Genomic DNA, 71013 nt, shown 5'->3' with positions numbered 1-71013 from the left:
AAGACGTAAAGATCATGTGGCTGTTCCCTAGCCTTGCCTTTGCCCTTACCACCACCCTCATCCCTCACCTTCACCATCGCCCTCCATCGTCCAACAAGTTTGCTTGCCTCTTGCCTCTTATTCATGTTGTTTGCCTCTACCTCTGCCTTTAATTTGCATTGGTCGTTGTGAGTCTTTTGCCTTTGATTATGCTACCTTAGAGTTTGAGGTTTGATTCTTGTCTTGAGATATTATTCTAATGCTAGTTTTGAGGTTTCACTTGTTTTTTATTTTAAGATACTTACTCTAAGTCTAAGTGAGTATGTTAAGGAATTGTTGTTATATACCCCCTTAATCACCCTACAACTCTTTATTTTAGTGTCACTTAATAATTTCATAAAATATTGCTCCATGGATTAAGTTGCTTCCAAGCCATGGATCAGGTTGCTTCCTTGTAAGCACGATTATCATGTTTTGATTTGGTTATTCTTGTTTGAAGTTAATTATAATGCTTTGGTTGCATTGTTTTCATGATATGATGAGAGATATTATCATTCTATATAGATCAAAACCATTCAGATCAATGAACAGTTAAATTTTGTTTAAATGACAATCATTTCCTACTACAAACTGATAGGGTGCATTCATGACATCTCTTTCCTAATTTGATTATGAGTATTTTCTTATTTTAATTGAGTTTATTAAGTTAAAATAAACTGTTATCTCCCATAGAGGAAAAGGGGGGAGCAAAGTGAGTATGCTCAAATTTGGTATCTACTTAGACTAAATCGAACTATGAATTGCCTAACCTTTTCATTTCCATGAAAGAAACCAAATTTTAGTTTAGGAAAAGTCTTGCGTATCCTCTGCGAAGCCCTATATTATGATTATATCATGAAAAAAGAATAAATATGATTACATTGTTAGCAATTATCAATATATTATTAGTTAAATAAAGTTATTATAAATCATACTCTAAGTAGAATTTAACTCCATGTGATGCACAAAGATTTTGGTTTATTTAATTTAAGCATTATAGAGAGAAGAAAAGTAGCAGAAGATTTTGGCTTATTTAATTTAAGCATTTAAAAAAATATAAAAAGTATATTTAAAATTTTTGTTATCGATTTCTCTTCTTTTTTCTTATGTATTTTCTTAATTAAAATTTTATAACTTCATTTATTCATCTTTTGTAGATCAAACTTTTAAAATCTTCTATCCCCTCTTTTCCATTGTACTTGTAAGAAGGTTAATGAAAGATAACTGTATTTTTTTAATGACGTTATATAAATCACGTGACCATCAAATAATTTTAATAATTAAACTTGTTTATTTTTAATAATTAATTATGGAAAATCTTAAAATTTACCATTAGAAATACACAACAAACATAAGGAAAAGAATAGAAAACACTCTTCCCAAGTATGATACAAAAAAATAAAACAAAAATAAATGATGAACCAATATTATATGCTTCCTTGTCAAAAGTTTGGCTACTTTGAGATCTTGCCATTCATTAACATGATGCATCGAATCACCTACAATAACCATGATCATAAAATATGCTAGAGGTCAAGATGCAAGTCTAAAGAAAGGGAATGAGCATCACACAATGTTATATGCTCCCTTATCAAAAGTTTGGCTACTTTGAGATCCTGATATTCATTAACATGATGCATCAAATCACCTACAACAACTGTGATCATAGAGTATGTACGAAGTCAAGATGGAAGTCTAATAAAAGGGAATAAGCATCATATAAACAACGAACTAGTGGGAGTTTTGTTAAATTTCACAAGCAAGCAGTTTTAGGCTAGTTGAGAGTTTCTATACTAGTAACTTTAGTTTACTCATTTTCCCTTCCATATGACAAAGTGCATTCAGGGAAATGCAATTAAACAAACAACTTACCAAGTAGCAATGTCATGCGATAACTGCCAAATCACTTGGGAGGACAAAAGCAATGGATACAAAATTAGTTTCAGACAATCTAAAAGTTAGAGAACTTCCAGTTTTTTCATTTTATTTCATGTTAGTACTTATAGATGTACTTTTTTGTTCTTCTCTATAATATCCTCTCACTACTACAACACCATCATAATCATTAACTCAACATTAATAGGAGTCAATCCATCATCAAAATTATTTGACCTACTCATACTGGAGATTTTTTTTTATAAATGATAGAGCACAATGGCGTCTTGCAACCCATGTAGCCGACCCCACCTATTGGGATAAAGGCTTGTTGTTGTTGTTGTTGTACTGGAGATTTTTTGATAGAATTTAGACACAAAACCTCCCTTAAAAGTATAAGAAACTGGTGCAAAACAGAGAATACGTAGAATTTAAAGGACTTCTGTTTTTAGAGGAATCTTCACCTTGGAGCATCAAACAATCTGAAGTACGTATGCCAATTTGAATAAGTATGCATAGAACCATATTATGATCTGTATCTTGATTCCCTATGTATAAGAGTAGGAGAAAAATATAGGACTATAAATACTGTTCTGGAGTAAAGAATTGAAAAGAATACACAGAAGAAAGCACTCCCTTTATCATCTGTACCTCCATTTACTATGAATACGAATTTAGAAAACTACACATTAAGTACATCTTTAAAAAACAAAGAAAGGATATGTTGGTAAAGTATAATGACTGTTAAATGGAAGGAATCTAAAAGCTAGAAGATTTTCATCCCCTGATGCGAAGGATCATATGCTAGTAAAATACTAAAATTCATGTTATTTTGACTAAGAAAGGGTACAATTAAAACACATAGCAAAGCATGCATGGGGATAGAACTCTCAATATATCATATAAATAACATTTTTCTAGGTATAAAATAGAAGTTACCTTAATGAGTGCTAATGTTGCTAACTCAACTATTTGTAATATCTCCCTTATCTAATCACGATTAGCTGAAAAATCTATGTTAATCAAGGATCTAACCTCAATAAGGATTACCGAGTTTGTAATTTGTATAAATGAAATCTCAAGTTTTTATAATTTAAAATAGAACAAAATCAATTATTAAACTTTTAATTATAATAAAATAATGCTTTAGAAGTATGGGATGTCCAAATAAGTAAAATTGTTGCATGTTATTCTACAACATTTTTGTTGTCATTTGACAACAAATTTTGGCAACTTTTAATGTGCCCAATTTCTTCATCTGACATCTGATTAAAATGATCTAGGTCTCTATGAAAAGCTCTTTTCACAAACTAGCTAATGGCATGAGTTTTATTTTCAAATTAAGTCACGCAATGAAATTGAATACCTAAATACATTTTCAACCATTTTCACAACTCAAGGGTGTCCAAAACCCCATACAAGTGCCAAATGCCATTCCTAACACCCAGACCATACTCAAAGGACTTAGGACTACATGTACAACATACCACATACACATTTATGTCATAGTATTAAATTTTCACTCCTTAACCACTTTAATACCAAAAATAGAAGAAAGGCTTTAGCATTGCATTTCAAAAATCAACATTTACAGTCTCAACCAAATGAACATCCCTACACTTGTACTAATATGTTAGCCTTATTAATACTTTAACATCAAACATACAACATTCTAAGGCTCAAAGTGTATCTCAATTTTAATAAAAACAATATAGTGCAAGTGTAAACAAAATGCATCCTAATTAATAATATTTAAATTATCACACAAAATAAAATGAGGTCAAAAAGGCTATATAGAATGAATCATAGATTTTTAAGCCTCAGTAGTCTTTCCCTTTTCAACACCGGAGCTAGAGCTTGTAAAATATTAAAATAAAGGGGTGAGTCTAGCTACTCAATAACCAATATATACCTACCCCATGCAGTTGTATATCAATTGAAATAAACACATATAAATATGAGTTGATTATTTAAAAGTATCAATTACATATGATACGAGTTATATTTTCACAATTTAATATATATAGTCATATTCCTCATCTCAATCACAAAGTGCATTGCTATAAAACACTCAAACATGAGCCTTAACTCATTATCTCAATACTCATTGCCACTATAATGGCACACTTTTTATCACGACTTACCACAACAAACTTAACAACCATACAACATGTTAAATAAATATATGTGGATGATCAAACTATCCTTATACCCACTTTATTTCCTCCAATTGAAACCGTGGTCTTTAACGTTAATCGAGATTTTGTTCATGTGACTGAACTACCTAAACTCACTAATAGTGAGGTATGACAAGGTTAAAGATTGCAATACTCACTCTTAGACTACGGCTTTTTTCTACTCTCAAATCTCTGGGATATCGTATGCTCTAAGCTAGTCTTCTCGATAAACAGGTGAAAATAGCTAGATTCTAGTTCCTTAACAAACTATGAGGCAGTTTTTCGACAAACAGTGGAACAGGTTGTGCCTTTATGCATGGGAAGGCAACCGTATATACCATTTGGGTTTCATCTACTCCTCTCCCTAAATGAACTCCTGCCAACTGATCATGCAACGTACGATACTCACTCTTTTCACATTTTCATTTACTCAATGACAACACGTTGGGCTCACACTATAACGTTACTTAAGTAAGCATCAATGTCATATTCACAACTTTCTTCACTTCAATCCTCAATTTTACAACATAACCTACTTACTCATTTAGCCACGGATATCATATTCACATATTAATATAATCACATTATCATCACATCACATATTGCATACTTCTCATTCTAGCATATAGTTATAACTTTGAAAATCACTTGAAATTTAATTCCACTTTTCAATTCAAATAGGATTCATACAATATCATAGGGTTCATGACATGCTTACACATTCACAAATTCAATCACACATGCAATTAAATGCCTTTTCACATTCAAACTTAATTAACAAATAACTACTTAAAATAGAATTTTCTCAATTACCTCAAACATTTCAAAGGTTAAAAGTTTGCCCCTCAATAACTTACTTCTAAGCCAAAATGGTGCTCGAACGATTAATCTACAATTAATTAAGTTTGAATTTATTAACATTGTTAAATACTCACTTTCAACTCTCATTTTCTACTTCTAAAACACTCAATACCCTTATTTCTCATACTCAAGCTTACCCATTGAATTTATTAACTTTCCTTAGCTCCCAATAGTTTCATTAAACTCTCACATTGTCATTAGTTGCTCCCAAACCAAGTATATCTACCATAATAAATGGCATTTTATGCCATCAATGCACTCATAATCACCAAAACGTGTAAACTCATTTTCTCCAAGTTTAAATATCTCATATAATTCTCATTAACTCTATTTGAGTCAATGAGTTCAAATCCATGACCTATATAAACTGAAAATCAACTCTACACTTCAACCCTAACTTCAAACTATTGTAGAGAGGAGGAGGAGGAAGGATAGAAAAGACTTACCTTAGTTATTGGGAGCTTCAAATTTTCTCAAATTCTCCACAAAGTTATGCCCTAGTAGAGCCATCTTCATCCTCTCCTTCCAATCTTATGATTTCTCCCTCTATTTTTTAAGTTTGTCATGCACCTATTTCTGTAAAAATTGTGCCTTGTGCCACCTGTTATAGCCTATTGTGCCACGGCGAACCATGCTCATGCTGCGGTGCATGGTACAGAACCGCACATCCTAAGGTCATTATCAAGCCCAAAAAATTTCTTTAATCCTCTTAAACCATTCCTTCCCTCAATTTCACAAAATTAACTTGATTAATTCATTGATAACCTAAGGATTAAAATTCAGAATGTTATACTATCAACCTTGAATCTCAAAGAAATGTAGCTCCCGATGAACCTCGGCCTATCCCACCTACTTTCTTCCTCTCCCATGATGCCATCATATTTCTTTTTCATCCTCCTCCCCTTTGATTTGCCTACACCCAAGACTTTAATGTACCATTATCAACATCCAACCTACCTCTTGAAAACCCTAAGGAGTTAATCTCATATATCATTAAAAAGCCCTTTAAATAACGAAAACCATTCCCTCTAATTCCACCGCTCCAACCCCACAAGGAGTAAAGAAGGGTTAAGCTCAGATGATAAATCCCCTAACTAAAACCTAAAATATGCAAATTTACTCCTCCAATCTCCTTGAAATGCAATAATAAAAACGATAGCCAATAATTCAAACCTTAAGGAAAACATAGAGAGCAGATCATGTAAAGTAAAAGATATGAGAAGTAAATTAGTAAGCCAAAGAAGAAAAAGAAAGAAAAGATAAAGGCGCTTGATTCAAGTTTCAAATGGAAGCAGAGTGAAATCAAATAGAAGAAAAAATAATACACCAAAACGTGAGGATTACTTAGTAAAAGTAGACTAAAAGAACATGATGTGATAGGTTACAAGTGCCTTCGTCAACACCCATCATCTTGCTTCATCTCCTTCTTCGTGATGCCTTCTGTTGCGACCGATCGAGACGAAGAGATGAAGAAGAAAAGAATGTAAATAACTTAAAAGAAAAACAAAGAAGAAGAAGAATTTAGATCATTAAAAGAAGAAATAACAACAGATGGAGAAGAAGCATGGGGGCAAAAAAGGCGGTGGAGGAAAAAAAGAATATGAGAGAAGTTGAATGGCCGATGGTTAAGGAGGATAGAGAATGAAAAATGTAAAACAAAAACAAAAGGGCAAGAGTGGAAATTCACTATTCAAACAATTGTAGATCTACAGCAATCCCAACGGATTTTATAATGTGTATACAGATATTTACATTCATTTTTTCATGTATTTGAATCGCTCACTTTAAATTAAATTAATTTAATAATTTAATTTAATACTTTAATTAATAACTGTTAATTGTTTGTGTTTGATGGTAAAAAAAAAGAAGATTCATATGAATATGTCATATTGTCATATAATGTGGAATTAAAATTAAGAGATAATAATAATGCAAAATTGTTAAAAAATTTATATCAATTTAAAATTAATTGTTGTCAGAGTCTAAATAAAAAAATTTAAATAGACTGTTATTAATTTAAAATAAATTATTTTTAAAATTTAAATAAATATTTGTTGATAAAAGTAACTTGAATTGATAAATATTTATATAAATTTAATATTAAGTAATTTTTAACGGATATAAATTTGTTCAGCAATTTTTAATTGATATTTTTCCTAAAATTAATTAAGTTAAAAGATCTTTTTAGCCCTTCTTAATTTCAAACAAATAAAACAACCCACCTTCGATGTGCCTGATGAAGCAGGAGTCTTCTCTGCTTGCAGAATTGAAGTTAACGACCGAGGAGGAGCCAGATACGATTTTGGCGACAGTGGGCGTAGACGACGTTGCGGGTCCTCTGTCGGAGTCTTCTGGTGGCCATTGCATTGGTGGCATTCTTTTTAGCTACGAGCCCAGTTACGAATTTGGCAAAACCTAGGGCTTGATTCTATTGCAAACTCAAGTAACATTCTCTTCAGCCTGTCAATTCGGCGAAACCTTGGCGTTTTCGTCTAACTTTGCTTTCCAAAAGATCTGATTCTTCTATTTTTTATTCCGCGGCTAGGGTTTTTTCTGGGTCACCAATTAGCTGCGGGGTTGCCATAGAAACAGCAATGCCTAGGTGTGTACTCTGTGTTATGACTTATAAGTGGTTGATTATGGAAAAACTTATCAACAATTTTTTTAATCGAATCTGCAGGTACTACTGTGACTACTGTGACACTTATTTGACCCACGACTCCGTAAGTTCTATTACTCATGAATACTTTGCACTAGTTCTTCACTGATATAATATTGATTGTAGTTTTGGGGCAGCTTTATTATTGTTTACTCAAGTTAAGCTTGTCAATTCTGTTATTATTTTCTGTTTGCAGTCAATCCGTAAATTTATTCTGACCAGAATGCTATAGATATTGATACCAAAAGGTAAACGATGTCCATAAGTGTGTTCAAAGCGTTAGGCCTCTAAAACATCTTAAAGGCGATGCATAAAAAGGCACAAGCCAACGTGAAACAATAAAAGGCATAAGTTCTCATTAAGCCAGACGTTAAATTAGGAAAATTGTATGCTATGTAGAATAACACAGAAGTTTGGAATAACATTTGCATGAGTTAACTACTCAAAGCACTAATCAAGTCATTAATACCACCACTAAAACATAATCATCAAGAAGTCATGACTCATCCGAGTATCAACTGTAACTCTTTAAGTTATAATTTAAGCCGTATATCATAATATGAAGTTAACAAGTCAGCATCAATTATAAAATATCGAAAGTACAATACAAAGAGCTATAGTAATCACAAGCCATTAATACTGTGACTTATTTTAGGTTTCGTGCAAATACATGAGACCCCCTATGGTTAACTTTACGACTTCAAAAGTGTATCAATCATGTAAAAAAAAAAAAATCTTAGAAGAAATTAAAATAAAAAAGAAAAGCCGTATAGCTTGTTATTTGGATCATCCATAATTGTCATCTCCTTTGTTGGACTTAAATTATTGAACAATCTTACTCATTTGAATCAACTACTATACCTTCCATGCTAGCAATTGAAGTTGAATATCTTGCTGCCTGTGTGCGTGATTTTGATGAGCTAGCTGCCTAGCTCTTTTAGTTTGGCTCCTAGTTTTGTTGATTGCTCTTCCAATGCCTGTTGCTCTTGCTGTTGTCACCCATGTCGTATTTTGATAATTGTTTTTAAGAGCCTAGGCAGTTCAACCCCATTGCAACTTAGTAATGGTAATTAGGATTGCATTACCATTGAGAGAGCTGTTTGGTTGTGTTATGATTTTATAATAATGACAGCTATTAGTTTTATCGGTTATCAAGTTATGCCTTGATTTATAATGTATAGCCATTAGTGTGTATGGCTGTTGCGTATTATTCCTTTTCTTATAAATACCCTATAATTCAATTTGTACACTCTCCGATTGATCAATGATAAGCCTGTGTACTATTCAGCATCTCCTATCTTCTATCTCTCAAATCCCTCTCAATTCCTCCTTGTCTCTCTCTTACCTCCTTTGTTCTTCCCTTAATTTCCTCTATTCTTCACTAAATTTTCTATCAATCAAAATTATTCTTGCATAGTAATGGCATCAGATCTAGGCTGTCCTTGGCATCTTTTACACTCATGTTTAATGATAGAGTACAACGGCGTTGTATAATTCATATAGTTGACCTCAGCTAATGGGGATAAGGCTTGTTGTTGTTGTTGTTTGATGGTATATGGTGAAGACTCATACCCAGAAACAGCAAGAAATGGACGATTGAGTTGCAAGACCTGAAGAAAGATTTGAAAAAGTGGATAACTTATCAGAGATGGTGCTAGCTATCTCAAACCAATTGCAATTACTCATGCGTGACAAAGAAGTCTCCACCAACCATGGTCGAAGAGGTCGATTGTGATTATAGACATGAAGGTCATTCAAATTGAGATAATGAACCACATAATAGAGATGAGCACCAATGCTCGACCCAATTTCCAAAGATGGAGTTTCCTAAGTTTTCTTGGTTCGATGTTGTAGGTTGGCTCATGCGTTGTGAAAGATTTTTTTGAACTCAACAATATTCCAAAAGAGAAGGTGCAAATAGCGAGCATCCACCAAGACGAGAAAGCGTAGTCATGGCATATCACAATAGAGAAAACTTAGGATGGTTTTGAACCCACTTGGGAACAATATGCTGAGTGGCTTCAAGAATGCTTTAGCCTAATGCACGAGACCCCCATGGACGACTTGATATGTCTTCAACAACATGGGTCTTTGGCAGATATCAATGATGCTTTTGACTCAATTGCATGTAAACTTCATCTCTCTCGAGATTATCTCATCAATGTTTACTTGGAAGGTTTGATGAAGGTCAGGTCTAATATGCCTCTTTAAACCCAAAACACTTCAAGAGGCTCGATCTCTGGCTCAAATGCAAGAGATCTTGATTCAACAATTTGTAGAGAAAAAGATGAGTTGCAAGAATGCATCGCATGTGTCTACACTTGTGAACACCTCGTCTCAGTCAAACCAAGCCACTTAGACGCCTTACAAAAATGCCCTCCTGAGTGGTAGGGCCTAGCAGAAAGGGAAGTCACCCTTTTCTCTTCCTAAAACTAGTAATTCTTTGCCAAAAATTAATAGTAACGCCATTAAATCTTTTTTTTTTTTGTAAAGGAAGATGCCAAGCACAGAAGCAAGAATTTATGCTTCTATTGTCATGGCAAATTTTCTAGAGACCATAAATGTCCCCAAAGACAAAAGATGCAACTCCACTTCATTAAGATTCAAGAAATTGTAGAAGATGAAGTTTCAATTGAAGACCCAAAAAAGAATGACAGTACAGAGGAAGAGACACCCTTGATTTCGTTATATGCTAGTGAGGGGGTTGAAGGTGCGTCATCAATGAGGGTTGCGGGTCATTGTGGCAAGAAACAAGTTCAAATCCTCATTGACAATGGAAGCACACATGATTTCCTAGATCTGGAATTAGCAAGGAAGTTGGGGTGGCAGCCCAGTGGTAGCTATAAATCATGGGTTGAGGTTGTTGGTGGAAGAAAATTAGAGGTGAATGGGTTGTGGAAGGTTTTCAGATGGTGTATGCAAGGTTTAGAATTCAATTTTGATTTTAGAATCCTAGAGACACTCTTATGACATGGTTTTAGGGCTGGATTGGCTGAAAAGCATTAAAAATGCTTTCTGGAATTATGAAACCCTTGCTATGTTCTTTTGGTATGGGGGAAAGTTGTGTAAACTTCAAGCCAATACTCCTCATCAGTTATTGATGGTTCAACCGAAGCATCTAGAGATTTGAGACTTATATGAAGATCAAAGTTTATTTGCTGCAACATATCACAAATCAGCAAGACAACCTGCAGCGCTTTTCAGGTCATGCATGTGAGGAAACTCCGCAAGTGATTTCAGCCACTTTGGTTGATTTTTCCAACCTTTTTGAGGAGCCTAAAGGGTTACCACCTTTTAGCAAAGAGCATAACCACCCAATTATCCTACAAGAAGCACAAATCCAAACTTGAAGCCTTATAGATATCTCTTGTATAACCACTGTTGGTGATCTTCAAACAAGGGTTATACAAGAGAGTTCTTCTCCCTTTTCAGCTCCTATAATCTTGGTAAAAAAGAATGATGGCACTTGGAGGATGTGCATCTATTATAGGGAGTTGAACAAGAAAATGTTGAAAAATTAGTATCCAATTCCCTTGGTTGAAGACTTGTTTGATGAATTTAGTGCAACACGATGGTTCACAAAGCTGGCTTTGAGGTTTGGATATCATCAAATTAGAATGGTGCCTGAAGATGTGCATAAGATTGCTTTTAATACTCATAATGGGCACTCTAAGTGGCTAGTCATGCCTTTTGGCTTGACTAATGCCCGACAACATTTCTAGGAGCCACGAACAGCATTTTCAGACCATTTTTAAGGAGGTTTGTTTTAGTATTTTTTGACAATATTCTGGTTTATGGTGTTAACACCATTGAACATGTGTGGCACTTGAAGCAAGATTTCTCCATTTTAAGAAAAAACTATTATTTTGTCAAAAAGAGCAAGTGTTCTTTTGCTGCCACTGGGGTGAAATATTTGGGGCATCTAATTGGAGAAGGCAAAGTTAGAACCGACCCTAAAAGATACAAGCAGTCGTTGATTGGATGGAACCACAAATTAAAGTAATAAAGGGCTTTTTTGGGTTTGGTGTAGCATATGACAGACCCTTTATTAAAGGGTATGGGGTTTTTAACCAAGCCCTTAACTCTTCTCCTCAAGAATGGGTTCGAGTGGTCAAGAGTTGTTACTGAAGCCTTCAATAAGCTTAAAGAAATTTTGATTTCTGCACCTGTACAGACACTTCCAGAATTTTCAAAGCAATTTGTAGTGGAGGTAGATGCTTGTGGAGTAGGTTTGGGGGCTGTTCCAATGCAAGGGGTTCAGCCAATTGCTTAATTTAGCAAGGAGTTGGCTGAAAGGCATAAAAATTAAAGCCAATATATGAGAAGGAATTGATGGCAGTGGTGTTGGCTGTGCTTCATTGGCATCAATACTTGGAAAGGCAGAATTTTATAATAAGATCAGACCAGCAAAGCTTGAAGTGTTTCTTGGACAGAAATGAAAGACATCTTTTCAGATGTTTTGGATTGCTAAATTGGCAGGATTTGATTATGAAATACAGTACAAGAAGGGGAATGAAAATTCTGTTTCAGATGCTCTTTCTAAGATGCCCAAACAGCACTCGATGTGGATACTCCTAGACACATCTTGACCAGAATTACTTGAGAAAATCAAGGGAGTTGGGTTCTTGATGTTGTTTCAGAAATTCAGAGAAAAACTCAAGAAAATGAGGGAGTTTGGGGCCATTTTTCTTGGGATGGCGGCTTGTTAAGTAGGAAAGGGAAGTTGGTTGTAGGTGTTGATTCTACTTTAAGACAACAAATATTAGAGAGGCTTTATGCTCTCCCTTAAGGAGGTCGCTCGGGAATCAAAGCTACTTATCAAAGGGTTAGATCTTTATTTTGGTGGAAAAAATGATAAATAATGTCTGATTTTATTAGACAGTGTGATGCATGTGCTATGTGTAAATATGACGCTGCTGCTACGCCTAGCCTATTGCAGCCTTTACTTATTCCTGGCAAGGTATGGGTGAGTCTCACTATAGATTTCATTTAAGAACTACTAAATCCTTTGGTAAGGATACCATTCAGGTTGTGATTGATTATCTAAGTAAGTATGCATAATTTTTACCCCTTACTCATCCTTTTTCAGCATCGACTTTAGCCCATATTTTTATGGATCACATTTACCAATTACATAGGGCACCCTCAGAAATTATTAGTAATTGTGACCATTTGTTTGTTGGTGACTTTTGGATTGCAAGTTTTAAGGGTGAAACAGCATCTTTCTACTTCATGTCACCCTCAAATTGATGGGCAATACGAAGCGTTTAGTCGTTGTTTGGAAACTTATCTCTAGTGCATGTGCGGGGAACAACCCAAAGATTGGAATAAGTGGTTGTCATAGGCGGAATGGTGGTATAATATCACTTTTCACACTGCAACTAAGACTACTCCTTATAAGATTCTATATGGTCAGAAAACTCCTCTCCACTCTCCCTATATACCTCATGATAGTGTGTTAGATGTTTTGGACACGTCATTTGCAGTAAGAGAAGAGGTGTTGGCTGTTCTAAAGCAGCATCTTCATAGGGCAGCTAACATAATGAAGCAACAAGTGGACTCTCACAGGACTGATCAGGAATTTACAATAGGATAGTGGGTTTTTCTCAAACTCCAGCCCTATCACCAAATTTCAGCAGCCACCAATAGCTCATGGAAGTTGGCTCCACACTATTGTGGTCCCTATAGTTTTAATAAAAATTGGAGCTGTTGCATACAAGTTAGAGTTACCTAAAGATGCAAGGATCCACCTTACTTTCCATGTGTCCTTGTTAAAACTTTGTCCGGGTCCAAAAGTCAAGAAAAGATATCCTCCACTTGACTGGCCTGAAATTCCAGTAACAGCAGAACTTGAACAAATTCTGCAGAAATGAGTTGGTTGCAAGGGGGGTGAGTGATCACTGAGGTTTTGGTTGAATGGAAGCAACTTCCTGATGAAGAAGCCTCTTGGATGCCATTATATTAGTTACAGCAGAAATTTCCTCAATCCGTGGTTCAAGACCCTTGATGGCAAGCGTCTTTTTTTTTGGGGGGGGTTATTGTTATGATTTTATAATAATGATGGCAATTAGTTTTATTACTTATTGGGTTATGTCTCGATTTAGAATGCATAGATGTTAGTAGCCATGGGGTATTATTCCTATTCCTATAAATAGCCTATAAATATAATTCTATTTGTAAACTCTAATTGATCAATGATAAGCCTGTGCACTATGCAGCATCTCTCTTTTATCTCTCTAATCCCTCTCAATTCCTCTGTCTCTCTCTTACCTCTTCTGTTTTTCCCTCAATTTCCTCTATTCTTCCCTAAATTCTCTATCAATTAGAATTATTCTCGCATAATAGGTTGACTTTTCATGTGGGCCCATGTAACTATTATTACCAAAACAATTGTAATACTCATTCACATCTCCCCCCCCCCAATGAATTTTCATTGGACCTCATTACCATCTTTGCATTCCAAAATTGCCCTTTCCCATTTCTTGTCATACAACTCTCCCCTCTTTGCTATCTCCAACGCACCGTTTGCCTCCCCTCATCTCTGCAATTGGCCTCTCCCATCATTTGTGCCTTCTTTGAACTCACTGACAAGGCCCTTCATCTTTGAACTCATCAACACAGCCTCTTCTTTGATATGTTTAACTAGTCAAGTTCATTGCCCTTTCCATGGTTCTTGACGCTCTATAGGTATTTTTCCAATATCTACTAATGAAATCTAAGCAATGTGCTACACAAGGTGTCCAATAAATGGAATGCCTTGTCATTTCTAATAACCCATTAACTGCATTGAAGTTGGATCCATGACCAGTAAACTCCTGTAGTCATTCTCTTTTCCAGCTTACTCTGACTTTTGCAATCGTTTTCACATATGATAATATATCAATGGATTTTACATTTACAGGTCAGGCAATTTGACCCAAACAAAAAAAGCATTTAAGGTCAGATTTTCTGTCATGTCTGCCCATTCAGCATAATGGAGCACCTGTGTTCTTTCCATAAATCTATCATTTTGCATCATATCACTAGTGAGCTCAACTTTCGTTCACATTGGTGCCCACACCTTGGGGTAACTTCAGATTCAGCCCATATTGCCCGATGGCTTTAGTCATCTTCTTATAAAAGCTTCCATTCAAGCAACACTGAGTGGAATCCTAGCATGTTTTATAAACCTACCAATTTATTGATACTCCAGAGTCTTTACCTTATCTAACTGATAATTTAAGTTTGACTATTGCAACTTCCCTTTTTTCTATAGTTAAACTAATTCAAATTTTTTCTTACAAAAGAATTTATTGGACCTTTTTGCCCAGGCTTCTTTGACAATAGCACCACTCTTTTACCTTGTCTGCTTATGTTCTTGTCAACATTTTCGGTCTCAATTGAATTGCCCATCATTTCAAATTCAATATTCAAAGGTGTATCATATGTTGCTTGATTCTGTTTTTCCTCCAAGTATCCTTTCAACTCCTTCCTAACATGCTTTGGAAAAAAAAGAAAAAACTGCTGGAGGCACTTGATTGACAGACCTAGTTGAAGGCAGCTCCCCTTATGATGTAAGAGGTGCTAGCCTTAATAGCACCTTGCCTTCTTGAGACAAGCACCTTTCACCCACTACATTCTGATGTTCACTATTTTAGGATGCTGTTCTTATACTGGAACCTGGATGCTCATGTTTGATATACTTCCATGAGAGTTTCTTGTCTGCATTTATCTCTTGCTAACAGTATTTGTCTAATATTGCAGCCATCAGTGAGAAAGCAGCATAATGCAGGTTACAAACATAAGGTACTGTGTACATATAATTTCCTCATTTTTACATGGTCCATACACTAAATGACATCTCTCTCTCTCTGCTCATTTTTCTTTCCTATTCTTAATGACAGGCAAATGTGAGAGCCTATTACCAGCAATTTGAGGAGCAACAAACCCAGAGTCTAATTGACCAAAGGATCAAAGAACATCTTGGGCAAGCTGCAGCATTTCAACAGGTTGGTGCAGCTTTTAATCAACATCTGTTGACTCAGAGGCCTCGCTTTCCAATCTTGCCAACACCAGGAGTGCCGCCAATTGCTGGAAATGCTCAAATTCCAGGAAGTCAACCACTGATGCCAGGGATTAGACCTCCCGTGTTGCCTAGACCAGTTCCTGGTGCTCCAGGTGGATAATACTCCCTCGCACTTATTTCGTGACTTGACTACTTTTTCCCTCTCTTTCTATTGAAGCATGGGTCTGGCATGTGTCGTCATGTAATTTTCACTTTCCATGTAAATATCTGCAGTTATGTATGCTATAGCCGATGAATATGATCAATGTACATCTTAAATGATTTTCCATCATAATATATTCTTGTTTCCATTGCTACAATTCCCTTTTCAGCTAAATTTCAGGTTTCTTCTGTGACCATTTTTATCAGTGCTAGTTCTCTCAACAAATTTAGTTTTCTTCCAGAATTTTTTTTGTTATTTAACCTGTTAATCTTTGTTAATATAGCAATTAACTTCCATTCTCATGGCAAAAGGGAAATTGGTTGGCTATAAATCAGTTGTTTAATTCTAGTGATGTGTGATTTGAATGATTTTCAATGTGTTCACAGGATATGCTTCTTTACCTACCATGCCTCCAATGGTACCTCCACCAGGTGCACCCATGGCACCAGGTCAAGCAGCTATACCCAGGCCTCCTACGCTAGCTCCCCCAGCTGCTGCTCCTGGCAGCGCTACTACGCCAACTTCTAATGGTGCCCCCTCTGTGGTGTCATCAGCTATGTATCAAGCCAATCCAGCATCATCATCTGGGGGCTATGAAGGTTTCAGTGCCAACGCTCAGTCAACTGAGGGCAATCACTGACGCGGTAATATTGATGCTATGCTATTATTTATCAGAGTATAATGCAATATTGGTTTGTGATCATTTTCATCCTGGCTCTTTTATTTACATTTTATGTAGTTTTTTTTTTTTTTTTTGGGGTTTGGCCTCAGTTCTTTGCATAATTCTAGGAGTTATGACTGGAACTATTTTGTGTTCTTCCTCCAGGTATTTTATCAATGGATTGCACTGTGGCAAATACCAGAGGAATCATATACTGATAATTTCGGCACCTAGAATGTAGGGTTTAGTTATTGTATTTTTGGACCAAAGAAGGAATTTGTATCTAAGTGCTAATGGTTCAGAATTATGATGACGAAGTTTTGTTGACAAATCCTAGTTTGACTGGAAGGGCAAGAAAGAATTGATGTCTAATGCTGTTGTTTTAATTGTCATCTAATTTTTTTATTTGAAAAGAACAGCATTTTCATGATTGTGAAAAGCTTTAGGGGTCTTCCTTGGCAAGAGGGTTTTCTTTCTGCCGTCCAAGTTTCATGCGCAGAGATGAGAGGTGGATCCCATTTTCTATTTTTTACTTTTTTTTTTTCATTTTGCGCGAGATATGTCCGGCATGGGATAGAAACCATGCCCATTTGACCTATTTTGTAAGCTAACAATTTCTTACCCCCAGTTATTTACATGCAGGAAATTATAGTACTATGTATAGTATGTGAAGGAACACAAACTTGATTGGTTGGTAGATCCTGCATGACCTAGCATGCAGACTATAATTTTATGCTAAGTGAATCTGGCATATTCAGACTGAGATAATTATACAAGGCAATTTGTAGGCTGATATCAGGATCTCAATAATTTAGCAATGCACGTGAATAAATATATTTAGTATGTGAAGGAACACAAACTTGATCGGTTGGTATATCCTGCATGCCCAAGCATGCAGACTATAATTTTATGCTAAGTGAATCTGACATTCAGACTGAGATAATTATACAAGGCAATTTGTAGGCTGATATCAGGATCTCAATAATTTAGCAATGCACGTGAATAAATATATTTAGTATGTTAAGGAACACAAACTTGATCGGTTGGTAGATCCTGCATGACCAAGCATGCAGACTATAATTTTATGCTAAGTGAATCTGACATATTCAGACTGAGATAATTATACAAGGCAATTTGTAGGCTGATATCAGGATCTCAATAATTTAGCAATGCACGTGAATAAATCTGACAAAATATTCCCTGCTCTCTAACCTATCTTTTGCGATCATTGTAGTTTGCGTCAAGTAGGATGTACAAAAAGGCCATTCAAACTCTGACTGAAAAAAGACAGTTAAATTCGCAAGCAACTACACAAGGCACAAGCGCGCGCACCGAAAGTCCGCTGGTGAGAAAATGCGAAAGCTCCGGTAGCCAACATCAAAGCATGGACAAGTCAATCAGTTTGGGTGAGAGCTCCTCCTTATGGACAAGAAAATCGTTATCTTATTCTTTCATCTCAGCTGTGATCTACAAACAGTTTGCGACGCCTTCTGTAGACCTTCCCAAAACGACGGCTTGATGTATCCTGGCTTTTCCTGGCAACTTGATATGCAAAGAGTTGATGTCTGCCATACACAAACGCTTTATTTTCCCAACAGTAGATTTGCTAGTTGCTACATGCGCAAATATTTCCAATCCAAGGGATCCAATTTGGTGCCGCTGTTTGATTCTATTCCCGGAATTATCGACCAGATTTAGTCATCAATCATTCAATCTAGAGAGTAACATATTAACTATCTCAAGTATTCTGTCCTTTTCTTTACCCCTTTTGAGACGCGACAAACTCCCTTATGAGTGGCTGATAACCACGTGATTGATAATAGCGGGCTAACGTGCCGAACTAAGAAAAGAGGGGGGAGAGGGGAAGGATTCTAATGCATGTGGACTAAGGAAAAGACAACATCGAAGTATAAATATAGCTCAGATTGTATTATACCTCTCAAGCTCCAGTTTCTGGGTCACTATTCCACTCAGAAGAAGCTCTGAACTGCACACAGTAATTCCTGTAAGTTCATGTACTCCTCAGAAAATAGAAATTGTCTTTCGCTATATTGAGATTTGACATGGAATGATCACAATAATTCTCAGAAATAGAAATTGTCTTTCGCTGTATACCTCTCTGAAGAAACGGGCAACACACTTCAAAGTCGTCTTCACAAGAAATAATCAACACATTATCTAACATTTCATCATTCTTGCCGGTATAAATCTGGCATTCATCCACCAACTGGAAAAGCCATGACAGTTTTGTGAGAAACTTGAGGTAAAAGACGAGAAAGCAAGGAGCAACATAAAAAATAATAATAATTTGTCCCGAAATGGTCTATCACCCAAACCGTAGCCACGACAGCGCGTCATCAACTGAGGAGCGACATGCATCGGAAGTGCATACCTGACCGTGAGCAGCTGTGACTAAGCTTGTGATCACTTTGTTATCAGGTTTAACGCGAGGGGTGATGAAGACACTTCTGCCCTACAGGGTCAGCAAGCAGGTGATAAGTATGGATATCAAGGTGCTTGAGAATATGGCTTAAATCCAAGTGTATATATTCACCGTTAAAAGTGGTTGCCGTCTTGCTCGAGCAAGAGAAACAGGCATGCTAAATCCCATCTCCTTTTCCTTTTTCACGTCTCTTAGAATGTAATTTTTCTCGTCAACAAGACAGTTTGCCTGTCCGCAACTCTCAAGCCATAAATGCGTCACCACCAACTTGCCAAGAGCCATGGTTTCCAACATATTCTTTGTGCGTGTGAATTTGTCTGCTACAAAATGTGTAGCCTCTATTGGGCCTGATGCAATAGATACGTTCATCCGTGCCAAGATCTGCAGGAAAGAAACAACATCACTAGTATAATTTTATAAGTCCCAAAATGTCTATAAAAGCAAGATCTTACCTTTTTTTGCTGCTTAATGATACTCTCATCCAAATGTTGGCTTAACAGAACTCGAACATATGACGTATCTTTTCGTTGTCTAAGTTTTTTCCCTATCAAATCTGTTGCGTGCTCAGAAACACCTAATCTAATAAGCTCCTTTAAAAGGTAGGATTTTGGTAGGTTTTTGTCAATTGGCCTTTTGTGATGCTTATAGCAAGTCGCATTGGCATTCGAAACCTTTCTGCCTTCACTGATCGTCCGAGCACCGATACGTTTGGCACTAGAAAGTAGGTGGATGTTAGGTAAACATGCTTCATTCTCATTGTCTTCGCCTTCTACATTTCCCTGAATTCTGCCATTTGCCATGGAGATGATATCACTTTCATTTCCATTGACTATTGTAGACTGAGTACCCCAATTTCTGGGTGCATCTGGATAGCTTCGCACATTAGGACATTTTCTTTTTCCTCTTGGTCCCTTCTGATAATGCCATGAATTAAGACTTGAAAAACTGCTGCTAGTGGACAGCTGCGGACACACTTGAACCTGACAATTCAAACTGTTCTTCGTAGCAATCCCAAGTAAACTCAAAGGCGTCTCAATATGTTCTGCATCACGAACCAACTTGAATGGATTGGCTGTTAAACCAGTTCTTTTCTTTTTGGATCTCACAATTCCTCCATCTACAGAATCATTATTCCTCTTTCTTTCTTTGCTTGATGTGATCCTTGTGCATCTGCCAGCAGGAGGGGGCAAATAAGCTAAGGCCTCCATAGCTTCAGCAGCTACCTGGGTGTCTAAACCAATATCACAGGTGTCCTCCGTATGTCCCACACCAGAATAAGCGTCAATATTCTTTCCTGCAGCATCTGACTGAACATCCAACTCCTTCATAGAGCTATTATTCTCAGCAACTGTTCCTAGTCCTTGAGCTAACTTCTCTTCGCATCCATCACCTGCGCTACAGGTTCCTCTGTTCTCGGGATAACCACTTTTATGTTTTCTTCTTGTGTATGTCTGTCCCCATACTCCACAATTTGAAGATGCCACGATCGTTTTATGAAAAATATCAGCTCCTCTGTCCATTCGACCAGCGTCAACCCATTCGAAGGGTCTTTTTTCTTCATGATGGGTCTGAACTTGAATTTTCTTGGCCAAATTTTGTGCTCCTCTTGCACTTATCAGAGGAGGTGATTTCTCTCTACTAGCCTTTCTATGGCAAATTCCTGGAGATAATTCTACTTTGCTGACTGACAAGTAGCGATCCACATATCCCAGTGCATCGTCTTGGGTTAAATCCCCAATCTCTGGAGAGGGTATTTGACTCAATGTTGTAGATAGATGTAGATGATTGTTGTTGTCAGAGCTCTCAGCGTCAGTTGATGTTTCTTTGTCCCCTTCAAGTATATGGGATGTTCTTCAAAAGTTAATCATCTATGAAATACTTCAGAAACAATTACTCCAGTACACTAAAATAAAATTGATAGACAAAAAGCATATATTATAAAAATACAATACTCGCAGACTTGAATAACAATGTCATTAATAGAATAACTAGAACTTCTGGTGCAGATAAAAGATGCTTACCAGTAACAGATTTCCCAAATGAATGAACACATGTGTTTGCTGTTCCCTTCTCCGCTTGCTCACTCGGTGAAGTTGGTCCAAGATGCCTCTTGTGAAACTTCATTCTAGAATTTTTAACGGTTCCAAAGAATTTTTTGTCCCATAACCCTTTGTAAACAGTCACCAATTTGCTATCGTGCATTTCCTCATCCTCACTATCAAGCACTACTTGTTCATATGCACTCATTGGACCAGTTGTCATGTTTTCTACAAGGTTTGAACATTCAATGAAGTCAGAATTCAGGTTGAAAGTTTCCACCTGAGTTTCAACTAGTGGATTAAGGAGCACTAGGTTGTCTTTGAAGAGTCCAGTCTGCTCAAATTGCTGGCACAACTCTTCATTTGCAACTTTGAAATTAACTCCTGATCATACCAAAGTGCCAAATGAAATTCTTGTCAGACAATTCAGCATGCATATCCAGAAGCGACAGCAAACACATGCTTCCTGCACACATTTATTCCTTAAAAATTCATCCCTCGATACATTTTGCGGCATGCCCAGATATTCCTCCTAGGTAATTATTTGTTCAAACAGTATGCATGTTCTAAAGATAGAGTCAGTTTACATAAAATGTTTGCATTATCTTACCTTTTCTGTTCAACTTAAGAATAAAATTCATGGGATATATGTTCAGTTGTTCACCAAAGTCTGACGCCATTTGAGACGCAAAAATAACATTGTCTGGAATATCCATATAGGGATTGTATTTCGGATACCAATATATATACGCAGGTGATTAAAACAAAAAAAAAAAAAACAAAAGATTGTGTGGATAGCTTCAATGAATAACATAACGGGATCGAATTAGCATTTTTGCTTGCAGTCCTGAGTTTCCTTCGAGGTGACAAAAACGGGAAAATAAGAACGAAACAAGATAAAAAGAGTTAAAAATTACCAGGTGGCGATGAATGTGTGGATGGATTGAGAGTGTGCCCCTCAGCAATCGATGTATGTTCAGTGGAGATATGAACTCTGTATGAGTTTTGGTTTTTCTTTTTCCTCAGAAATTCATCGAAGATTCTGATAGAATCAAAGGGAAAATATTTACAGCAAAAAGAGAATCAACGGAAAGTAAAACCCATAAATGGGGCAACTAATTTGGTGAAGGGCAGGAATTTGGAGGGAAAATGAAAGTGGAAAACGCCATCTCAGTAGTCAGCTCAATATTTCGGAGGGAAGATATATATTTTTATGGCGGCATGATTCTCGCCAAATTGTTTTTCAAAAATTTTGCAAAATTTTATTTAATTCCTATTGTGTTCCTTTTTATTAGATATGCTTGGAAATAAATTCTTTAAAAACATCAGCCACTCAATTCAATTTGGGGGGAAAACAAAAGAAGAAGAAGCATAGTGACTAGTGAGCAATATAAGTCATTTATTTTCTTTTTCGTGCAAATCAATAAAAGTTGTTGTGGTTAATTAGATATTTTGAAGTTTTTAAAATCACTTTGACTTTTTAAAATTATCCTTATTAAATTGTAATTATCCACCCGAGCCTGGTTTCACCCTAGCCATTCGAATTAGTCTCACGTAGCTTAATTGTAATATCATATCACTATCCTTTTTTTTTTCCCCAACAATATCATATCACTATCACTAATACATTTTTTTATATTCTTTATATTTGTAAATAGATGTCAATTTAGAAAAACAACATTTAATGCTCGCTGCACTTTAAAAAAAAAATTACGTTCTGAATACCCAAGGTGTTCTGAAACATGACTTGGATTTTAGAACGGAAGGAGCATTACATAGAGAAAGATAAATCTAAAATTGAAAAAGCTAAGGTAGATTTATGCATTTAAATTCTTGTACATTCATAAGAGGGCTTACATATGAATTGCAAAATAATTAAAGTGCCTCTCAGAGCTTCTGTAGGAGGGAAGAAGAGAGCTGAAGTCTCGACCCAAGCCAAAACAACTTTCAAGGGCTCTTGCTTGATTTGCATATTGTCTTTCAAGATTTATAAAAAGCTTTGCATAAAATTTAAACATTATGGTTTTTTTCTTTTAAAAGCTTGTAGGGACATTTTGGTAATTTTATAATTTAAATTAATTTTCCATAGAACCCTAGTCCGTAGGAACTATACTGATGACAATATGTTAGAATGTGTTTGGTTTCTTTACTTTTTACATCCAATAAGCTACTTTTTACTTTGGAGAAGTTAAATGTTATTTGAAGATCATTTATGATGTGAAATTAACTTCCCAAATGTGCTTTTCGAATGGGCTGAAAGCCTAAAATGGTAAAATTTGAAAAGTTGATATGAGTAGCTTTTAAAAAGTCAATTGAAGGAAGGTACATTATTAATTGTACCTATTATTTTAAAATGACCACGATACCCCTCCCCTCATGTTTGTCCTTTTCTCTTGCTTGACCTCGTGCACGTTTTAGAACCCACCTTCATTCTCTCTTCTCTGTGTGTGTGTCTCTTGTCTCATCCGCCTTACTCCACCATTAGTCCGCCGTCTCTCCTCTATATCTCCGGTGACTCTCATCTTTCTCTTCTTCCTCTCCCCTTGCATCTAGTCACAGATCTAACTCCGTCCATTCTTCCTTCGCCGAGCTCATGATATTGTTCCGTTGTCCTTCCTCGCCATTCCAGTGGCCATTTTTTCATTTGTAGCTCATGGATCGAGCTTGTTTTGGGTCGTAGACGGCACTATGAAGCTAACAGATGCAAAAACACCTGGGACCTATTGAACTGAACTCGAAGATAACACGCAATAGAACTTCACAACAGTTGCAGACGGAGATGACGCACCTGTCGATGGCAAGCTGACTGGTGAAGGAGGAAGCTTAATGATGCTTAACAAAAAGAGAAGGAAAAAGGAGGAAGTTTGCTGTCGATGGAAAAAATGAAAAGGAAGATGTTGAATGATGCCTACTCTTTGCATAAGGGGAAAAAAAATCTGAACAAAGAACAATTGAAAAAATTATAAAAAAGTTACCAAAATTTTTCTTTTTATAGCATAAAGGATAAGGGCATCTTTGATAATTTCTTCATTGTTAAAAACTAAATAAAATCAACCTATTGCTAAGAAGGTTTTAAACTTTGGACTTTTAAAATATTAGTACAAGTTACAATAAAATATCATTGTCCATTTTTTATAAAATTAACTTAAATGAAATATCAATTAGGAGAATTTTACTTATTTTTTAAAATTTAAAATTTAAAGTAATCAATATTTTTTTAAAATTTTATGTTATTTTAAATTTGTTTTACATTTTTTAAACATTTATAATATATTATATTTATATAATAAAAATTATAAATTATCATAAACCAATATCCTTTTTGGTCATTACATATCAAAAAGTACATTTCAAAAGTATAAATGTTTATTAATCCAAATAACTTTCAATTTGTCAAACTAACTTTTAAAAAATATATCCAAATACAAATTTCGTTACAACAACTAACTTTCACCAACTGAATTTTGTCAAATAAACTTTCATTTACTTTTGGTAAATTAAAAATCAAAACACATACTTAGCCATTTGGTCTCCAGGGGGCAACTTTCCTATGTATAGTCACTTGACTCTGGGTGAATAGATATAATTACTTGTATAAATGAAAAAGTGTCATTGTTATTTGGAATATTTTCTTGATATATTCTATCATTATTGTATGTATATCTCAATCATTATTAGGAGATATTATTTTCTATTATTATATAGTTATTAGTCATTATTGTGTTTTTTATTTTCTTGGTGTATATAATGTATACCTCAAATTAATAATACATACGACACTTTTAAATTTTTTTCTAGTTTATCTCTCTTATCTCTAATAATTTTCATGGTACTAGAGTCAACAAAGGATCCAAAAAAATTTATTAGAGGAGGCAACATTTATACTAAATATAAATATTAATCATTTTAAAGAAAATATAATTCTAAATATTAATAAAAGTAATATATAAATAAAACATATGATAATTTTAAAAATATATATTAATGTCATTTGCATCATAAATTTATTTTTATAATAAATATGAGTAAACAATGTTTTTAAATATGTATGCTTGACAATTTTAAAGAGAGTGTAGGGCAATTAATTTTTTATGGGAGACAATTATAATTTTAAAGGGGGAGGCAAGTATAGTTTTAACTAAAACCTAAATAAAATTTTTATTTTTTCAGTAGGGGCAATTGCTCCCTCTATCCCTAATGTAGATACGTCCTTGACCAGAGTCGTAGAATATTATTTTTTCACAATAAGTCAGTTTTTGAATAATGTTAACCTTCCATCAGCATTGTCATCCTTCATCACAAGTTCAGGTCCACTTCAAATATATTTTTGCATATCCAAATGGCAATTTCAATGAGTTGACATTTTTAAATTCACTAACCATTGAATCATGATGAAATTTTGTTACAGGTACATAACATCTAATGCATCATTTTCACCAGTCAAATCATAGATTTGTTGTATAATGTGAGAGTTATTTTGTTCACACTACATTCCTTGATTTGAGTTTTTTTCATCTTTCATTTTTTTGTAAGATTATTTTCCTTGAAAATGAAACATTCAGAAGTGCTCAATCTATCTCAATTATTTTGAAAAGTTGCAATTAGTGTCTTTAGTTGGAAAATGTGATCTTGCTTAGCCTACTTTGGAATCTTCTCTGATTGAACTTGAAACTTTAATATGCACACTCATCTTCAATTCCTCCATATGATCTACTGCCATATCTACTCTCATTAATGAATCCACTTAGTATTTTGACTCTACTTATTACAATCATGTGACAGGTTAGGAAAATTTCTTCTCCTTCGTGACCCTAATTCTATTGCTTATTCTATACACACTGTTAATAGTTCTCAAATTCTTGTTAGTTATATTGGTACTGTCTCCTTGTCTTTCCTATCCATTCGTGATATATATGTTATCCCTTTCATTAGCTTCAACTGAGTTTTTGTTGGATAACTTGTTGATATGGGTTATGACACGTTTTTTAATAAATGCGGTTGTGTTGTGATGCATTCTCGTATAAGACAGGTGTCAGGACTGGACGCAAAGTTGGTTGTATGTTTGAGCTCACCTTGATGCACCTACCTAAAATTACTACTCTCATATTGTGTGCTGCCTCTTCTCCTGATTCTTCTCTCGACTTATGGCATCATCGTCTTGCTCGCCCTTCTTTGAGTAAATTGTGTCCTTTAATTTCTAGTGGTCTTTTAGGTCATATTCATAATCAGTTTTTGTAATGCATTTCTTATCAAACTGGCAAACAACCCACTTTGTCTTTTCATAAAAAATGATTATATTACTGCTTCTCATTTAATTTAATTCATTTTGATGTTTGGGGCCTTACCTCTACTCCCTCTATAGGGGGATCTTGATACTTTTGTGATTTTTATTGATGATTTTTATCATTTTACCTAGATTTATATGATGAAACACCAATCATGCTAAGCCTGATTCTAAAGTCAAAATTTATATGAAATTTTCTACTATAATTCACACTCAATATTCTAAAGTCATCAAAAAATTTTATTGTGATAATGCTTTGGAATACCGTAATTCTAAATTACTCAGCTTTATTAATTCTTAGGGAACTATTTCTCAATATTATTATCCCTACACTTCTTAACAGAATGGTCATGCTAAGCGTAAACATCATCATATTCTTGATTCTACTATAGCATTGCCCATTTCCTCTTCTTGTCTTGAACTATTTTGGGGTGAAGTAGCCTTTACCTCTATCTTTTACATCAATCAACTCTTACATCCTGTCAATGTAACATTTCTCCTTTTGAGTGTTTCTATAGTCATCCTCTTGATTATAGTCTTTTGATAATCTTTGTTTGTGCTAATTTTATTCTTCTTCCATCTCACGAGACAAACAAACTTCAAGCTTGTTCGCATGTCTATTATTTTTTTAGTTATGATTCTGAGCATAAGGGTTATCATTATTGGGATCCTCTCTCTCTCATCATATTTGCATCTCTTAACATGTTGTCTTGTGGGAAAATATTAAGTTTCTATCTTTAACCAATCTCTTGTCGTTCTCATCTTCCTTACCTCCTACTTTTACAGATATTATTATTGGTATTTTTCTTAGTGACTCAGGTACAAACTTTTCTATCAAGCTCATTTTGATAATCGACGCCATGCCTGCTTTAAATATGCCTATTGTCACAACTCTTGCTCTTCCAACACAAGTCACGCCTCCTGAGTCTATATCGTTCACAGACTCTCAACCTATTCATATAAGAAATCCTCCCTCTTACCTCAATAACTACCATTATTTTTCCACCATTCTCCAACTTCAAGAACTCAAATCTTTTAAGGAAGCCTCTCGTGATCCCCTCTAGCAGCAAGCTATAGATGAGGAATTGCATGCCTTTGAGAAAATGCATACTTGGGATCTTGTAGATCTTCCTCCTAGGAAAACTCTTGTTGGGTATCAATGGATTTATAAGAATAAGACTCATTTTGATGGCTCTTTGGAGTAATGTAAGGCCTGCTCGGTGGCCTAAGGCTTCACTCAAGAGTATAATGTTGATTATATGAGACTTTTGCACCTGTTACTTGTATGACTTCTATTCATAGGTTTTTAACCATTTAAGTTTTCAAGCAGTGGACTCTTCGTTAGATGGATTTTAAAAATATCTTTTTGAATAGCAATCTAGAGGGAAAAGTATATATGAAACCATCACTTGGGTATCAACATCTAGAAAGATATCAGGCTCTATATAGGCTTAAGTAAGCTCATTGTGCATGGTTTGCTAAGTTTAACAACACTATGAGTAACCAGGTTTCACGTGTAGTCCTTGTGATTGAGCTCTTTTTGTTTGCTCTATTTCTTGTGGTATTATTCTGTTACTATTGTATATTGATGACATGATTATCATAGGCAGTGATAATATAAGGTTCTAGGAGCTTAAGACATATTTGGGCTAATAATTTAAAATGAAAGATCTTGAAAGGCTGACCTATTTTCTTAGGCTTGAGGTCCACAATGGGAGAGATGGTGCTTCTCTTTCTTAGGTCAAGTATGCTACTAATTTGATATCCTAAGCTCACCTTTCTGACGATACTCCTATTGAGCCAAATGCTTACTATACTTCCACTAATGGCACCTTATTAGATAATCTCACTTGCTATTGCTAGCTAATTAAGGGCCTTATCTATCTTACCACGACCCATCTTGACATTGCTTATACGATCCACATTGTTAGACAGTTTGTGTCAGAGCTTCAAACTACTCATTATACATCAGTTCTTTAAATCATTTGGTACATCAAAGGTGAAACATCTTAAATTTTAATCCTTAAATTACTTAGGAATTAATCAAGTTTAAATGCTAATTGAGTGATTTGATGTGATGTGTGGCCAGAGAGATTTAGTAAATGTAATCAGTTGTGATTTCAACCCTAATAATGGGTTCTACTAAAAAAGGAAGAAGAGGAAAATGAAAGAGCTTGATAAAGCTCTACTAAGGTTTGCCACATGGGTAGTTTTGAAGCATTTTGGAGTTAGTAACTACTTGAGGTAAGTTCGTCAAGCCCTAATACCTTTCTCTTCCATTTTCTTGAAGTTTTTGGTTATGGTTTAACAATGGGAGATGATTTTTAGTCTATGTAGGTTATTGGTCTGAACCTATTGACTCAAATGGAGCTAATGAGAGTTGTTTAGAGTATTTAAACTTGGAGATTATGGATTTTGACATTTTTGGTTGGTAAGATTAACTGATGTTTGAAAATGAATATTTAATTTGAATTTATAAAATTGGTTGAGGAATTAATGGTAATGTGGGAACTTAAGAAAGTCATACAATGCTAAACAACATTAATAGAACCTAAAGAGTAAGCCCAAAGATGAGAAATAAGGGTATTAGGTATATTTAAAGTGAAGAATGTGAAAGAGAAAATGTGTTTTTGATAATATTGATGAGTTTAGATTTGATTAATTGTAGATTAACCATTCAAGCACTATTTTGGCTTGGGAAATCAAGCTTGAAAGCTAATTATTGAGGGATAAATCTTTGACCTCTTAAAGATTTGAGGTAACCAGGGTTGACATGTATGATTTCATTGCAAATGTGAAGTATGTCATGAGCCTTGATGGTTAGTTGAATTGTGAACATGTAATGTTTTATTCAAACTTGAATGTACAATTGATGGTAAAGTGATTTTAAAAACTATGAATATGTATATATTTTGGGATGAGAAGTATAATATTATGTGATGTGATGATTGTTTTATCGATGAAGAAATTGATGATTCAGTAAAGTGAAGAAAGGTTGTGGAAACATAATGGATGTTCACTTGGGTAGCGTATTATCGTGAGCCCAATGTGCTAATAACGAATAAATGAAATTGTGAAATGAGTAACCATCGTGTGTGATGTGATCAGTTGACGGGAGTTCACATATAGAGAGAGGAGTAGTTCAAAATTCATATGGTATTTTTGGCTGCCTTCCAGTATACGAGGGTATAGCCTTGTCCCATAGTTTGTTGAGGAACTAGAACTTAGCTATCTCCACCAGTTTATTGAAGAGGTTAGCTTAGAGTATATAACACCCCAGAGATTTAAGAGTAGGGGAAGCTGTGGTCTAAGAGTGAGTCCTATAATCTTTGGTTAGGTCACACCTCACAATTGGTAAGTTTAGGTTGTTCAGTCACATAGATGAAGCCTTATTTGATGTAATAGCCCACAATTTCAGTCAAAGGAGATAAGAAAGGTATAGGGATAGTTTGATCATACATATGTGTTTATATAACATGTTACGTGGTTGTTTAAGTTTATGGCAAGTTGTATTAATACATTGGTCATTGTCACACATCTGTATATCTTATGGCAATATACCGTGTGATTGAGATGAGAATTATGAGAATGAGTTAAATTGAAAAATAATAATGTGTTATATGTGTTAGTGTATATTTTGAGAAAATCAACTCCAATTTTATGTGTTTAATCAATTGATATGCAACTGTATAGGATATGTAATATCCTCCTCCTTTTATTTCACTATTAAAACCCAAATCTTAAGAAATTAGGAAAATGAGATGATAAAAATCATTGAATACAAAATTCTTATTAGCTACCAAAATGGGGACCCCAAGATTTTAAATCTAAGTCAAATCAAGTCTTGTAAAAAGATAAAACAGAGTTACAAATATGCAGAAGTAAAGGATTATCACATAAATGGTTACATAGGTGTAAAAATCTGGAACAAGAAAAATTTTGAAAATTTAAAAGGCATGCGTTGCGACTTGTTGAACATGCACTGCGGCGTGTTTGCCTCTGTGAAACGCGCTGCGGCTTATGACGCCATGCACCGTGACGCAAATGCACAATTTTTGACTATGAGTTCTGCTGTCAATTTGATAGCTTTAGGGCCAACTTCTGACATGCCCTAAATCTCCATCTGATGTCTGAATGACATGAATTAGGAGTTTACAAAAAACTCTTTTCGAACTTTAACTATTGGCATTAGTCCTTGGCTCAAATAATTTTTACAACAAGAATTGGACACCCTTTTCAAAACTTACTCCTTTACCTCAACTTTCGCAATTTCAAGTGTCCTAGTCCAAAATTCAAGACCAATGGCCACCAACACCAAACAACCACATACAACTCAACAAAATTAACTCGTGTAAAGCACCAAAACACAAGAAATATTTTCAGACTAAATTTTCACTACTCAACCTCTTAACTCAAAATCATACGAAGGGGGAGTTTACCACAATTTTCATTAAGATTTCCCACATCATCACATAATATGCACTACCCTCACTTGAATTAGTATTTTAGCCCTATCAACATAACACATAACAATAACTCTCTTTCCTTAGGGCCTAAAATACCATTACAATTTACTTTCATTTAATACAAGTAAGTAATAAGAAGGGAAAACCTAGTTGGCAATCGAAATTGTCATATACATAAATTACCCAAAAGTAAGGAGGCCTATTACAGAAGACATGTGGTCCTAAGCCTCAGGTTGTTTTCCTCTGTCTCCACTTCTTGAGCTATTTTCTATAGCATTGAAGATAACGAGGTGAGTATAACTACTCAGTAACCATGGTCCAACTAGCCTATACTAATACATAACAATTGATTTAAATATAAGTGGCAGAAAGTATTATTACTTTAACCCATGAGTAACATTTAAAATAAGAATTCACAACTTAGCTAACATAATTGCATTCGCTTGGAAAGACAATGCCTTTAGCATTTTTTATATAAATAGAATTGCTCATACAAGTCACTGATAAGCCTAATGGCAAAAATTATTACCTAATTAAACATATCCACATTATGGACTCAATATAGACAACAAATATCTTTTCTTACTATATGCATGATCATACCTCCCTTATATCCTCTTTATTCCTTTTGACATGAAACTGTGGCTATAACTCAATGGACAGTTTATATTTCTTGACTTCCCTAGCTTAAACACTTGTAAGGGGACCCAGCCAAGGTGTACCCAACTCACTTATGGATCACGATTTTTTCCCATTTCTCACACCATGGAGTGTCATACACCCTAGACTAGCTTCCTCATTAAATTGATAGATAACTAGCTAGGTTCAAGTTCCTCATTGAACTAATGGGACAGTCTCTCATTGAACAAGTGGGACGATATGGATAAAATTAACCTAGGCAATCAATCATACCGATGGGGCCTTACTATGTGGATTTCTCATCTACTCCACTCCCTAGGCGAACTCCCGCCTCGCCTCTCAAGGTCATACAATGGACATTTATGCCATAACTCATACATATACAATTCATAGAACTTCATGTTATCATTTTTCGTTGAACTTCATCCTTACACAATCATTGAACTTCTCAAACAAAATTTCATGAAACTTCAAAACCAAATAAGTCATGGAACTCCCAATTCACAATCATTATACCTCACACTTCTAAATTCAAGGCAATATTGTATTTTTATTTTTTGGTGTATACAATGTATTTTTTAAATTAATAATATATATGATATTTTTTAATTTTATAATTTATCTCTCTCATCTTCGATAACTTTTAGTTATTTTTTAAGAGATATTATATTAATCGTGAAAACTAGGATGGGTGAGAGATTGAGAGTGCGATTTAATTTAGCATAACTTGTTCTAAAATTAAAATCTTAATTTTTGATAAGTAGATACATCACGTCAACATTGGTTTGATTAATTGAAAAATATATTACTTAAAAATGCCACCAAATCTTCATTAAAAAAAAAATGTCACCAAATCACCTTCCATTAAAATCCTTCTTCTCTAACCAAACAGGGGGTTAGGAGAAAAAGTTATACTGATCAATGAATAAAGCTTGATAATTTTTCATTTTACACTGAAATTGACAACTAGTTTAGTATTAATTATGATTAATTCACACAAGACATAAAATTATCTATAAAAATTTTGTTGTAGATGATTTGTAAATATTTTTTTAGGAAAAATGATAGAAAGGCCCAAAAAAAATCAATTAATTCAACTAATGCCTCAAGCATCAATCTTCAAAAATTTATAGGTTTGACTTTTAATTTTGTAACTTTATTGTGATGAATTTGTAACTTATATTTTAAATTTTAACATGATTAAAAATTAATAATTTTTTTTAAATTTAAAATATATGTTATAAATTTATCATCATAGAATAGTAAATTTGAGAATCAAATTTATAAATGCAAGAAGTTTGTTATTCTCCCTGTTTTTTAAACATTTTTTTAAAATAAAATTTAAAGGCATGTTCAGATCGTACGTGAATTTCTATCCATTAAAAAAAAAAAAAAAAGCCAGACACCTTAAGTCAAATCACATGGACCGGGTCCAAAACTCCGAATTTTGAGGGTATCTCTGATCTCTCGCCTGCCTGCGAATTTAGCTTGACCCTGAAGCTCAAACTACTCCTAGAGACCCACTTCCCTTCTCACTCTTTGCGATTGATCCATTATTCTGCTAAAAACTATGTTAAGGACTGTTTTGAGGTCGGCTTCTCCTCCTCCTTGTTCCTTCAGTCGTTTGTTTTATCCTTTTTTTTCCCTTAATAATCTTTATATCCTTCTTCTTTGTTATAAGAGAGATTTTCGAAGAATGGTTTTTTTTAGTTGTTCTTTGTCTTTTCTTCATCTACGGCGAGTCCCCTTTTAATTTTGTAAACGAAATCAGCTTTCTGTTGCTGGGAGGAAATAAAAAGCTTCAAGATTGTCTTGACTTTCTGCTTTTTTGAACAGTTATATTGAAATGACCAACTTTTTACTTTTATAGTCCTTCTTGATCCTGTGATTTCTCCTCTCAACTTTGACCAGTTCTGAGTTCGTAATATCTAGCTTTCTGTGTGTTTTGGTGATTCTTGAAAACAGTAAAAAGGTCTCTGATTCGAGGGCTTTGCTTGCTGAGAGCTTCAATAGGTTCTTGTCTACACTGCCTAGAAGGTGTGGCAAAGTATCCTACTATCCTTCACCTTCTTCGGTTTACGGTTCTTTAATCTTCTTTACATGGTGTCAATTAATTATACATATAACCCGGGAACCATTGAAACGCATATCGTCAGAAACAGAAATATTTACCCAATATGCCCCCACATTGGCATTTTCCGATGCTCTTTTTGCCGCAGAGACAGTGATAACTCTCACCTAAACTTTAATAATATGTTGATGAACCTCTGAGCTATGCAAACAGCAATTGCTGAGCATTTGATATGATATGATGGTTTAGGAAGCTAGAAGACAAGGTAGCACTGATCACTGGAGCAGCAAGCGGTATAGGAAAGGCCACGGCAACAAACTTCATCAACCATGGTGCAAAAGTCATAATTGCTGATATCCAACAGCAACTTGGCCAAGAGACAGCAAAAGAGCTAGGCGAAAATGCTACCTTCATAACCTGCGATGTCACTAAAGAATCAGATGTATCCAATGCTGTTGATTTCGCCATTTCTGAACACAACCAACTTGACATCATGTACGCCAATGCAGGGATAGCCTGCAGAACTCCTCCAAGCATTGTGGACCTAGACCTGACATCATTTGACAAGGTCATGGACATCAACGTTCGAGGGGTCATGGCAGGGATGAAGCATGCAGCACGTGTGATGATCCCACGCGGTTGTGGGTCCATTCTGTGCACAGCAAGTGTCACTGGGGTGATGGGTGGGATGGCACAGCACACTTACTCAGTGTCCAAGGCTGCTGTGATAGGCATTGTGAAGTCTGTGGCATCAGAGCTGTGCAGGTATGGAATCCGTGTGAATTGCTTATCGCCTTTTGCTATTCCTACTCCTTTTTGCATAGGAGAGTTGAGTCAGATATATCCAAATTATGATGCCCAGCAACTTATCCAGCTTGTTCATAGTTTTGGTGTCTTGGAGGGAAAAAATTGTGAGCCCGAGGATATTGCCAATGCTGCACTTTATCTAGCTTCTGATGATGCCAAGTATGTTAGTGGGCATAATTTGGTTGTGGATGGAGGTTTTACATCTTTTAAGAGCTTTGTGTTACCTGCTCCAGATCAAGTGCAGTGAAAAGTCTGCATTGCTTATATATCCAGAAGAATGAATAAACATAAAATAATGAGCAACCCTTTCATCTGGACGAGTAATAAATTCCTTTTGAAATTCATTCAAACATGGCACTTGGGGCCTTCCTAGACTGAAAATGAGAGGGTCCTAGCTCTGATTGTGGATAAAAATGGCTGCAAAATCAGGATTGAAAGTGGTTGGTAAATGGTAATGGAGCATATATTCTGATGAAAGAAAAAGAACAAGAGCCATTGTCTTCATAAAGCAGGAGAATCGTTGAAATTACGGGCAATGGTCACTCCCGATGGAGGGATTCCTATGCTAATGTCAAATTAAGTTGCCCTCTGATTTACACGGGAATTTTATTAGTGTCCAACAGGCATGTTGTCATCTCTAGCTCTTTGTTTATCTCAGAGGCACATGCTTGCTTTACTTCTATTATTTGTTTAATGCGCGGCTGTGCGTAATATGACTTTGTGTTGCCAAGTGCTAACTTTAGACACTACTGTATACTATCTTTTTCTTCATGTTCACTCCCAATGGAGGGATTCCTGTGCTGATGTCAAAATCTTCACTGGAATAACATTAATAGAGTCGAATTGCCAAGTCTACTCATTTGCCTCACTTTGTATGTAATTATAGAAATTATAGACACTCAATTTTTTTTCCCGCTTTGCAAATCGATATATTGATGGATAATATGAGATAATATAAAAATCTACAACAAGTTGTATAAGTTGTACATAATACAAAGTATGTAATGCATGTGACAATTTGTTTAGTTATTATCTATTGCTTGTAAAAGCAAAATCAAGATTTGCTAATAGACTACAAGCATATAACAATCTCTAATAAATCTACAAAATCAATTATCTAGCTGAACATGTGCGCTGCAAAACAGGTTTGAGTTTTTTCAAGTGAAATGATCTTTGTTCTATTTAGGTGGAGGCAAAGCAGACGTGCATTATGTGCATTTGTACAAGCCAAACCATTAAAACTTAGAAATTCGACCCTGCAAATCAATCACCAGTGCAATTTTCCATAAGTTGAATGACGATAAACTAGACAATGTAAAATAGTTAATGTTGTTGTCAACAACGTCTGCTCAGGCGACACTATCTCGTCTCATAAACCCCAAATTTGTCTGGAAAATAAAGGAACCTATAAAGAACATGCTTGCACTAGAAAAACATCACAAGACTATATTAATGCGATCCATTTAGTTCCATAAACAACCATACAGCTGCATTGTGCTGCATGACTCGTTAATATCTTTGTTTGCTCAGGGATTACTGGGTTGTTGAGTCTGCTGTGCTAGCAAAAGCACTCCGGTTGTTGGTGGCCTCCTTTGGACAAATGATTATCATCTTTTGCACCATGGACTGGAAATCCCTGCACAGGTTATAATCGAAGAATTCAAACCAGTAATTAGTAAGATGATCAACTGACCCAATGTATTTCTTCTAAATTGGTCGATTGCAAATGCATTGATTATTGGATTAGTTGCAATACATACATTAAGTTTTACTTACTGACTTTAGGGCAAAATATAGACCTGTTTTCATACTACTAGTGATCTCACACTTAACTGCCACGGGAAATCTCCAAACAGCATCATATCCCCGTCATCATCCATGGGGACAACATGCCATCCGCTGCTTCCATTTATTAAGCTTCCTTGGAAATCAAACATCACGTCCAGTTCAGAAATGAGTTCATCGTATCCAGTGATACGCGAGAGGTCAATTGATCTACCTAGTGCATTTCCACGCTTAAGCACCTGAAATAGAATGGTTACCATTGTTGCAGATTATATAGCATACGCATACCTTAAAAAAATGTTTCACCTACAAGCTACCTTATGTCATAAGCACACTACTATAAATCAAGTGATCTTAACACAGCAATATGAAACATTCAACAGGATTACGCGAATGCTAATCAATTTATAGTTACTCAGAAAAGCAAATTACCTTTGTGCAAGTCCGGCTATTAACAGAGCAACATTTCTTGCATTTTTTCTGCGACGCAACACCTGAAATAGCGTTTGATGGTTTGGAAACCGGGATAGTCGCAGAAACGCTTGACTGAGACATTGGAGGAACATGAAGGGTTGAAGTACTGCTAGAAGCAGCAACTTGTGGTGAAGGGAGCTCCGAGTGGTTTAAGCTTATCCCGAAAAGCTTGTATTCAGTTTTATTATCATTATCATCCCTCGATTCAGAAGCCCGCCATCCCTGGGATTCAGAATCATTGGAATTCACATTTGAGAGTGAAAGGTACCTGGTGACAGAGATATTATTGCATTCTTCATTGGTGGTCGGGATTAGGGGCTGTTTGGGGGGGCTTGAAGTTGAAATGTCATCATCCGGAAATGATGCTGAACAATGGCAAACAGGGATTTGCAGTTCAAAGTGCAGTTGATTCTTCGTCTTGAACTGTGAGTCATATTGTTGGAAGCCTGCATCTTTGTAATCTTGACCTTGTAAGTCCCTCTCACATATGTGAGATGCATAGTTGGCTGAGTTCAAATCGATGTCTGATTGTGACAGCCAAAAAGAAGAAGACAAGAAAAGTTAATGTTTACAGAAGAAAAATGTTAGAAAATTTAACAGATCACAGAATACAACAACAAAAACAACAATCCTTATTCTACTAGGTAAGACTGGTTACATAGATTGTATGACTTCATTGTGCTCTATCATCAACCAAACTTTTAAGAATATTATTACCAGAATACTACATTGTAAAAAAAAAAAAAAAGATAAATTATGATATAATGTGTAGTTACGCAGAACCCAATAATAGATGGATAGCAACTGACCATCCTTGGTAAGATCACATAATCCAGACATTGATGGGTCAAGTAAACGTGGCCTCTTTGGTGGGGGTAGATTAGGAATGCTCTTCCCGGAAGATTCTAAGGGCTTAATGTTCCAAGGAGAAACCCTTTCAGGACGCATATCTATATCAAGCTTGGCATCCCATTTCACCTAAGAAGAAACAAAGTGCATCTTGAAGAGCGTCTAGTTACAAGGAATTGGAAGTGAAAAATTGGAATGGACCTCTTACCTTGAGACATCTCCATTCTGAACCAGGCCACTTCTTGCCATCGATATCGTCAATACCTATTATGGTTCCTGCATATCTGGTTATTCAAACAAACAAAAAAATTTCCAATGATCACTTATATAAGCATTTATTACACAGAAGGTAACATTTATAAATTGTTCATCAGGTTCCTTCATAATCACCTCCTTGTAGATTCTTCGGCTTCAAACTGCATTTGTATCCTCAGTCCACATGAATATTTCATTTTAGCTGACTTCATGTAGTGATCCAGTGGAACAATGAATTCAGAGGGACAAGTCCTGCAAAGTACGCGTCCTTCGACATAAATTTGGAAAACCATGCTCCCAGAAGAACAAGGCTAAACACGAAATGCAAAAGAAGAATATGCTTAGCCTCTGAAATTAACATGTGAAAAATCTTAAAGGACTTACCAGGGACGGTAGTAGACAGTAAACATGGATCCCGTAGCAACAGCATAAGAAGCAGTGGCCAATATCCCGAGTTGCATGCTATGGCCAGATATCACGCATGTGGATGAGGATGTTTTGTTGTGTTGTTTAAGTGCTCGGCGGATCCCAATACCAAGTTCTCCTTTTTCTCCGCTGCAATCATATGGGTACCGCCCTTGTTACTTGCCCTTTCGTTAAGTATCATTATCGTGTTTCGCTTAAAAATAACAGTCCGGCTTCTTTATATTTCTTACCGAAATCCGTATTCTCTACGATGCAATTAGCATTCGGAGCCCTCTTTGTGAAAGTTAAAACCAATACTATCTGTTATTGACTGCCTTTTATCACGCTATCGCATTTTAAAAATCTTAAATTGGGTTATTTTTAAACGTTTGATTAAGAACAAAAGTATTATCTGGTCTCGAGTCTTAACTAATATGCTCTAGGAAGAATATAAAAGAAAAAAAGATAACCAAAGAAAAATGCATGTATCGCCGGGTTCAAGCTTTTTTGAATGGAGGAATGAACTCCAGCCACCCGTAAGCAGGTGTCGTTTTGGCTGACCTGCAATCAGTTTTATAAATATCAAGCTCCAAAATAAAGATAAGCGTAAGAGCATCTGAAAGCATTTTTTCAGAAGAGAGAGAAAAAGTGGTCTCCGATAACATATTAGCATTTCATCACTGATACATAGAAACGGAAATTTCTGAAGAAGCCATCAACTAGTTAGGCAAACAGACTGCTTCCTGTTATTCTTATTTCTTCATTTGAACCGGCACTAAGCATTGTATCAGATGCACCAACCATTCTACCATATTAATGCTCATTGAATTATTAGCTTAAAGTTATTAAAATTATCAGATTTTTAATAGTCTAGTCTCTAGCCCAGTTCCTAGAATAGGCTCGTCAGGCTGTTAAGTTTCTAATTTCAACAATTTTACAACATCCAAAGCTATCACGTCTTGTTTAATCTCTGCCATCAATGTGAAATAAGAATAGATGGAAAGGGCCTGCTTGTTTGATATGTGAATAATAAGGTATAATTTGACAAATTTTGTATACAAAAGGGATCAACGTTAAAGGGCTATCAAAAGAAGTCAAGGCATGGCAAATAGCTTAGAGACGGCTAAGACGCGCGCCCCTCTATATAGTCAAAAATTGATGTGAAGCTATAATGATTCTGCGACTAAACAAAAGAGTTACACCTGATTTAACTATGGTTATGACTAAATTTTTCCAACCAGATCAGGAAAGTTTGGCATGAGAACTTACCACGATAGGTATGGCGAAAATTCCATATAACACCATGCAAGTCCTTCGCAACTAGCTCCTGTCCTGGTGGTTGCTGAGACATATCCTGCGATATTGAAGACATGAAGTAAGCTGAATTCCTCAAAACGAAGGAGACAAGCTTGACGGAAATTGGTATAGGAACACAAAGCAAGAAACGTAATGGTCAATGTGTAACCTAGCGTGTCAACAAGCTACGTACAGTGGCAAGCCAATATCAATAAGAACCATTTAGAGTTTTACAAAAATGAACGTCATTCTTTGGCAGAAAAGTTTTATATCCTTGGTGAAAATGAAAATTTCAACATGCAGGTCAAAAAGCCAAAAACAGGAAAAAGAGTTCATTCAACCAGTTGGATAAGAACTGGAAAAGAAGTAATTCTGTCAGACTAATATAAGGTAAAGGATAATATCTCAAACCAGCAGTGGAAAGCATTCCTCGGCAAGTTTCTTGGGAATGGAGAATCCACCATGGGCACCTGTATCTGACAGGGTGAGAGTCTTACTAAAGCACCTGGAAGTACTTCTGTGTTTTAGCCGAGACTCTTTATCGTCTGAACTAACTTCATCCAGCTGCAAGTTAATTATGAAGATAAAAATCAATTTGCATTCATCATTTATGCAGGCGGTTAACATAGGATAAACATCACATTATATTGCATTCTTCAATGCCAAAATTTGCAGCACGTTTATTTAAATCTCATCCAAAGGACAAACTGTCAAAAAAGAAATCACACCACTCAAGTCGGTGGAAAAACGGGCAGAGAAAAGAACAAAGACAGCTGCCAACCTTTGACTCAGGAATTAGAGTTATTTGAGCGAAAACCTCGTCTGTGTTGGCTTCCGCCTGGAGAAACAAACAATACTATATTTGTTCAATATATTATTAGGTAAATAATAAGTTAAGAACACAATAGCACAGAAACAATATCATATGTACCTTTAGCTGAACACCCATCACCCTGCAAAGGATTTTAGAAGGCAAATCACAAGCAGGAAGTTCCATGTGACCATCCTGTCGTGTAAAGTCAGCAACCTGTTCCAGATTTCAATATGAAAATACAGACTTCACTATTTCAGAGATAAACAAACAAGCAATATATTCAACAGGAGGAACGTCGGACGTTCTACAAAAAATTATCCCAAACATTATTCATCGCTAAATTTTTATACAGAAATCCGCATAATTCCGTGTCAAGCAAAAAGGATATTTCACGAGATACGATTGTAAAAATCGCAGTCACTGTTCCATTAAATGAAGAAACATGAAGGCAAGATGCGGCCTTGTCATTGTTTCCATTAATGTCATCAATTAATTCTTATAATGAATTCAGTCCAAGATGCGGCCTTGTCATTGTTCCCATAAGTCCAATATATGACAACCTTAGTTTCTCCCGGAAGAAATTTCTTTGTCAACTGATCGAAAATCACCTCACAGAATTTACAAAATAGGATTAAGATAACCAAGCAGAAAATGGCAGATTCGAGAGGGTGACAAGGGACGAAAGCAGAAAAATGTCAAAGGAGGGAACCTGTTCCAAGTGGCCTTGAGGAAAGTAGAAGACCAAGTCCCCCGTGCATGGAACAATGACAGAAGCGCCGGCGCATGCTTGCCATAGTGAATCATTCAAAACATTTTTCTCACCTAAAATTATAACAAATTGAAGAATTAATTAATAGATGAACCGATCATTTCTGGGATGGGAGTCCTGAGAATATCAAGGGTTGATTAAAACCCGTTAAATGATAAAGCGAATACAAGACCTCTGAATGACACTCAATTGTCGTAACGCAAGAAACGAGAGAAGCACTGGACTTCACATATATTTCTAGACATTATCAAAACTTCAAAGACAATCCGTTCATCCAACGTATACGCCGATTGAGGAGCAGATTTCTTCCTTAGTTTACCCACCCACAAAATTGTGTGTGTGTGTGTGAGTGAGTGAGAGAGAGAGAGAGAGAGAGAACAAAGTCCAAACTCTCATATTGGTTATCGTTACCTTCAAGGAAGAAGCCGCCATAGTTAAATGTCGGAGCTCCGTCACCATTTTTTCGAGAGTTATCGGCTGGAGACCCTTTGTTCGCAGAAGCTACACCGTTCATCCTCCTCTGATGCCTCATGGGAGGGAAATGCGGGGCAATGAAGAGATAGTTAAAGATCCAGAAATTAAGAACAGAAAGTTGGAAAGCGACAAAATAGAGTAATGAGAGGCATCTCGGGTATCCAGCACAATCCAAACGTTTCAGTTCATAGCATTCAAGCTTTTCACACTTACGCACCCGGTTTCAGATTCCTCCCCCTCTCTCCCCACAGCAAGCCTCACCACCATTACCACGCCAGCCGGGGGGCCCCCTTCTCCCTCTCTTCGTATGGCGTGATGCTGTTACTGTCGCAGTAACGCCTGTAACCCTGTACGTGTGCAATAGAGTACGTTATAGCCAGGCAAGAGCTACAGAGAGAGTGAGAGAGAGGGGGTGGTGTGGATTTAGGCTTGTTAGTACTCCTGGTGCAGAGTGCTTTGCTTTATTTTCTTGTGCTGAATGAGTCGCTGCGCAGCTTCTCAGATGTCTGCAGTAACCGTACCCTTTTCATGCCTGCTAAAGCCACCACAATAGTTTCTCTTTCTCTCTCTTAGTCTTGAATGATGCTGGCGATGTTTGCTAATTTGCGCCGATACGATCGAAGCGCCATTGTCGCCTGCATGCTCATGCATCGACGATGCTTCTCTCTCTCTCTCTCTCTGTGTCTCCGCCACTTCGTCTGATTCTGCTTCACTTAATGCACAGTCTATGTTCGTTAATTAGACAATCGTCACTTCTAAGGCCTCGGGGGTTTCTTCAATGGCCGTCGTTGATTCCAATGTATTAGTGCCCGACTTTGATGTTTACCACATTAATTATTAATTAATAATCAATAGGACTTATCACCAAAAACAAATACTTTAATTAATTGGACTAACAGATATTTGAGGTTTGAATGGGATGAGTGATTTAAATTCATTTATCTACGTCATGTCTTAATTATTATTATTATTGTTATTGAATTTTATTAATATTTAAAAGTTGTTAAAATATACTCCCTCCGGTCCTATTTATAAGTTATTTCTACCAACCTCATCAATACCAATACAATAAAAGTACAAGGAATAAAAGTAAGTAAAATTCCAAACATGCCCCTATATAACAAATTTAAAAAATAATGTCCTGTTACTTTTTCTCTCTCATGAAGGGTAATTTTGGAAATACCTCTCAAATATTACCTAAAAAGACGCACCATGACTTATAAATAAGACCAAATACACCTTCTAAAATTGGACTTATAAATGGGACCGGAGGGAGTATTTTGTTAAACAAATTAAAAATATTTTTTATGATCAAAGTAAGAATTTGTAAGTAAAATTTGTTAATTTACAAATTTTTTTCTACAATTACTTCCAGTAATTTATATTCTCATGTTCTTGTTTGTAATCCTCAAACCACGAATTTACAACTAATATTCATTAATTTATGAAAGAAAATAATTAAAAAATAATATATTTAATATAAATTAACAAATCTCACTTGTAAATTTTCATATTCACCATTTGCAACTTGCAAATCATGATGGTTTGAGAATATCAAATTTTCAAACCAAATAGTTCAATGACCTTTAATTTTTGTTTTGAATTTTTAAATCTTATAATTTTTTATTTAAATTTAATTCTATCCTTTAATTTTTTTAATGACATTTCCCTAGTTTTAAATGTTCTTAAATTTACATTATTTTTTAATTAAATTACTAACAGCTATCAAAACATAAAACAAATTAAAATCATCGTCATTTATTTAAAATGTGCACTTGTAGTGTTTTAATTAAAAACTTGGTAAAAAATATGGACATTGAAAGATAAATACCTTTAAAATAGAAAAATGGCAGTTTATTTCTGCTAACGGTAAGTTCTCAAGGGATTTATTTACAATTAAATTTGTATGTGAATTAGTTTAGTATCCTTTTTGCAACTAATTTTATATGATTTACAAATTTGACATAAATATTTACAAGTTTAGTTTGATTCCATTAATAATTAAAATGATTTAGAAAATACAACTTTTCATTAGCAATTTTCTTCAATCAACAAGTTTAAATAATTTTATATGGTTCACAAGTTTGGTTCCAATAATAACTAAAATGATTTAAAATATCACAATTTTCTATCAACAAAGTCTAACTAATTTTATATTATTTACAAGTTCAATATAGATATTCACAAATTTAGTTCCACTAATGACTAAAACAATTTAAAAAATCACAACTTTATAAGTTGTAGAGGGGTACTAAAGTAATTTTATACAAAAAATTAATATCAAATAAACCTATCAAGACCTTACTTTCATTATTACATTTTATGAGATCAAATTTTTATTTTTCTATTTCAAAGAGATTTATCTATCATTCTTCCTAAAAAAATAATATTCCCTCTGTTCAAAAATGTACAATATTTTTAACTGAATTTTACTCTCAATAAAGTAGTTACTTATTTTTAAACTGACATTATATTTTTAATATTTACTCCTATGTAATAAGGTGTTTGACTCTAAAATAAATATAAAATAATGACACTTTTGAAAAAAAAAATGTAATCATTATACTTTAAAATATTAAAAATATCTTTTATTTTTTTAATATTCAACCTCTCATAAAATCTCTTATAATTTTAAATGGAAGGAATATATTATATGCGGTCCAAAGAGGGGGAAGGGGAGGGAGCTTTTTAATATAATGAATAATTGTATTTTATAAAAATATTTTTTGATACGGTATTAACTTCGGTAACACAATGTAAGTGATATATTAATGATTATTTCTAAAACAATTGAAGAAAAATAGTCTTCACTGACATTAATTAATATTAATATATCTATTAATATATCTATAAAAGATTACGAATCACCCTATTTACGAATTTTATGTTATTATATGCATTTGTTCTTGTAAATACAGTAAACATAAATTCTCCCTAGTTCACAATAGACCATCTAGTTCACAGTAAAAGCCCAGGATAATGGTGACTACTTTATGATTCTAAAAAATATTAATAAAATATGAATCTCTTAAAAAAATAATATCCTATCAGCTATACCCTCATAAAATTTGTTATATAGATATTTTAATAATAATAGTTGAAATTTCAACGCATCATCTTTTTACAAACAATAATAAAATCTAGTTAATCAACTATAATTTTGAATCAAACCAAAGTTTTATGAAATATTTTATATTATGGTATAAAAAGAGTATTATTTACAAAGTATCGCATTGTTTTGAAAGTTGATGGATGAAATGCTATCTCGGTTTCCAATATACTTGTATGTTGGATTTGATAAAACAGTGTCAAATTTTTTTTTAAAAAAAATAACTTTAACATAATCCGGATGGCCAGATACCGATCGACTTTTATTGACTGAGGCTCCTTTTTTTGTTTCTTTCATGCGTTACCAAAGATTGTTGACCAAAAAAATATATATTACCAAGAGCTCATACATATATGGGAAAACGGATTTTCTTCAGTAGCATGCAAGACAATATATGCTTTGTTCGAACAATTAGATGTGAATGAAAATTAGAGAATGGCAAAATGAAAAGACAAATTGGATGAAATCATGTGTTTTGTTTATCAAACGTGATTTTCTAGGAAGTGTTAAGTTTCAGCATCTCATGAAAATAGTATCGAACACCTCCCAGATTTAAAACGCTAAATACAAAAATTAAAAATAAACAAGCACGAAAACAATGGCGCTGCAACAAGGTGCTTTGCTTGTAACAACTAACAAGGGTGCTTTTGAAACTTGATATAGCCTGTTGGCCAAATAGAAATCTTGCTATATATGGCTATATGCAAAAAGCAAGAGTGTTCAAAATCGATTTAAATTGATTATATGAAATCAAACTGGACCAAACTAATGTGAACTGATAATAAACAAGGTCTAGTTTGATTTTTTTTTTGACAAAATTAATTGATTTGATTTGGTTTTTATTTAGATTCTTGTCACTTAAAATTTGAATCAAATTGAAATAAGCTTTATTATATCTATTTTATATGTTTTTATAAATTTGTCTAATTTTTTTCCCTTTCCCAAATTTAATCAAATATGTTATAATTAGTTAAACGTTGTCTATAATTTTTTATATAATTTTATAATCAAGTGTTTTAAGGATAACATATTAGCTTTTAAATAGTTAAATGTGCTAAATAATTGTTAAAAAATATTCTTTTGTTCTCAATAATTTTTTTTCATTGAAAATACTAATTAATAGTTAAAAATTAATAGTAAATATTTATATATTGATTATGAGAAATATCTCCAAAAAAATAGTTCAAACTTGATTCAAACCACTCAAACTGAACTAAACCAATTAAAGGAAAAATTCAAATAGATCCTGAGATTTAGTGAATGGATTGGTTTGGTTGGGTTTAATTTTTTTTTCCCTCAAAATTAAATCAAAATGAATTTATGAACATCCTTATAAAAGACTTTAATGTCATTTAATTTTCTCATAGTTCTTTTGGCTTATTTTTCCTTCATATTTTTAACAAACGTGACATTAATTGATGTTTTGTACTCATTCGTTCAGATTTATATGGCATTCTTTTTCAAAATATCATGTTAAAAAATTAAAAAAAAAAGGTATGTTGAGTCTTCTATTATGTGGTTGATAATATTTTTTCAAAAAATAATTAATTAAGGGTGTAATTAATAAAATTTTTTTATTAAAATACACTATTAAATAAGAGCAATCGTAAATAGAATGTGTAAAAATAGTAAACAAATTTATGGAATAATGTAATTGGATTAAAAGTGTCTTAAAATGTAATAATTTAATTACCTTGAACCTTGTAGGCGAACTTTGATTGTCTGCAACAATAACATGGTAATGCAAGAAGAAATGAGGGAAAATTTCAGTCTAAACCCTTTAACTACACATAATAAAAAAGATAATTCATTAAAGTTTGAAATTTTATTGCAAATCAATGGTAGTGAAATGAAATTAAAATTATCCCATTGTCCCTAGTGGCTTAAGCCTATGAAAGACACTTGCAAATTTCACATATTGAAATTATTCATTTCCCTTACTAAAGTGATTAATTTTCTTATCAAGGTTGTTTGTGCTCATAGTTTTACTTAATTTTATTCTTGATATTGTTATTATGATAAAAGATTAGTAAATTCTCCATACTAAAGTTTTTTTTTTTTGTATGAGAGTTGTTTATGTGCATATATTCACTTAATTTTATTCTTAGCATTGTTATCATATTAAAAATAGTTACAAATTTCTTATGCTAAAATTATTCATTTCTCATATCAAATTGATTAATTTTTTTATAGAAGTTGTTGGTATACTTAACTTCACTTATTTTTATTCAAATATTGTGCATTGTTATCAACTTATTGAAGTAAATAAAGTTGCAAATTCTTTAAGTTTTAAGGTTATTCATTTCTCATGTCAATGTGATAAATTTTTCTACTAAAATTATTTATACATAAAGTTAATTTTTTATTAGAGACAATAAGATAATTTTAATTTATATTTTAATTTTATTTTATTACACTTGGTTAGTAGTGAAATTTCAAAATTTAATGTGATTTTTTTTTTATTATGTTCAATCAAGAAGTCTAGATTGTGTTTTTTTTTTTTTTCAAAAAGAAGGGCTGCCCCACCCATCCACTTAAGTCAACGACAACATCACAACAACGATTATGGGTCTTGTAGGTCACATTTCCTTGAAAAATATTTTTATATACCTTATCAATTTTATATATAAGTTATTTTTTAAAAAATGTTAGACTAATTTATATGTCAACTTTCATAAAAGAATAAAGCATTGATAATTTCCTTCCAATTTTACTCTTTTGTAATTTTTTTATGTGTAAAGTAAAAGATTGTATATAAAAGAATTAAAGTAGCACTTGAATTGATAGATTTAAATTTTAAATTTAAGATATTAAATTTAAATCTCACATTTAAATTCATATATATATATATATATATATTTAAAATATTTTGTTTGGGTAGTGTAACAAATTTTAAAGGTAAAAGATAGATGAGCTATGTAACGACCATCTTGATATTACCAGGACATGCCATGCATATCACTTCTTGATGGCTGTTAAGAATCCATTAATTCCAACAACTTGTCACAATATAAGTAAGGGTTCAATAAAATCATTAAAAATAATTAAAAATTGGGATGCCATTTAAAACCCATTTTAAGACATTGATTGAGCTTAACATGGGATTAAAATAAGAGTTTAAAGCACCCGAGAAATTTTAGGGACCAATGAAAAAGAAAATAATTAAAATTAAGGCAAAACAGTAATTTCTTCCAAAAAGGACACATGCATCATGGCTTAAGGGTCATTCACCATGACGGATACTTGCCTTATAGTGCCATGTGTTGTCATGTGAAGACCATATGTCGCGATGCATCATGTTGTCATGGTAGCACATCGAAGCCAACTTCTAGTATATGCTTGTTAAACTTTAGAATTTCATATTGTTTTATCATATTTTTCTTAGATTCTAATTCATTTTGGCTCAATTATATATATTTTTATTGTTCAAATTAGGAAAATATATATATTTTGCCTTATGTTTGCATGCTTGGCTTTAATTTAATATTTTTGGGCCTAATTTGTGTTAATTTGATTTAAGATTTGATTAGAAGTATTTTTAGAATTTTTGTTGAGATTTTTGAAAGGCTTTTGGATGAAGAAATCAAGTGCATAAAGGCTAAGTTTTCCTAATAATGAAAACAGTGCAAAAATGCTAAAATCGTTACAAAGTCGTGACTTTCTTTCACAACTTTTGCCACTATTAGCAAAATGCTCCATTTTATTTATTTGAAAATATTTGGGTAAGATACATGTATGCTGTGAGCTCGAACCAAAATGCATTCTCCTCACTTTTAAACATTTAGAGTTTCGTTGTGCTAGGGTTTGGGCACTAAAAGAGTTGGAATCAAGAGATTGAAGATTTGAATATATATTTGAAGCTTATTTTCTTCAGTTTTTTTATTCCTTTTCCCTTTTATCTTTTGTAATCTAAAATGAATCCAGATATTTTATATATTTGTCATTTGTGGAAGCTTATGAGTAGCTAAACTCTTTATTATGGAATTATTTGGAATACTTGTGTGGATTAACACTAAGTTCCTCATCTCTTTTTGTGATTAATGATATATTATGTGTGTGTGTGTGTGTTTTTTTTTTTTTTACACTTTTCTTAATGCTTATAAGTAATTGGCTACCATTTAGATATTGAGTTTACTTGATTGATATTTGAAAGGGTTAGGTTAAATGTAAAAATTTGTATAAAATAGTGCAAAAATGTGATATTTGCATGTTGAATAAGTAGTTTTGCTAGTAAGATAGAGGTATGCTTGCTAACCTTGCATAGCCATATTAGAGTTGGTATTTAAAATTAAGTTTTATTGATTGTGATAAGAGATTGGGAAATTAATTTAACTAAACATTTGTTTATGACTTAAGAGAGCTTGTCCAAGTATTTTTAAAATCTTAAGTCAGCACTTATTTTTATTAAAAGCATTTAGTATAGAAGGTAATTTTAGTGTTATGAGATACAAGGGGACAAATAACCCTAGGTTTCATTTTGTGCTTGAAGTTTGTAAATCAATTGCTTTTATTTATTTTTTAGTGTTAGTTTAGTTTGCAAAATTACTTTTTCTTATAATTATGTTTAGTTCAACTTGATCGACCTTGCTTAATCTTTTACTTGATCATCACTTTTAAACAAATCCTAAAGGAAATGATATTTTACTCATCTTATATTACTTGATACGACTTGTGCACTTGCTGAGATCAATAACAATGCTATTTCTCTATTTGATGCTTGATTAGAGTGATTGGAATACCTAGTGGGGTCACTTTTACAAAACTTTTAGCATCTGAGTGCCTCCAAAATCATATGCCATTAGCCTTTATTAAGACTTAAACTAAGTCAAATGGATCGACAATCACCTAATAGAGAAATCATACCCATAATAACACAATTCATGTACAAATTGACTATACAACCATATTATGAATCACTAAAAGGGGTAATTTTGCCAACATTAGCACTTGGCCATCCAAAACATTCAAATAGAAAAATAACATGTTTAACATCACTAGTCATGCATTTGTGCAAGTAATTTGGCCACACAACACAATTTCATCATGAGATACACAACCCAAGCCAAATTACAACTATATTAGTCTATATAAATCATGCAAGTATAACTAAAAATAATCATATGTTCCTTGTTGACAATGTATTCACATATATATTCAATTAAACACAAAACTCAAAAGTCAACAAGGGTATCATAAAGAAGCAGATCTTTAATCTACTCCTTGCCTTGATTGCCTTTCCTTGTCCTCCTATTAGCATTATTACCTATAAAATTGTAACTATAAAGTGAGATAGAATCCTAATGACTAAACAAGCTATATTGCTTATTAGTAAGTCAAAACAAATGAGCATGCAAAGTAGGTACAAGTAATTCATATGATCATGGCAACATGCATGATCCATAATTCCATCTAAACCTCCTTAACACTGACGACTGAATCTGTGGGCTGTTAAGATGACTGTGCCAAGTCTATATGGGTAGACTGACTCTAGCTCACCGAATAGGGAAGGCAACTTAACCAAGGTTTTACTCCACTTCCAAACCATGATTTTCCTTTTTTAAATAATCAAGGTGTTACATGCTTAACTACCGCCACATGTGGTGAGTGAGAACTTTCAAACATACATATATAATTAAACATTAGGGCCATTCACGATGTCAGTGAGTGCCATGTGGTTTTTCACTATTTTTGCTAGGGTGAATCTCCCGCCTTCATGCATACATGATCATGCTCACACATGTCATAATATCACGTGACAATATCTATGACCATCCTAACATTATCATTGATTAATTTAATAAACTCATGTATGTACACACATATTTTTCACATAAATTTTTAAAACCAAATTCACACATTTGCATGCATGCACACATGCATACATAATTACTCATTTTTCAAAACCTTATAATTGACCTAACGAGCCAAGAAGTATAAGAAATTATTTAGTTACTTTAACTCTTTTGTTACAAAAAAAGGTTACCCGTGAGATTATAATACTTCTCAAGCCTCATCAGGCTTAAGTAAACTCTGTGCAACTAAAATAAACATAATTAATTACCAACTCTAACGCAAGAAATTCCTAGCTTAATTAAGTAAGCCACAACTTTTAACTTGTATCACTGGCTAAATTAAAGGCCTAACAACCTTTCATTAACTCAATTTAACTTCCTGGATGCTAAACAACACTAATTTAAAGTCCATATTACTCTAAATATTTAAATTTTTATCTAGGGTTTGTCTAAAACCCTAGAGCCCAACTTTAAAACACTGTAAACTCATTAACCATAGGTATAAAAATTTAAATTAGGTCTTAATAACTATATCCAAGCTAGTGGGTTCATTGAAAACATACCCACCACGTAAATCAAACCTCCAACAGCCTAAACTCTAATTGAAAACACATAGGAGAGGAAGAGGAAAAGTATAGAAAGCTTACCTAGTTCAATTCTAGCTCAAAATGCTCCCCAGTTGGTGTAAAACCAAAGTCCTAGCAGAGATCTTACTCTCTACTATTGCATTTTCTTTCTCTCTTTCTCTCTATTATTTTTCACAAACTGATTACATTAATTAAGTGCTGACACGCCCCGTCTGTCAGATGACAAAGATCTACCATTCAAATTTTTGAGCCTTCATTTGACTTCAAAGCTGCTTAATGGTCTAATAAGCTGTCAGTGATCTTAAAATTTGATTAATTTAATTAATTCATTATTTTTTACAAATTTAACCTTAATTATTTTAATTAACTCGATGTTGAAATTTTTAGGATGTTACAAGTAAGATTCAAATTTGTAGAAATGAAAGACTGGGAATAACAAACTCACCTATGTTTTTCAATTAGGTAGAAATAATGATGAGAAATAAGATGAGATGCAAGACTAATAGAGGTACTGTTAGTTAAAACGTGGAGAAAATGAAAAGGTTGGAGTAGTTGAAATTTCAAATAACTAGAGTTTAAAGATAATTTGAAATTATAAAGAAGTTATAATAGAATATGCATTTGGATTTGAATCAAATCTGAATCCATATAGACTTTCATATATTCAAATGGGAGATTTGATTCAAATCTAAATCCTTATGCATCCTGTTAGAGTTAATTCAAATTTTAGGTATGGAACATTGTGCTCCCTTGAAATTGACAAGCATACTAGAGGAGTAAATCCTCAAAAGAGTTAATTCTCGTGTCAAATGATTGTGAGTTCCCAAGGGCCTTTGTTATAATTTCTCTGGAGCGTAACAGCTAATTGAGAGATTTAGAGCACGTAAGAGTGTGCACAAAACATAATTGCATTACTAGAAAATAATTACAATGTGTGTTATGATAATCAAAAGGAAAAGCAAAATAAAGTGCCTAGAAGATCTAGACTGAGTATTCAGGGTTGTACAGGGTGAGATTGCAATGATGTTAGGTTAGTGGAGAATGCTCAAGGTAAGTTTGGTTTGTACTTTGGCATTGAAGGATTGCAAAGAGCCTCTTTAGTTATATGCTCATTGCCTTTTATAGATAAAAGCAATATCTCATTCTTTCAAATTTGAATTTCACAACTAGAAAGAGCAAAAACTATTTGCACTAGTTTGAGGATCATGGGTGTGCCTCATTTGAGGGAGAGTGACAAGACAAGTGCTCCATGTTCTTTGAGAGATAGGGAAAATGGCCTTAGGATTTGGCCGCCACTCCATCAAAACATGGCATTTCACTAAATGTTTCTGAAGTCCAGTCTTAATGGGTTGCAATATGGCTTCTTTTGAATTAGGCCTTGGTGAATTCAGCATCAGGCCTAGTGTGTCATCTTTAGCTCAAACACATCTAAATGTAAAATGAATGTTTTTTGAACATGATGTATTTAAAAAAGATAAGTTGAAAAATAATTTCTTTTTCTAACAACATCAATATTTAATTATCTCATCTATATTAAGATAAGGAAGTTTGAAGCTACTTACACATAAAGAGGGCCACATGTGTGTGTGTTATTCATGTATAAAATAAACTTTAAAAACCAACACATAGTATAACAACTTTGCTTGGTGAACATCCATAAATTTTATAAACTAAAAATAAAAAAATATCATGAAGGAGCTTAAACTTTAAAATGACAATCAATTGATTTGCAAATATGTCTTATTTAGTTTTAACGTGCTACGATTGAAAGCCAGTGTCGCTATATTACTGTCAAGTTATTTTTATATAAAACTTTGAGCAAATTAAATGTTTAAGTAGGACCGCTTGGATGATTGGTGAAATACTCCAAAGCCCAAACATTTTAGTGTTACATTTGCGTCCGGTAGAACTTGGCTCTTTGATACCCTGGTCCATGACCTGTTTTAGAATGGCTAGTTTATTGACTCGTTCAATTCAGTTCATTCAATTCAAATCATCATCAATCAATCAATCAATCAAATTAAATAATAGATTAAAAACTGGTTGAAATTGATTAAAAATTAAATACTTTATTATTATTTTATATATTTTTAATATAAAGGAAACCTAAAAGTCCGAAAAACGTGGCAAAAATAATCTAATAGAGTCAACATGCCCCACAGTGTGACCCACAACATCTTATAATATGAGGGTGCTGGAACAAAATCATAAAATTCATTTTTCTCCTACGAGTATGTCGAGTGAGTTTGGTAATACTTTTATTAGCCTCTTTAAACATGTGAACTTGATTATAAGAGACTCTATTTATTTTTAGACTGTTAGAAGACCCAAAAATTGCAACCATTGTGTTATGAAATCCTCACTAGGCACACATGTCATTTCCAATCATGTTATTGGTTAATGTGCTCATGAATCTGCACTTTTTACTCATCAACAAGAAATTCTAAAGCTTCTTGAGACAATTAGACACCAACGTTTAAAAAAACAAAAAATAAAAGGAGCCCAGTGTTTTATGGAATTCACATGTAACAGGTCCATCATCGCATGCATGAATTTCCCCCCTTGAAAACAGGGGAAAGAAACAAAAATTTAAACAGCAATACTAGCATCTTGAATTAAAACTACACATAAATCGGGGAAGGAGAAAAAATAGGATGAAAACACAAGAAAAAACCGTATTGTCTAACATTAACATTTCTCGAAATTCGCTAAACATGCACCATCCAATCACGAGCTAGGAACGTTCCGCTCTCAACAATAACGCCAGCGCTCGGGCAATACAAGGAAGTTATACTATTCCTCAATTCGACATACGAATTTGCTAGATACAAGGCTTGGGAATTATTGTGTTTAACACGCATGGGTGTGCATAACGGAAGCAAGAGCCGCCAAAATGAAAGGCCTTTCGGGGTCTGATTCATGCGGAGTTTGTTAGAGGCTTTTGCACCTTCAAACGCGTATTGCAATCCATTTTCATCCCTCCCCTCACTCTCTTCTCGTGGCATCATCCATTTCATAATATAATTTAAAAACCATTATATTATGAGACATATTTAGAGTCTTGTCAGGGGAAAAATGGCCCATGTTTAAAGAGCAGGCATTTAAACAATCCGATGGACCTGATCACCTTAGCATGCATGTGTACACAGGTTTCCTCTGAATCTCAAGATCGAAGAGAGATTGCGATGCGCTGTTGAAGTAGATTTTGAAATGATATTCTTCCCTTCCCAGATCCTGTCCCCTGTCCACGATTCAGGTCCGGATTTAAGTCCATTATTACATGCTTTACACTGAAATTCTGAGAGCCTACTAGCGAGTGACAGCTCTAGGTTCACACCTGGACTTTAATCCGCCCACACATATTTTGGCTGTGTAATTTTTAATCCATAATTCTGGACAACCTTTCCAATAGACCAATACCAAGCAGTCGTCCAAGCCAGAAAAGCAAGAAAGAAAGAGAAATTGAGCAGTCAGGACCAAGTTGGCCCCAGCCCCTAGCGGAAGATATCATGGCCGATTTAAGTGTAAGTTCTTAAATTCCAGTCTAGCTAAATGCAAAAAATTTGTGGAAGAGTTATTTTTAATTGGCTCTGCTAATGCTCGAATATAAAATATCATTAAATTTTTTAAATAAAAATACAATACTAGAAAAAGAATTAAATAACCAAAAAAACTCCTGAAAAACTGCTTATGTATATTTCTGTTTAAAAAAAGGCAGGCACAATACAGATGCAGTTTAGACTTTAGATTTTGTGGAAATATTTACAAAGAAAGAAGAGTGAGCATATAATAAAATATGGAAAACATATGTAGTGAACCAAATTTGAATTAAGAAAAATGTTTATATTTAGTACCTAATTTATTTCAAATGAAATTGTCTCCAACAGAGAATCATGGGGAATAATAAAAAATTTGTATTTTTTTTTCCCACCTTTGTTGTGTTTTTAATGTTTATTTTAACAATATTTTAAATAATTTCCCAAATTAACAAGGAAGAGCGCTACGATTGGTTAAAAGCACAAGGAGGCGCCAAAAATTGGAGGCCCAATCCAACACAGGGGGAAGCCGGTAGCCATACTAGCAGGAATCAGAGGATAAGGAAAAGAAGAAAAAAGCAAAGGATGCTTTGAAAATTAACATCTATACCAGCACGCTCAACTTGCTTCTCCTCCTTCTCTTCCGGCCTCCCTGAAATGGCCGTTGCCGTATCGAGCATATTCTCCGTCCTATCCTCCACCGTTAAATTCAGCTGCTCCACTTCCTCCCTGTCTTACTTCCCCTCCTCTCACGCACACGTCACTTCCCGCGCCTTTGTATTTGGTCACAAGCGTAGAGACACAAATTCGGACGGAGCCTTATCCTCACCTAAATCCAACATACAAGTAAACCCTAGTTTATACTTGCATTTATTCCTTCAATTTCCTTTTTTATTCTTCTTTTCATCGTAAATTTACATTTACACAATGCACTATTTGCCCACTAACGTTGCACGTTCTCGCACATTGCTTATGTCGAACTTACGTGAGGATGAAACGAAGCTGAAGATGATAAAAGACACACCAAGAGTTTTAGCACCGGAATATATGTTCGCTTACCTTACGGATAATGTAAACTCACGTGTCATTCCAGCTTAACACTTTTGAGTTTGTTATTCCAGAAAGAAGGTTTTGGGCAGAAGAAGTATTCAGGGCGATCAAAAGATGAAAGGCTTTTTCTATATGCTGATGGAGGCAGTGGTAGAAGGGGTGTGGTGGGACTCCAACCAACTGCTCATAAACCATTTGGCATGCCAAGGAAAGAGAATGAGTTTCTGATTGATTCAAAGGAGCCACAGGTATTAATTTCGGTGAGGAATCTTGAATAGATTTTCCCTCTTTAACATTTTTAAGACAATTGTATTTTAATTTCAGGCTGAACCAAGCAATATACAAGATGCTGATTTCCTTAATGCCGTTGTGAAGGTAAAGGTTTTACTCTTTAATTGTTGTGCACTTAATAATAATCTTTTTTAAGAAAATCAAATAATCAAATTGCAAAGTTCAAACCCAAACATGGTATTTGCAATTTTTTTTTCTTTCCTCTGTTGTCAATATTCATGTTTGGGTTGGTTCATGACCTTGGTTGGGATTTGGGAACTTTATGCAATCATCAGTTCGTCAAGTGGACTGAAATTTGATTTTGTTACTTCCCTATATGTAGAATACCAATCATTTCATAATAACCTGATTTGACCCCTCAACTTAGAAGTTAAATACAGTATATTCAACGTTGTTCACAGTTTATGGTGCCTTAAATCACTTTTTCTGGCATTGTAATGCAGCTCTTATCATCTTGACATTTTATGTTATGCAGTGTTATTACTCCCATTACTCTTGCGTGTAACTTCTCAAGAATAAAATCTCTCTGTGTAACATTTTAAGGTTTACTGCACCCATACTGCACCAGATTATTCACTTCCTTGGCAAAAACAAAGACAATACACAAGTACGGGGAGGTAAGCATTTGCAATCCTTATCAATATATGTTAAGGATATGTTTCTTCTTAACCTTATAAGCTACATGATGTGCAGTGCATTTATGATTGAGGGTAGGAAACTTCTGACTAATGCACACTGTGTGGAGCATGATACTCAGGTAATCTCCTGAAGCGTTAAATCTTCAGTAGATCTGATGATGGAAGTTTCACCCCTAAGCTTACTGTTAATTTCTAAAAATTGGTTGCCAAATCGACCTTGTTTTTGTCATAGCTTATCAGATGTCAAAATATAAGAGAAATTTACCCCTAGTACAGACTGAATGGAAGGGAAAATTTTAGAAGGTTATTTTATAGATCTTATGATTGTCTTGATAATTGGCTTTGCGATCTAGTACTATAAGCTTGTAACTATTAACTTTGGCATGTTAACGAATTTTGCAAATTTGAAACTCTTCTATAAAGACACCCTTTAACTAAAATTATATGCTGCTCCTCTTTTACCATTTATGTATTCTAACATTCCTATTATTCTTAATATATGATGCATATAATAAATTAAAATGATTATATTGTCATCAATTTTTGGGGTTGCAGGTAAAAGTTAAGAGAAGAGGTGATGATACAAAATATGTGGCTAAGGTATTGCTCTTATGAAACAATTGTTCGTTAATCCCCCTAATATGCGCCTCCTGTCAACCTCTAAGTGTCAAGAACAGCTTGCTTTAACATGTCTGGCTGCAGTTTTACTATGTGTAAATTGCATTATCTCAGTTATCTAGAGACATTGTTATTTGGCATGTGTTCACGTAATCATGTTCAATGGAATGTGTGCAGGTTTTGGCAAGAGGTATTGACTGTGATATAGCATTGCTTACAGTAGAAAATGATGACTTTTGGAGAGAAGTAGAACCTCTAAGATTTGGACGTTTGCCACATCTTCAGGTTTTGAATACACCTTCCCTCTCTCTCTCTCTGTTTTTTTTTTTTGGAGACTTTCACTGATTGTCTTGTTGTGAATGTTGTTTACTTTCTTTCTTGTGTCCTTCAATGTAATCTGCCTTGAAGAACTGAGTAACTAATTTACTAGTGAAATTGAAGTCAATTGAATCACTGGCATTTGAACGCGCTCTGAGAGTTTCAGATGTGTTGATGAAACTGGGTTGAAATTAAACGTTATTGTGAAGTTTCAGGTAAATGATTATAGTCATAACTTTATTTCTTGATATTTAATGCTTAAAACCTGTTAGAAGTACTTATAAGTTAAGTTAAAAAAGTAACATCCAGTTCATGAATTTAGAAGCTATACTGATAGTCTGCTACATAATGATCCATTTCATATTCAGCAGGTGCATGAAAAAGGAAGTTGAATCATCTTCCCCTTTTCCACCCACTCTACCGCTCCTGTTGACAAAATAGTAGTATTGATTTCTTCACTACCCATGCCAACTATGTGAAGGGAGCTTCTAAAAGGGGGTGATAGGTGCTTGTGCAAGAAAATAATGTTTAAGGCTGACTTGAATGATAATTCTCAATTAAATCATATGATGCCAATGATAATGTTTGTGCTATGATAAGAATAAGGAGTAAGCAATTGAGGCAATATTCTTTTTGCTCTTTATGTGCCAATCTTCAGCAATAGGGACCTGATAGAGTTTTGGGCCAAGAGAAAGAGCTTCATCTTCAAACCCACAAAATCTTGTTGTGCTTTTGTTATTATCATAGTTGGTTTTGGATTTAGGGTTCTAAGGTCAATGGTTGAAAGCCTGTATATTTTGTCAGTTACATATCTTCCATGTTGCTTTCCAACTTGTAGGATGCTGTGACTGTTGTGGGATATCCCTTTGGAGGAGACACAATTTCAGTGACAAAGGGAGTTGTATCTCGTATAGAGGTTTGATAATACGAATGTGCTGATTCAGACCTTTTAATTCTATCAGTTGTGATGTCAAATCAGTCCTTGATGTACTAGGACGTTACTAACTTCTTCTTGCTAAGTTGTTTAAAAAAAAAATGTAATAGGTCACATCATATGCTCATGGATCATCTGATTTGTTGGGGATTCAAATTGACGCTGCAATAAATCCTGGTTAGTAGAGCTCACACTTAGTTTGACTCTCCTGTCAAGGGTAAAATTTCTTTGATCACTGTTTTTCCTGTTCTAAATCATGACACCCATTGTTTGTACTGCTAAATTTAGGTAATAGTGGTGGTCCAGCCTTCAATGACCAAGGGGAGTGCATCGGTGTAGCTTTTCAGGTAGATTATATGGCCTACTTTCAGTTGATGTGCCAACGGTTACTTGGCTTGTAAATTTTAGCTTGACACCATTTTTGTAAGAAGTAGCTTTCCTTGGTAAGTTATTAGAATTCCATTTAGGGAGGATAACCGCCCTTATGGTATAACAGAGAACTTCATAATACTGGTCCTATTTTTTAGCTCTTGCTATTTGATTAGTAGCTCACATGCACTGTCTGCTCTTTCTTTGTTCATTTACTAATGAAATGCTGTCTCTAGGTGTACAGATCTGAAGAGGCAGAAAATATTGGATATGTAATACCAACCACTGTCGTTTCTCATTTTCTAGATGACTATGAGAAAAATGGAAAGTACACTGGTAAGAAACCCTCATTAAATATGCTAATATTTGGCAGATCTGAAGTGTCCCAATGTTTCTGGAGTCACTGCACCAAGTCAAATTGCATGGTTAATTTGTTGTTTTATGGAACTAATTGTTATTTTGTATTGCTCTAAGAACATCCACCCAAAATTCTGATACCAAGTGAGAGCTATTCAACTTAAAACTTCTGCGTTCACAATTGCACCATTCTTTAGTATCCGGTTTGCTAGAGTGCTTGGTAACTTCTTGACAGCCCCAACATTTTCACGTATTTTCTTCTAGTTTGTGCCCATACATTGATCTTTTAGTATCTTTGCACAAAGCAGGAACAGAAACAATTATTCTCAATTGAGTGTCAGAATCTGTTTCCTTGTTGCTTTATATGCCCTGTGATGCCTAAATATCTTCTAGTTTCAGGCATCAGCATTGCATCTTTGAAAATAGTTTATCATCATTGTTTTTCACTAACCTTTTTCATCTGTTGCATTCATTTTGATTTTAACCTATAAATCAATCATAACATTCGATTGTGTTGTTGTCTGGAATTGTCTTTTTACTCTCAGGTTTCCCTTGCCTTGGTGTGCTTTTACAGAAGTTAGAGAATCCTGCACTTAGAGCATGCTTGAAAGTGCAGTCTAATGAGGTTTGTCTCTATACAATCTTAAGGGGGTTAAAGCAGTTTGCATGCTAGCATTACGGTCGCATTCTTCACATCACATCTGATATTTTCCTTAGATTAACTCGTGAACACCATGGTCTTCTTAAATATGACCTGATCTTGGTTGGTTGTGCATAAATTGCACATTATGGGCTTTGTCATCAGAATAAAGTGTAAGTCACTGCCATAAGAATGTGGATATGGTGGGTTGAAATAGGATGACTGATTGAGGATCTTACCTCTTAAATGGAAGGAATTGACTGCGGTAGAAAAAGTATTGGAAACGTGGCGGGTGCATGAGGAAGATAGAAAGTGGAAAAAAATGAGAGTTTTGCAGATGGGATGCTATAAGCCTAGAACCCATGGAGTTGGGACACGGGATATTATTTCCAATTTCACGGCTTGTTGATTTATAGTTGGCAACTCGAAGGGCATAGAAGAATTATTCTTGTCTTCAGTATTAATATTCAATGATTGATGATTGAATTTCAGTGATCTAATGCAGTTAGTATTTGTATCCCCTCCATAAAATTGTACATATTGTAGTATATCATGTGTTGACGTTTTCAATCACATGGCTGCATATGGTTGAAAAGAAAATTGTGTCAATGGTACTTCTGGTTGCCATGCAATATTTAGATATAGTTATCTTGCCCTTGTTAACATTCTTGGACTATTTATATGTTTGTCTTCTGCAGGGTGTATTGGTACGCAGAGTTGAACCAACTTCTGATGCGAATAATGTGTTGAAGGAGGTATATTGGACAGTTTTGGCTTCTCAAAATATTGTCCTTGAATGGTAATTTAATTGAGGCTCAAAACAAAAGCTTTTAAGAAACGTGTGATTCTAAAGAACTTGGACTGTTTTTCAGAAAGTCTGGTCCATGAGGAATGTCAATTTTCAATAGCTGCTGTAGTGACTTCTACATCACCCTTGCTGAATAGTCCAACAGCCAACTTATCTATTTTGAGATCTTTTTTGGATTTTTTTTTTAATGGAAAAGGGTAGGAGGGAAGGCATACCTGTGGAATTGGACGCTAGCCTTTTGGCTATTTCAATCCCTTTGAAATGTGTGTTAACATTTTAAATAAATTCTCTGTTTCAGGGCGATGTGATTTTCAGCTTTGATGATGTTCATGTTGGCTGTGAAGGAACAGTTCCATTCAGATCAAATGAACGAATTGCATTCAGATTCCTCATTAGTCAAAAGTATGGTTTTCCCTTTTTGAATTAACCACTTGAGATCCAGTTTATAGTTTATCACTTCTTTCTCAATTAAGATTAATGTTACCAATATAAGTTTTTGTTTATGAACTTTGACCTTTGAATGCATGTTTACCTTGAAGCGCTGTAAGTTGGTAATTATCTACAACATCTATTTTTGTGGGGGTACAAGTGCTTATTTTGTGGCTTCTCAAAGTTTATCGTGCTGTACAGATTTGCAGGGGACTCTGCAGAGCTTGGTATTATTAGAGGAGGAACAACAATGAAGGCCAAAGTAGTTTTGAACCCACGAGTTCATTTGGTATGTTATAAAAATCCAACATCGATCAATTTCTTTATTTCCATGATGTGGAACTCTTTCTTTTTGTAATTCTTGTTTCTCTTTTCAAGGTTCCCTATCACATTGATGGAGGTCAGCCTTCCTATCTAATAATTGCTGGCTTAGTGTTCACACCTCTCTCAGAGCCATTGATAGAGTATGCTGTCTAAACTTGTTTCTGTTCTTCACATTAAGCAATGCTCATAACCTTTTTCCCTACTTCTAATTGAACCGTTAATTATTGATCTTTTGGCAGAGAGGAATGTGAAGACTCCATAGGGGTAAGTTCAGATTTATAGGGGTTACTTTATTAGCACATGAAAGTTGTTAATGTAAACGATTTTTCCATTGAGTTTTACCTTCCTTTCCCCCCGGCCAGTTGAAACTATTGACAAAGGCACGTTATTCTCTGGCAAGGTTCAAAGGGGAACAGATTGTAATCTTATCACAGGTTGGTTGCTGGATTTCTTTCTTGACAATATTTTAAATGATGTGTGGTTGTATCCTTAGAAGTCTTGCATAGCTCGTGACATTAAGTTGTTTTTACTAAAGCTCAACAGATTTATTGCTTGGAACATTTTTTTATGAGATGTTTTAAGTGACTTGTGTGGTATGATTTTGCTTCACTCCTCTTTTTGATTTACAGGTCTTGGCAAACGAAGTCAACATAGGTTATGAAGATATGAGCAATCAGCAGGCAAGTCATTCTTATGCATGAGATTGACTGCTGCTAATTTAGATATTCTCTTCGCCAAAGGGGGCAAAAAAAAAAAAAACAATTGCAGATTTTGAAATTTAACGGGACTTGATTAATGACGCCCATCAACTAGCACACCTTGTCCATTGATTGTATAATGGGAGAATTTCAGTTAGCCACCGTTAACCTAACTTAATTGTAGTCAACTCCCCTAAAACTTTGAAATTTCACTGTACATGTGAGGGACTGAAATGAAATTAAAAAGATGACTCAAATGGCCTTATTTTTAGGTGATTCCAGAGGATTTTAGATTATTTTCAGGAGGTGCAGATTTGATCCAATAGGACTCGAATTAAAAAAAAAAAAAATCCCTCACCTTGCACACTGTTGATTGTATCGCATAATTTTAGATATATTCTCATAAAGGAAAGTTGCAGGTCCTGAAATTCAATGGGACTAGAATTAAAAACATCCATCACCTTGCACACCTTGTTGATTGTGAGTTGTAGCTTCCTCTCTCTATCATCCTCTTGTTTTTTATTTCAATACGGAGCGTGTTCAAGCTGCTCTATGCTTCTGATCAGCTTGCAAGGACAGATATCTATGCTTCGAGTTTGAAGATAACTATATTGCTGTTTTGGAGGGAGAAGAAGCTGCAGCTGCTTCATCCTGCATCCTGAGAGATTATGGGATCCCATCTGAAAGATCTTCTGATCTTTTGAATCCATACGTGGATTCATTGGGAGACGATCAACCACTAGACCGGGAATTTGGTGACAGTCCCGTTTCAAACTTTGAAGTTGACTTTGATGGACTGCTCTGGGCGTAAATTTCCACTTTCGCGATCGAAATGTGAAATTCCTCACGCGATAGCAGCAATGCTCGAAGCACATGGTAACAATTTTGGGCCCCATTGACGCTTTGCAACAGTACCAGCGCAGCACCTTGACGGGAACGCATGAAAATTGATCGGTATAGATTCTTACGTGGGGCAGGCTAGAAGGGATAATTTTGTTTTTCTCCTCTTCTCGCCCCAATGACTAAAAATTTTATGTCTTCGTGAGAAATGGGGTTTTATTATGACGTTAATTATTATTTATTTTTCATATTTTCCCTTCTTTCATGTTTGCTCACTCCTGTAATTGATTAAAATTTTCCATGTAATACTTGGACATTTTTAGGGAGATGTAGCGCACAGAAGAGTGGTTCTTAGAAAACCCTGGATGGCATCGATGTAACACAATAAATTCATTTATTATAGTCCAGTTTTCGCAGACAACTTATTCAGTGCCCCACCCAATAATTCATACTCTAATTCCATAATGCCATCGTTTTCTCAATTACACAATTGAGAATTGAGATAATATATTTTCGGCATCTGCGGAAGCCCCATAAAAGCCTCTCCTTGATAGCCCAACGCAATACAAGCCATTCTTTCCCTTCCAATGATTAGGGTAATTAAGCTTTGGAATCCCATCATCATTCAAGAGAGAATCATTGCCCTATCAAACAAGCCGCATAATTAATGATTATAATATTGTAATAATTAAGATTTAAGAATTCTTAAAATATAAAGGGGGATCAATCAGTTAATTTGAATCCCTAGGCCCATACCATACCTTCAGCCATTTGTGCGTTGATCTTTTGAAGCCGGTGCAGAAAACGATGGAGTCAAATGGTTGCGACCTGCCATTTTTGAATACGACGTCGTTGCCATCCACGCTTTCTATTTCCTCTGGAATCACCTGCTTTCCCATATTATATGATGATATAATAGCGTTCAATCAAGAACAAAACGGAACCTTGATCAAACTCAGAATTATGAAATTCCGAAGGCTGAATAATATCTAGTGAGAAAGAAATAATCGACACTTTTTATATTCCCAAGTCTCTGAGAGTTTTCTAAATTTAAGATTCCCGTAAATGCAGGTGAGGGAGCTAACAGTCTAAAAGACTCTTCCTGATTGAATAACAATTTATGAAAGCCATAAGGTTACCTGTATCTCCCCAGATTTGATCTTCTCGTAGGTTCCAACGTCAATAACTGGATACTTGCCATACTTGATCTTCATGGAGAAAGGACCTTCCTGAGGCCTCTTGATCCTAAATTTTGAAACATCCCCATAAACCATTCTGCTGAGAATCACCAACAGTGAGTCCACTATGTTCAAAGGCAAATATTTCAGCAGCATCAATCCCAGATTCGTCATCCCTCTTGATAGCAAATGTATCTGCATTAATTAATTCAACCTTTCAATTAAATGCGCTGACCACAAACATATTATACAACAGATACAAATACTTTTAGCTGAGATTCTGTATATATCACCGAGCTTCGAATCAGGATGGAAGCTTTGGCTCCATGGTTGGCCAGGTCCAATGCGATTTCCACGCCTGAATTACCGGATCCAACCACCAGAACATGCTCGTCTTTGAATTCCTTCCCTGACTTGAACCCAGTTGAATGGATCACTCTCCCTTTGAACCCACCTAACCCCTCCACCTCCGGCACGAAAGGCTCGCTGTTTTCTCCAGTGGCCACCACCAGAAACCTCCCGGAATATTCCTCAACCTCACCGGAATCCCCATTCCTAGCTTGCACCCTCCATTTCTGGCCACCCTCGTCGTACTTCGCTCTCTCCACAGTTCTGCCGTAGAGAGGACTGATTCTGAAGTGTGACACGTAGTCGTTGAGGTACTGTAGGAACTGCTTCTTGGGTACGTACTGAGGATAAGAGGGTGGGAACGACATGTGAGGAAGCTCACAGAATTGCTTTCTGAGGTGAAGGTGAAGGCGATCGTAGGAATACTTGAACCATAGAGAAGCGAAACAGTCGTCTCTTTCGAGGACTATGAAGGGAATAGATCGTCGTGTTAAGCATGCCGCCACAGAGAGGCCAGAAGGACCTGCTCCCACGATGATCACACAGCGATGCTGCATTTTTTCTTGGGGGTTGTACGTAATGTCAAGTTGTTAACTGTGAGGTGGGGAAGAAGTGAGACACATCCAATATAGACATGTGAAACGGGCGGGCTGGACTCTTATAAAAGCCCAAGCTCTTAAGCGATTTTTTATTTTTCATCCTTTTTTTAAAACTCAACCTTTATTTAAAAAATTTAGACTTGATCTTATAAGTTTTATTTTAAAAAAAATTAAAAAAAATTAAATAATATAAATTAATTAAAATATTTTAAAATTAAAAAAAATTAGAATTTTATAATATTTTAAAAATTAAACAACACACATTTAAAAATCTAATAAAAAAATTTAAATCTTGGTTAAAAAATAATTATTTTTTATAAATACACAAACATAATATTTTAGAAAAATAAAAAAATATCAAAATTTTATATTGTATGTTGATATTTATTAAATTATATTAAATTAATTTTAAAATAAATTAAAATTAATAATAATGTAATGCGTGTAGGATTAATATTTCAGGTGAGTAGGTCCTTTTTAGCTTTAAATGTATGTTCTACCAAAGAAAAAAAAATTAATAATAATATAACAGGGTTTGAAAGGTTGCTCGAGCCCGAGTTCTTTTTTATAGGGCTTATCAAAGCCAATTTTTAAGCTTGATTACTTTAAAAAAATAATTTTTAAAGCCAAAATCTTTATTTAATAGGGCTTTCAAGTCCAGCTTTTATTCTTGATTCTAAGTATATACTCCCTTTCTCCCCATATATAAGGTATTTTTTAAAAATTTATTTTATCCTTAAATATAACAGGTGACGATGATATTTTTAAATAAGTAGATAATTTTATTCTTGTCTTAAAAAATAGAATGAATCATTAATTTTTTTTTGTTACCATCATGATATTAATTATAATATTATTAGGGGTAAAATTAAAAAATTATTGTATTTTTATGTGAATTTAATTAAATAATAAGCTTTTATTGATATATAAAATTTAATTAAAGATATTTTATATATAAAGATGGAGAGAGTAAATGGGATTTATGGGAAGGGAAAACATAGGAACTGAGATATTTAAAGGAAAAAAAAAGTAGCTAGAACGGTAACAGAGACAAAGAATTAATGAGTAATAATTACAATTTATATAATCCCTCAGTTTTCTTCCACAAATGCTTTCTTGTTTTTGTTCATTATTACAATTATCCTCTCGTTAAAGTTAATCTTATTCAAGGTAAAATTGAGTATTTAATATCAATATTTCTTCTAATAAAAATTTAAATTTAAATTTACAACGTTGTAAATAATTAGTTTATTCTATTAAACTCAATTTATGTTAATTGCTTTCTTGTTTTATATATTATAAGCAAAGCTATAAAACTTAAAAATTGTTATCACATTTTTTTCTCAAATGGTTAAACATAAAATTAAAATTTATCTTCACAAGACAAACTTGTATCATTAATTATAAGGGTAATTTAATCTAAATTTTTTAATTTCAAATGTAATTATTATATTTAACTAACTTTGTTGAATTATGTGAGTTATTTTTTTTCTAACTCCTTCTGGCCAAAATATAAACATTTTTTAACAATAATACACATACCAATAAAATCTTTATTCTCATGAAAAAAATATATATTATTTTTTCTTTTTACCTTTAGTTTCAATTTATCATAAGTGAAAAGAAAGTCATAAATTCACATATATAAAATCTAAATTAATAAATACAAGGGGTAAAATAGAAAAGAAAAATTTTACAAATACTACATTGTTTATATTTTGAACTAAAATTAGTTAGAAAAAAATGCTCATATTTTACACCAAAGAGCGTACTAATATTCCTAATCATAATATAGTCAGCTCTAATCTCTTACAATAAATACAATATTTATACTCCAACTCTCAACAAATATATTGGCAACTCATACAAAATTATGGGATTGGAATTATATTTGTGCTCTCTTCATCTCATTATTTAAGACATTTTTTGAGGTGATTTAATATTCTAATAAGACATTTTGAAAAATAAATTTTTATTAATAATAATTATTTTAATATTATTTCTCATTATTTTACTCCTTAAATAAATTTCACTCCCTCCCTCTCATTAATAAAGGATATTTTTAAAAATTTATAAAAAATTAACATTATTGACTGTATTTAATAAATTTTATTGATATGTATAGTTTTATCAAAAATTCCTTATAAATTAGGATAAAAGAAGTAAAAGAGAAATATTTAAATAAGAAGTAGTCAATTATTGAGCTATACAAGATAAAGAATTAATGAATAATAATTTCAAAAGATACATACTATTTTCTTAATCGTAATCTAGCCAGCTCTAGTTGTATATAATAAATAAGGTTAAAATATAAATCTGCCCTTAAAAGTTTTTTTGAAGGCTTAATTGATATTCTAAAATATTTATTTAAAGATCCAATGTTGTCATGATGTCTTTAAAAATGATATAATATTATCCTGGACTAACATATTCATATTTTAACTGTCAGTTGGCTATTACTTGCCACATGGCATATATTTTGACCAGAAATGCTGATGGGGCACATCCACATTGCATTCACTTGACTTATCTTCATTTCCCTTGTACATCGCCAACAACCATGGAAGCAAAATCAAATTCAACATCCCAGATCATGAAATAGATGTCAAATGATAAACCCAGACTAAGAAAAAAACATGAAGAAGGAAACCATTCAACAAGAATTTGCAAGATTCAGAAAATGCATGTATGAAGAATAAGAGTGAACGGGAAAAATTGCAACAAGGAGCGAGAATCTTTCTGAAACCATCAAACCCAGGCATCAAATCCAATCCAGATCTAGAATATCGAAAGAAGGAAACCAAAAATAAAACATATTTATAAAAAATATACTAGAAAGTCCTTTGCTTACTCATTAATTTTGGGAAAATCCTTTATTTTCTTAAAAAATCCTTTGCTTGTGAACACGTTATCTCGATGATTTGGAAATCATGCAGATCCGACATGGAACAATCAAACATGAACGCGAATGGATACTCCCTCAGAGTCAAATCTGATCCCTCTTCCTTTCCATTGAAACCCATCCCAAGAAAGCAACTTAATCCCTCTCCCTCTACATCGAAACCCATTCCAAGAAATCAAAACCTAATAGATTCTGAAGGAGAAAACATACCTGTGGAGTTGTACTGGATAGAACACCGTATGCAGGAACGCAGTCACAAGATAGAAATTGATTCGGGTTCTCAAAGCAAATGCACACTTTGAAAGACAAGGCAAAGAGGGAGAGAAAAAAAAAAAAAGAAAAGAGAATCTGTATCTAGGAATTTAAAACCAATCAAATGCATTATTGCATTCTCCCATATAGGATTCTTAATTGACTTCGATGCATGCATGCATTCTCAGACGTGAGAGTTGTCAAAAAAACTGTCCCCACCTAATTCACAAAATTGAATGATGGGAACATTTGCATCGAAGGACCTAGAGCATATTATACTTAGAAACCTAAATAAATTATTAAGTTTGTAAAATTTACACAAATGTAATCCTAAGTTTTTAAAATTTAAAATGCTACAAAATCATTTTATAAACTAAATCAAATCAAAACATGTATATGGGAACATGAATAATATACAAAATAAGATAATAAATCAAAGTAGGGTCAAAAGAGAAAAAAACAATAATTCTAGTATAATACGCCATGGCATAAAATTTTACGCTGAAGTATAAAATCTAAAACCTATGCTATCATGGTAAATTTTCTAACCAAAATTCCAACACGCCTCATTTCTTTGTCCAATGTCCGATTGAGGTGATATAAGTGTTTATGAAAAGTTTTATTTGAACTCTAGTTAATGACATTAATTTCACATCCAAATCATTTCTCAATTAAAAGTTGGATACTAAAGTATAAATTTACTCATTTATGCTTTTAAAATAAAAATAAGGTGTCCAAAATTAACCACATGTCATAAGCTCACAATTACCCTTAAACCACACTCAGTAGACTCAATAAGACTTGTGCGACACACCAAAGCACTCCAATGACATGTACAATACATTTTAATATTTAACCCCTTAATCTCAAAAATAACAAGGGGAGTCTCATTCATGTAATTTAATATCTAATTTACCATCCATCACAAACATATTCACTCTTTACCTACACTAGTGTTTTGACCCTATTTAAATTATATATTTAATTAACATACAACCTAAGTGTAAAGTCACCCTTACTAATTCAAAATTTGAGGTAATCACGAGAATAACCTAAATGTATTATCAAGTTTGTAAAATTTATATAATTGGGATCCCAAATTTTCAAAATTTAAAATGTCATAAAATTATTTAAATAATAAAATCAAAGCAAAATATGTATGCGAAAGCATGGACATCATATAAGATAAAATAATATCAAGTTAGGGTTAGCATAGCAAAAACTAAATTTGGCACAATTACATTGCAGCAAAAAATTTCATGCTACGACATAAACTGCAGAACCCATGACAACAAGCTGTTATGGTAGATTTTCTGGTTGAACTTTCGATATGCACCAATTTTTCAACCAATGTCCAATTGAGGTAATCTAGATGACCACATAAAGCTTTCTTCAAACTCTAGTTAATAGTACTAGTATCACATTCAAATTATCTTTCAATGGAAAGTTAGATATCAAAATGCAAACTTACTCATTTATACTTTCAAAATATAACTAAGGTGTTCAAAACTCAATTTAAATACCAAACGCCTACACCAACCTTTGTATCACACTCAATAAATTATAATGAACTCATGCAACACATCACAACAATCAAACAACACACATATCACATTTTCACTGTTCAACCCCTTGGTCACAAATACATAAGGAGAAGTCAAATCATGTAATTGTACACAAAAATCACCATCATTTACAAATATACTCACTCCTTACTTGCACAAGTATTTTGACTTTGCTTAAATTTTTATAATTAATATATATTAATTATCCAGATATATTTTGCATAGTTTTGGAATATGCAAAGTATATCTAGATAGTTAATATACATCAATTATAAAACTCTTAATATTAAATTGGGCCTTTTGAATTAAATCTAGATCATATTAAAAATAAAAAATTTATTAAAATTATTTTATAATTTTTATTTTAAGAAATATAAAATATAATGATACTTTAAATTTAGATCATTTCGATCAAAATTTAAATGATCTAGATTTCATCGTAATTATGCGTTGAGCACTGAAACCAACGTTGACGGTGAAGGTGCTCTTCTCCAAAACTTTCCGCAACAAATTATTATAACGTGGTGCTAGGAACCCCTATTGATTTTTTCCCTTTACTTTTTTAAACAACAAAACCCAACAGAATGACGATGATGCGGATTGGCGAGGAGGAGGGAATGTTTTCTTTGACTTTGATGGATCAAATTCAGGTAAAGCTCAATTAAAAAATCATGTGGACGTGCCCAAGTAAGTTGGAAGACGCTCAAATAAGTAAAGCCCAAACACCACGAACAATATGGGCTTTGGGTTTCTTATTTGGGCTTGTCTTATTGTGTTAACCCAGCTACTTTCAAAATTATTACTCCTTTGTTATCATTATTTTGTAAGAATGAGTAATTTTTTTTTTAATGAGATCTGAACCTAAATTTTGGTATTTTTGTTTTTATTTTTGATTCAATTTTTTTGGTTAAATCAACAGTGAGAGTTCATGTTGATTGAGTTTACTCCTTATATTATCAAAAAAAAAAAAAAACCGACGAAAGAAAGAGACAAGTTCATCTGTTATCACCAGTGTTGTCAAAACTAGACCGGACAGTCTGACTGTCACTTGCTGAGTAAAGTGGTCTGGTTTAACCAATTGAACCACTTAAACTGTTGGATTGGATTGACCCGGATAGAACCGTCCGGTTTTCATTGAACTGGAGTTGACCTGAAATCCGGAGTCGATTCAATATGGGTCAATTCGAGTCAGTAAAAATTAAAAAAAAACTTAGGGCTCATACGTGGTATGTAACTCGTCGGTCCATGACTTAAGAAAATAAGAAATGAAAAAAGCAGAGAGCCACACACAGACACCACAGAGTCACAGACCTGAGCTGAGAGATTGAGACCTCACTCTTGTGATTGTGGCTCGCCTGACCTCTTACACTCACAGTCTCACTCTCACACCCTTAGAGCTCAAAGCCTTAGACTCGTCTCTCGAGTCTCGCACCTCTGGTCTCGGCGTCTCGCTCTCGCCTGACCTCTCACACCCTTAGAGCTTAAAGCCTCAAACTTGTCTCT

General features: G+C 34.1%; 6 protein-coding genes across 15 annotated transcripts; 3 read left to right on the top strand and 3 right to left on the bottom strand.

Annotated features, from left to right (window-relative positions):
* The first annotated feature begins 7154 nt into the window (after positions 1-7154).
* Positions 7155-16897, top strand: LOC129309349 (U1 small nuclear ribonucleoprotein C-like). Its single transcript, XM_054950909.1, has 7 exons — positions 7155-7374; positions 7477-7533; positions 7612-7654; positions 15334-15375; positions 15474-15747; positions 16184-16441; positions 16624-16897. Exons 2-6 carry the CDS (start codon positions 7526-7528, stop codon positions 16435-16437), a joined length of 621 nt encoding a protein of 206 aa, XP_054806884.1. The 5' UTR covers positions 7155-7374; positions 7477-7525; the 3' UTR covers positions 16438-16441; positions 16624-16897.
* Positions 16898-17501: 604 nt separating this feature from the next.
* LOC129309319 (uncharacterized) lies at positions 17502-22090 on the bottom strand. Of its 6 annotated transcripts, none has more exons than XM_054950867.1 (8): positions 21858-22090; positions 20923-21406; positions 19354-20732; positions 19013-19282; positions 18851-18931; positions 18574-18685; positions 18395-18461; positions 17502-18127 (listed from the first exon to the last, which is right to left on the bottom strand). In XM_054950867.1, the coding sequence occupies exons 2-8, from the start codon at positions 21161-21163 to the stop codon at positions 17926-17928; spliced, it is 2352 nt and encodes a 783-aa protein (XP_054806842.1). In that variant the 5' UTR covers positions 21164-21406; positions 21858-22090; the 3' UTR covers positions 17502-17925. The 6 variants fall into 6 exon arrangements, with proteins under 6 accessions (XP_054806842.1, XP_054806833.1, XP_054806857.1 ...); XM_054950858.1 differs by having other exon boundaries at positions 20923-21324; XM_054950882.1 differs by having other exon boundaries at positions 17502-18023; positions 20923-21324.
* A 10686-nt stretch (positions 22091-32776) lies between these two features.
* Positions 32777-35062, top strand: LOC129286333 (secoisolariciresinol dehydrogenase). Of its 2 annotated transcripts, XM_054922321.1 has the most exons (3): positions 32777-32919; positions 33295-33366; positions 33650-35062. In XM_054922321.1, exons 1-3 carry the CDS (start codon positions 32900-32902, stop codon positions 34452-34454), a joined length of 897 nt encoding a protein of 298 aa, XP_054778296.1. In that variant the 5' UTR covers positions 32777-32899; the 3' UTR covers positions 34455-35062. The 2 variants fall into 2 exon arrangements, with proteins under 2 accessions (XP_054778296.1, XP_054778299.1); XM_054922324.1 differs by lacking the exon at positions 33295-33366.
* Positions 35063-35456: 394 nt separating this feature from the next.
* LOC129286310 (auxin response factor 2A-like) lies at positions 35457-42062 on the bottom strand. 3 transcript variants are annotated; one of them, XM_054922315.1, is made up of 14 exons: positions 41266-42062; positions 40795-40907; positions 40203-40298; positions 40053-40109; positions 39683-39835; positions 39245-39329; positions 38446-38536; positions 37955-38125; positions 37706-37822; positions 37524-37599; positions 37276-37444; positions 36425-36990; positions 35984-36231; positions 35457-35843 (listed from the first exon to the last, which is right to left on the bottom strand). In XM_054922315.1, exons 1-13 carry the CDS (start codon positions 41384-41386, stop codon positions 36013-36015), a joined length of 2034 nt encoding a protein of 677 aa, XP_054778290.1. In that variant the 5' UTR covers positions 41387-42062; the 3' UTR covers positions 35457-35843; positions 35984-36012. The 3 variants fall into 3 exon arrangements, with proteins under 3 accessions (XP_054778290.1, XP_054778287.1, XP_054778281.1); XM_054922312.1 differs by having other exon boundaries at positions 36007-36231; positions 41266-42061; XM_054922306.1 differs by having other exon boundaries at positions 36041-36231; positions 41266-42059.
* Positions 42063-54860: 12798 nt separating this feature from the next.
* LOC129312565 (protease Do-like 2, chloroplastic) lies at positions 54861-63087 on the top strand. The gene is made up of 21 exons (XM_054955225.1): positions 54861-55198; positions 55474-55650; positions 55727-55777; positions 56237-56310; positions 56387-56450; positions 56887-56931; positions 57127-57234; positions 58106-58183; positions 58312-58378; positions 58490-58548; positions 58807-58906; positions 59473-59552; positions 60266-60322; positions 60674-60777; positions 61006-61093; positions 61183-61268; positions 61368-61392; positions 61491-61562; positions 61758-61808; positions 62246-62306; positions 62393-63087. The coding sequence occupies exons 1-21, from the start codon at positions 55010-55012 to the stop codon at positions 62635-62637; spliced, it is 1881 nt and encodes a 626-aa protein (XP_054811200.1). The 5' UTR covers positions 54861-55009; the 3' UTR covers positions 62638-63087.
* LOC129312572 (probable indole-3-pyruvate monooxygenase YUCCA10) lies at positions 63044-68024 on the bottom strand. 2 transcript variants are annotated; one of them, XM_054955244.1, is made up of 5 exons: positions 67904-68024; positions 64138-64786; positions 63806-64039; positions 63428-63553; positions 63044-63310 (listed from the first exon to the last, which is right to left on the bottom strand). In XM_054955244.1, the coding sequence occupies exons 2-5, from the start codon at positions 64747-64749 to the stop codon at positions 63149-63151; spliced, it is 1134 nt and encodes a 377-aa protein (XP_054811219.1). In that variant the 5' UTR covers positions 64750-64786; positions 67904-68024; the 3' UTR covers positions 63044-63148. The 2 variants fall into 2 exon arrangements, with proteins under 2 accessions (XP_054811219.1, XP_054811211.1); XM_054955236.1 differs by lacking the exon at positions 67904-68024 and having other exon boundaries at positions 64138-64801.
* Positions 68025-71013: the final 2989 nt, after the last annotated feature.

This window comes from Prosopis cineraria, unplaced genomic scaffold (assembly GCF_029017545.1).
Source record: "Prosopis cineraria cultivar Desert tree isolate PC_DT_omini unplaced genomic scaffold, ASM2901754v1 PC1, whole genome shotgun sequence".
Taxonomy (NCBI): Eukaryota; Viridiplantae; Streptophyta; class Magnoliopsida; order Fabales; family Fabaceae; genus Prosopis; species Prosopis cineraria.
Note: the sequence above shows the minus strand (reverse complement) of the source record. Positions and strands in the feature narration are given on the sequence as shown.

Bases quoted from the DNA above. Each gene is read 5' to 3' on its own strand.
- LOC129309349 (XM_054950909.1), top strand. The intron at 15,376-15,473 runs GTACTGTGTACA...TCTTAATGACAG, and splicing joins ATGCAGGTTACAAACATAAG to GCAAATGTGAGAGCCTATTA. The intron at 15,748-16,183 runs GTGGATAATACT...ATGTGTTCACAG, and splicing joins ACCAGTTCCTGGTGCTCCAG to GATATGCTTCTTTACCTACC.
- LOC129309319 (XM_054950867.1), bottom strand. From the start codon at position 21,163: ATGACAACTGGTCCAATGAGTGCATATGAACAAGTAGTGCTTGATAGT. The intron at 19,283-19,353 runs GTAAGATCTTGC...TCTTTCCTGCAG, and splicing joins TCATTAAGCAGCAAAAAAAG to ATCTTGGCACGGATGAACGT. The intron at 18,128-18,394 runs GTATAATACAAT...TTCCGGGAATAG, and splicing joins CAGAAACTGGAGCTTGAGAG to AATCAAACAGCGGCACCAAA.
- LOC129286333 (XM_054922321.1), top strand. From the start codon at position 32,900: ATGTTAAGGACTGTTTTGAG. The intron at 32,920-33,294 runs GTCGGCTTCTCC...TCTTGAAAACAG, and splicing joins ATGTTAAGGACTGTTTTGAG to TAAAAAGGTCTCTGATTCGA. The intron at 33,367-33,649 runs GTGTGGCAAAGT...ATGATGGTTTAG, and splicing joins TTGTCTACACTGCCTAGAAG to GAAGCTAGAAGACAAGGTAG.
- LOC129286310 (XM_054922306.1), bottom strand. From the start codon at position 41,386: ATGAGGCATCAGAGGAGGATGAACGGTGTAGCTTCTGCGAACAAAGGG. The intron at 40,908-41,265 runs GTAACGATAACC...TTATAATTTTAG, and splicing joins TGGCGGCTTCTTCCTTGAAG to GTGAGAAAAATGTTTTGAAT. The intron at 39,330-39,682 runs GTTTGAGATATT...TCAATATCGCAG, and splicing joins AGGAATGCTTTCCACTGCTG to GATATGTCTCAGCAACCACC.
- LOC129312565 (XM_054955225.1), top strand. From the start codon at position 55,010: ATGGCCGTTGCCGTATCGAGCATATTCTCCGTCCTATCCTCCACCGTT. The intron at 55,199-55,473 runs GTAAACCCTAGT...TTGTTATTCCAG, and splicing joins CACCTAAATCCAACATACAA to AAAGAAGGTTTTGGGCAGAA. The intron at 56,932-57,126 runs GTATTGCTCTTA...GAATGTGTGCAG, and splicing joins ATACAAAATATGTGGCTAAG to GTTTTGGCAAGAGGTATTGA.
- LOC129312572 (XM_054955244.1), bottom strand. From the start codon at position 64,749: ATGCAGCATCGCTGTGTGATCATCGTGGGAGCAGGTCCTTCTGGCCTC. The intron at 64,040-64,137 runs GTGATATATACA...TAATTAATGCAG, and splicing joins CCATCCTGATTCGAAGCTCG to ATACATTTGCTATCAAGAGG. The intron at 63,311-63,427 runs GTATGGTATGGG...CTTGTTTGATAG, and splicing joins CAACGCACAAATGGCTGAAG to GGCAATGATTCTCTCTTGAA.